We start from the raw sequence: 71,397 nt of genomic DNA, 5'->3' as shown, positions 1-71,397 counted from the left end.
CATCATTGTGCGGTCCTGAGTTCCACCACTGAGTTCTACCACCTCTTTTCCCAGAAATAAAGCCCTAGTTGAGACTTATCTCTGAAGCCTGCTTCCTGACCTTGTACTAAAGCGTAACTCCTCGCGAGATACAGAGGGAGTCGAATTCCTTGTAATCTTCTGGCTTTCTCTGGCCAGACAAAGCTATTGTGTTTCTCATGAAAATTGGGACTTTTGTGCCTTATTGCTAACTGCCCCAGGGGAGGGGGAATCCTACTCTTTATATCAAAGTGTATCCATTTGTATTCTCATTCCTGCCAATTTCCTAGTAATCTTTGGATGTACCTGTGAACTTAATAGGTCTCTATAATAAAACCTTTTCAACCAAGATCCTGGAGTACTTGCTGTGAGGGGTTTGGGAATCTATATGTCATGGACTACCATCCCTAGAACTGACAGAGAGATGCCTTGGTAAGGCAAGGACTGAACATTTAGCTATTGGTTACTGCCTGCTGACGTAGATATGCGCCTACAAGAGAGTTCCCACACTGCCAAACATGCCATGGAAATTAGTTATGCTTTTGTTTCAGAAACACTTGGATTTATGCTTGGTTTTTTTCAAATTTCTGCTACCATACCCTATTGTATCTCTTTCACTAAATGTCCTAAATGTTGTTCCTTATTGTACTTTGTTCAGTGAATGTCCTAGCTGTGGATTATATTGTATTTTCACTTGCACTGTTGTAATGCGCCTTTGATCTCAATGGGAAAGGCGACCTATAAATAAACAAATACAAGCGCGAGGATGCATTTTTTTAATCAAATAGGTAGAAAGGATTACTTTGGAACTTTTGACGCTCTCCCTATTCTTCCCATCCTTTCCAAAGAGGTGGCAATAGCTCAGGATTCTCCTTGTAAAGGTGGCGGCGGGGGAATAGGACCATTTACTGTACTAAATAAATGTAGGATGAAAGACTCACTTGCTGTCCCCTGCCTACTCATTTAAAAATTCTATATTTCCCAGCTCAAACCCATCCAACGTATCATCAGGGAGCTACAACCCATCCTGGAAAATGATACCTCTCTCTCAGAAGCCCTGGGTGGAAGACCTTTCCTTGCCTACAGACAGCCCCCCAACCTTAAACGACTTCTCACTCACAACCATGAATCGGCCAGCAGAGTCACCAGCACAGGTACCAGGCCCTGCAACAGACCCAGATGCCAGCTCTGCCCCTATATCTACCCAGGGAATAAAATTACAGGACCCACTGGCATCAACTACACTGTCTCTGGCTCTTACAGCTGCTCATCCTCCAATCTGATATATGCCCTCATGTGCCAACAATGTCCATCTGCTCTGTACATTGGACAAACCAGCCAACCTCTACGCAAAAGAATAAATGGACACAAATCTGACATTAGAAATGGCAAGTCCAGAAACCAGTGGGAGAACACTTCAATCTACCAGGACATTCTATCAAAGACTTAAAGGTCGCTGTAGTTCAACAGAAACCTTTCAAAAACAAAATCCAACGGGAAGCTGCTGAAATGGAATTCATATATAAATTTGACACTGTCAAGCTGGGACTGAAGAGGGACTATGAATGGTTATCTCATTATCACAGGTAACTGATTTCCTCAACTTCCATATCAGAAGGAGCTGTTTGCATCTCAGTATCAGAAGGAGCAGTTTGCATCTACTCCGCCCTCCTCTCTCCTCCTCTATATCTGACCAGTTTCTTTTTGCCCTCCATGCATCTGACGAAGAGAATTGTGATTCTCGAAAGCTTATGCTACAATAAAATTGGTTAGTCTTAAAGGTGCTACTGGACTCTTTTTAAAATTTCTAAAGACATTCCTAACTGAGCACAGTGATTCCTTATAGAAGGAAAGGGTGATTTTTGCCTCCTTTTTCTGCTACGAGAGTCTCAACTTATAGGACTGAAAGGACGAGCAATTACTCCTGCAGTTGGTAGTATAAGAGGGGGGGGGGAGGCTAAGATGCCACATATACGATGCTGCACCTGACATTAGAGGGAAGCAACAAGCAGAAGAAAATGGTGTACATCAATGATTAATTTTGATAGAAGTAGTTCAGAGCCGCTTGGTGACATTCATAAAAGCATGAGGGACCTTTAGCGTCTGCCCTTCTCACACCTTGCCCCACTTCATGCTGTAAGTACTACCATATCACCATGTTAAAACTAATTATGTCTAATTGGTGTGTTTGAACCTGTAGCGGGAGGCAGCCATCAAATGCACAATACTTGTGACTAGGAAGATACAATCTGATGGGAAGAACAAAAACCTGGGTCTGTCTGCGGAAGCACACGGTTTCACAGGACAGCAGCAGGGACTCCTAAAAGAAAAACATCGATTGCCCTACAGTTAAAACTAACTACACGTCTTATAGCAGCAGCAGTGACACAAGTAATGGTATTTGCAAAGCCATTGGAGAGCTCTCAGCATCTGGCTTTTCCGGAGCTGCCTTGGAACTTGTCTTTGTCGCCAGGGCTTGTCTTTGTTGCCAGGGCTTGTGCCAGCACAGCGCAATGAATAGAGCGTTATGTTTAGACATGAAAGACTGCAGCCAGAGAAATTCATGGGGTGGCCTTAGGCACTTCATTACCTTTAAATCTTTGCGCCAAAGAGGATCCATCATCAACTGGCTCAAACCAGTGCACAAGGAATCTCAATAAATTGTAATTTTGCCAAGGGGGGGGGGGCTGTTCAGTACTTTGCAAGACTTCACCTCCAGCTATGGCAGGAGGTAATGGTTATCAGCACTGGCGCTGAGCCAGACCAGGGGCTTTTTACCCTAATGTTTTCATGTTCCCTAAGAACTACCCGCCAGTAATTTCCCAGGAAGAGTGTTCAGAGGACTGTAGAGCATTCATGTCCTTGACATAGACACAGCTGAGATACTGTTCCTCCAGATGGTGCATTGGCCTCCAGCACTTCCATGTACAACAAGATAAGGAACGTGGCCACCTGGGCCTGTTTTGCCATGCTGCCCTGTGAAAATGGGCCATGATCTTAACACCGAGACCAGGAATACTGTTCTGGCTGCCTTCCCAATGTAGAAAGATGGCCCCTCTCCTTTTTAGTAAAGGTGGTCCATAGCACTGTCAACGCCTCATTTCAATTGGCCACAGGGCACTGCGATATCATGCTTACCATGTGATCTTTCAAGGGTTGGGATGACCTATCACTACCACCTACTCATGGTAAGTACAGTTGCGAAATGAGAGATTTGGGACGGCTTTAGGGGCATTTTGCATTTCTCACGCACATTTCGCCACTTTTTTAGGGCTGAAAATTTGGCGTCTAGCAAACCTGTTTGGGAGCTTTACAGCAGGCACCTCTGGAACTGCTGTCATATAGGGAAGTACTTAAGATTTCCACTCAAAGGAGGTTACAGAAACCCTATTTAACTGGGAAGGAACCCTACCGAGGGCCAAGCTACAAGTGACAATCACGTAGTGATCAAGTGGAGCACAAGTGAACAGGGAGGAATACACGTGAGTTGGTTCACTTGCTGTTCAAGTGTCATTCGTCACTTGTAGCTTGGCCCAGATAGTGTGCGTGCAGTGGTAAAGAATAGCCACAGCTATAAGATTATTGCAGTACTCCATCTTGTTCCCTTTGCTGCTTAACTTTTATGTGAAACCACAACGTGAGATCATGGGGACATTTGGACTGATCTGCCCCTCCAGTACGAGTTTGATTCTTGGCCCCAACAGTCCATTTAACAATTAACCAATGCAAATTTATAAACTGCATTGGTTTTCAATGTAACATATATAACTTTGCAGGTCTGTTGATTTGGCCAGAAATGACGACATAACAGAGCATGCGTGGTTCTCACTTAAGATTTATTAAATCAGTAAGTCTAGAGAACCAGCTTGGCTCTGTGATTTCAGTGGGGCCTGTCATTTAATACTTCCAGGAACATTTCCATCACTTCCAGCTGAGTCATCATTTTGACAAATATCTTGTTTGAACAAAAGCTGTTGCCTCCACACCTTGCTGGGTGAACATTGGTTTGAATGCTCTTACTCAGCAAATACATTACTAGGAAAGCTCAAAATAAGACTAAAGAGATTGCCAAAGAGATTAGTCTGAATCTGTCCCATCTCTTCTGATGACTCTTGGTAACTTTGGGACTTGTGCAATTAGGTTGACAAGCCTATGGCATTGCTGACCCAGACTCAAACAATGACACACAGACAGAATTCTCCTACCAAAGCCTGGCATAGAAATAGAAACCCCACAAGTATGAACCCTGTTCAGGCATGATAATTACTGGGCACTGGGGGGAAACAGAGCCTTTCAACTAGAATACATTCAAATAGTTTAACACTTGTGAACTCACTCAGGACAACTGTAGCAGCAATAAGTGTACAGCAAAAGATACGAAAGCTCTTTCCACTTTCCATCTTGCCTACCTCACAGACAATTTCCATTCGTGCATATCCACCACCTTTTCTTTCAGGCTATGCAATCTCCGCTAAGCTCACTCCCATTGTTATCGAGTCAACAGATAAACTTACCGTTAAGTGTTATTGTTTGGCTTTCACTTGAGCAATAAACCCACCATGCACAAAGGACAAAATGTAACAGCAGTATCTCAGAGTAACTGACAACCCTTGGGACTTCAGAACTCCAGCTGATACCAACTTACCAGTGATTTCTTAACATTTTACTGCTTGGAACCCGTGGTATGTATATCTCAATATGGAAGGGATTCCCACCAGCAGAATGGAACTTATCCTCTCCCCCTTGTAAGCATCTGCCAGGCAACTCTCAAAGGACGTCACTGCAGGCAGTAAAAGAACTCTATAGAAAAGCTGCTAGCATCATGACCTTACTCCATCCTTGCCAGGAATAAGGTTTACATGCAAGCATCAAACATATATAGGTTTCCCAAGTGCGGGCAAATTCTAAAATCCCTCCCCCCACTCTAACGGTCAGCTAAGCTCAGTGGAAAAGCATCTGAGCAGGAAAACAGCAGAAATGATGTATGGGATTTTCAAGGCCGTGGTGTCTGTGCAGTTCAGAGCAGTATACAGATAACTGCAGGAACAAACTCCTCCCTTGCATAGTTTCACATTGCGGGTCCAAAAGACAAGGCGAGTAACATTAGCAGTCCAATCAAAGAATAGCCTCAGCATTTAACCATAACACAAAACATTAGACTACAATCATAAGAGCAGAGTGTTGCTGGGTATGACAGGTGATGGTAAGCACCTGACATCCTGCACCCCCAAAACTCAACCTCTGCCCAGCTTTTCTGGGTATTTTTTAATGAAAAGCCTGAACCAATTTGTTAGCTCTGTCAGCAGTTGACTGAACCCATTCAGCATGACCTTTCGAAAAATGTTTCCATTGAATCAGTTAGCGCAGCACCACCACCCGGCTTCCATTTGGAGTCCAAGATTTGTTCAACCTCCTGATATGGTTGCCCCTCTATCATAATAGGAGGTGGGGCTGCTGGTTCAAGGTGTCATTTGTCTGGTCCAGGGTCTTTCTTGAAAAGGCTGAAGTGAAAAACAGGGTGCACATGTCTTAGATTTTTGGTAACTCTAGTTCAGCTGTCACATCATTAATCAAATGAGTCACTTTGAAGGGTCCCAGGTATGTCCAACCCAGTTTTTTTTACTCAGCTGCAACCCCTTTAAGTTCTTTGATGACACATAGCTTGCACCCCCCACCCCAGTTTCCAAGTCCTGGAGGGGGGGAGCGTTTCTTATCAGCTCGTTTGTTGTAATTCAGTTTAGCTTTTTCCAAAGTTTGTTTTACAAGGTCCCACTGGGTTACTATTTTAGTCCACCAATCTTTCAAGTCTCTCCCCACCCTTTGCTTCCGTTCCTAGGAGTGGCATCGGCTTCCCTTCAAAACCCTGGGTCACCTGAAATGGCGATGCTCCAATGGAGCTCTGTACACTGTTGTTGAAGCAATATTCTGCACAGGGTAGAAAGTCGACCCAATCATCTTGTTGATAATTAATATAACATCTCAGGAACTGTTCTAGTATCTGATTTGTACATTCTGTTAGTCCATTGGTCTCAGGGTGGTATGCTGAGCTAAGCCCTTGCTCAGTCCCCGTTACTTTCATAAGTTCGCAACAAACTGGCTCCCATGGTCAGAAATTATTTTATCTGAGAAAGAATGTAAATGCATCATGTTCTGCATGAAGAGGTTAGCCAGTTTTCTCGCCGTGGGGAGCTTAGAGCAGGTTATAAAGTGGGCTTGCTTTGAGAACAAATCCACCACCACCGGAATCACGGTTTCCCCTTTACTAGGGGGGAGGTCAGTGATAAAATCCATTGAGATTGTAGACCAGTGTCGGCGGGGGGGATTTCTAGCGGGTTTAGCAGTCCCAGGGGTTTCCCTCCCTTCTTCTTCCCCATCAAGCAGGTCGGACAAGTAGTCACGTATTGGGAGATGTCTTTCCTCATTCCCGGCTGCCAGAATTACCTTTGGGCTAAATACAAGGTCTTTACAAACCCAAAAAGTCCAGCCAGTTTGTCATTATGACACTTTTTCAATAACTCCAAGTGAAGGCCTTCTGGTACATACAATTTGCCATTTCTATACCAGCATCCATTCTCCCTCTTCACAAGGGCTTCTGCAAAACCTCTTCCTCCTCCCTTTCCAGTTCTGCTTTGACTTTCTCTAGCCAGGGGTTGAGCAGGGTTGAAAGGAATTCACACACTTGTCGCCACATCATCACCGCTCCTCCCAACTGAGCTGGTGTGAACATAGTGTCGATAATCTCCTTCCTCTGACTCTCATGTGGTGGGAGGCGGGAGAGGGTGTCTGCCAGAAAATTTGACTTCCCTGGGAGGTGCTTGAGTGTGAATTGAAACTTTGAAAAGAACTCTGCCCACCAGAGCTGTTTCGTGCCCAACCTTCGGGGGGATCAGAGGTCTTCTAGATTTTTATGAACAGTCCACACTGCAAAAGGTACCTTTGCCCCTTCTAGCCGGTGTCACCAGGTGGAAAGTGCCAGTTTGATTGCTGCTGCCTCTTTGTCCCACACTGACCAGTGCCTCTCTGCCTCTGAGAATTTCAGGGAGACATAAGCACAGGGGTGCAGCTTTCCCTCCAAGCTCTCTTGTAGAATCACCCCTCTCATCACTGCATCATTGGCATCTACTTGTACAATGAATTTTTTCTTTTAATCTCGGTAGCACAGAATGGGCTCAGAGGTGAATAGAGCTTTTAATCTTTCAAAAGCCAGTAGACACCCACCACTGCTGGGAATTTGGCGGTAGGGCTTACTACAAAAGCTCTCTCCTCCCAGTGACTCTGCATCTCCATCAGGGTCAACTCAGTCTCGTAAGCACGGGAAGTACCCTTCATGGAGGTCCCATCCATTTGCTCAAACCTGCGAAGCACTGGCAGGTTCACCAGGTTGAGTCCCAATCCCACAACTTGGGCAGGAGCGATCAAATCTTGACTGCACCCAGAACCAATTAAGGCTCAAACCCTGATATGAGTCCCCTGTTGTGGGTGCACTAGGGCGATAGGGAGGAAAAATAAAGTTCCTTTTGGCCTCACCAGAGGGGGCACCAGCTCCGTTTGTACCTGCTGGCTGGAGTCCTTCAAAGCAGGTCTCCACCGTTTCCCACCAGCTGCGCCTCTTTTCCTTTGCTGCTGTATGGTGTGCCGTCCTGCAAACTCTCGGGTCTTCCGTTTGCTCCTGCTGCCGCCTCCTCACTGGCTTGCGATGCTGCTCCTTCCAGCTTAGGGCGGCTGGGCAAGCCTCCCTTGCGTCCTTTCTCTCGGAGAGAGCCTTCTTCATGCTGGAGCATTCCGTGGCAAAGTGGCTGGGGCCCTACACTTTAGGAACAGTCCTTGTTTCATTCTCTCCTTTTCAGGTGCAGCGGTCAGTCCTTTGGGGATGGGGCTTGTCCCCTCCTGTACTCTGCAGTTCCTCGCCATTGGCCCACTTGATGATGGAGACAGAGCAGTTTCACAACCTGCTCCCTATTTTAAATCTTGAACCCACCCCAGCAGGGTGTGCAGCTCATCTTGGACCATGGCCTTGGCCACCAGGTCTGGGTTCAAGCCAGCATGGAAGAACTCAATTTTCACTGACTCAGTCCAGTCTTGCACTTTGGCTGCATATGCCCAGAACTCTGCTGCGAATTCTTGCACCGAGCAGTTTCCCTGCCTCATGTGCTCTCTCTTCCTAGAGGGGGTCCTCGTATTACTCTCTGAGTGCATGCGTGAAGGCCCTCATGCTCCAGAGTTCTGGGGCTTGGGCCATATAGAGTGTCACATACCATTTCACTGCTACTCCTCCCAGCCAGGAACCCAGATAACTCACCCAGCTGGCTTCATCTGGAAAGGTGGGGCCCCATTCCCTCAAAAAACCTGCCACCTGCACTAGGAAGTACCCCAATTCCTCTTAGTCTCCATCAAAATGGGCCTCTAGCTTGCATAGCCCCAGTGGCTGTTGAGGCTGAGGTCCCCAGACTGGCCTTGCTGGGGCTCCTTTTCGGTGAATGGTTTGGTCCGGTGGCTGTGCCGGCGGTTGGCTCCCTTGATCATCTGGAGGAGGGATAGGCTGCTGGTTTTGCTGTGGTTGTGCGGCTTGATCCGACTGGCCTCCTTGGTCTCCTGGCTGATCGGGTTGGAAGGCAGCCTACATCATATCTTGGATATTGCCCACGAAAACATGCATGTTGCTCCTCAGCTCTCCCATCTTGGCCCAAAGCTCTTGAACCACATCAGCGGAGGTCGCTCTCAATGACTCCCTCCGCTCTGGTTCCTCGTCCTCCTCCCTCTCAATGAGTCCTTTCCCCAGGAACAGACTCTGTACAGTCGGCTCCACCAATGATCCCACCTTTCAATCTCCCTCCTGGCCGACACCACACAAGGGGTCCATCTCAACGGAGTGTCTTCCAGCCAGTCTTTGTGGCCATCATCCCATCGGGGAAAACTGCTGTGGAGCTGTGCTCCAACTTCAACCAACACACGCATGTTCGGCCTACTCACATCCATGGGGTCTTTGAGGTTTTCCTCAATCTTTTCTGTAGCACTGGTATCCTTGTCCCCTTTGGCTGCCGTGGCACAGGTGTCAGGATTCTGCGGTTGCTCAGGTCCGAGGAGAACATGGTTTCTAGTAATCTATAAGGATCTGCCAAGCAACTCCCCTCCCCCAATTTTTAAATTAAATATGCTTAATAAACAGTTACAAATTCAAAAAAGATAATTGTTATACAATAATATTGAATGAGTTTCCCAGTACATACATTAGAAATGGTTTTCATATAGTGATTTCAAATAAGATTTCTTACAGCTAAGTGCTCCATAATAGACTGGAAATAACTAAGTATTATTATAGTATGTAGAATTTATAAAAACAGTTAACGATAGTAGTATAAGAAAAAAAGAAAACAGAAGAAAAGATTTTGTAACCATTATTGAAACCCATATAAACCATACTAATATAACCCCTCTTTCCTTTCCCTCCCTCGCACCCTTCTCTATTACCCAACCTTTCCCCCGACCTCCTCCCCCTCTCTTGTATTTCCTAAAACAATTCTTCTAATAGTAAATATCTATAACATTTAAGGAGTATTGCATGGATACACTCCATCGGTTATTGGAAAACCAACTTGTGTACAATATACTAAACAATGAGAGCAAGTGCAGAGAGCATCCAACTCCCCCCCCCTTCTCCCAATAAATTTATATTCAAGGTTTCTGTTATCACAACCACAGCGGCAGTTTATTTTTAGTTCAAGACGGGCTTTCAGTTTAGTCTCACTGGAATCTTGCTGCTTTTAAAAAGAGACAAGGCTTGAAGATATTTTCAATTCTGTGTTGTTTTCTCTATGTCCATTGAGATTTCTAATCCAGTATCTTTGAGCAATGTTACACCTGTTTCTTTTTTGTAACCGTTATTGAAACCCTTATAAACCTTAAAAAAGGAGACAAGGATTGACGATTCTTTTGCTTCTGTGTTGTTTTCTCGATGTCCATTGAGATTTCTAGTCCGGTATCTTTGAGCAATGTTGTACCTGTTCCTTTGTCAGTGGCAGTATATGTAGTATTTTCATGTTTTACTTGGAAGGTGGTAAAGTTGTTCATTGTATTTAATGTTTTCTTCTTAATGTCTCTGTTATTTCTTGGAGCTCCCTTCTTTTATTTAAAACTTCTGCTGGCAAGTCAGATAGAACCAGAATGGGAGAACCATTGAAGCTTAGTGAACCTTTTTTCTTGATAAAGTCCAGGATTTTCCTTTCTTCCCACTCCAACTTGAAAATGTAGCCACTATATCTCTGGGGCTCTTTCTTTTGCTTTGATAGCTTTTACCCATATGATAAGCATTCGTTATTCTCAGTTCTGTTCCCTCTTCCATAGACAGGGATTTCCTTAACTAGGAGTTTAATAAAGATATAAGGTCTTCTTTTAATGTGCAATTTTCTTCTATCCCCCTAACTTTAATATTTAATTGTCTGGCAGATATTTCAAGCCTTAATATTCTACTACCCTGCAAGAGATTTTTTTTTTTAACTCTGGAAGTTCATTTGCCTCTTTCCTAATTCAATTGCTGCTTCAGCATTTTGTGCAGCTTTGAATTGAGCTGTTTTTAGCTCTGCAAATTGTTCACTCATTTTATGTAGTAAAAAAGTCATCTTACTTTGTAGTCTTTGCTCTGTGTTAGAAGTGGAGTAAAAGAAGTTGGCAAGTTCGGGGGGATAGCGTCTTCTCCGTTCGCCATTTTGTCTCCGCTTAATGCACTCGTTGTTTCTGCTGAGGCTTGTGAACTCAGAAAGAAGTCTTGCAGGGTTTTTTTTATCACCTTTGGCTGAGGCTTACTTTTTTTCAGCAGTCTGCTTGCCCATACATTAATTTTCTGTCGGTTGTGAAGCTTTTATTTGAGTGAAAAGGGAAGAGGGAGCGGAGCTTCGGCACTAAGCATCCTTCTCCTCTCCCAGCAACACCACGTCCCTGCCAAGCAACTCTCAAAGACTTCACTACAGGCAGTAAAAGAACTTTATTGAAAAGCTGGTAGTATCATGAGCTTACTCCATCTTTGCCAGGAATAAGGTTTACATGCAAGCATCAAACCTGACACCCGTGCAGCCTGAAGCGCTACTCAGTGGGGACAGGTGACTCTCAGAATCATGGGGGCAGGGGGGGGGGGAGAAAAGGAGGTCAACAGCAGGGAACCAGTTTGCTGCAGTGGTTAAGAGTGGCAGGACTCTAATCTGGAGACCCGGGTTTGATTCCCCACTCCTCCGCTTGAACCCAGCTGGGTGACCTTGGGTCAGTCATAGAGCTCTCTCAGCCCTACCCACCTCACAGATGGATTATCATGAGGATATTATAACACACTCTAAACTGCTCTGAATGGGCATTGTCTTGAAGAACAGTATATAATTCAAATATTAGTATTAAGCATGCATGGGATTCACAAAACTGGCTTTTTTCATCAGTGGAAACATATTCTGTGATCTAAACATACTTATAGGCTGAAATTGATCTACCTAAATCACATAAGTGAACCTGAAAGAGAGTTTATGATTTTCCTTGCTGTGTGTTTTAGACAAAACCCAGAGATACCCAGGGAAGGTACCAATTCAAAGAGCGTTTTAGGAGGGGGGAAACAGACCCCTTCATACCCATTTATAATTGTGTGGTATGGCACTCCTTATGCATGGATTAGATATCAGAGTCGTATTCAAGAACAAAGCCATGGCAAACTGACACCGAACATTGCTTTAGAATATGCAGGGAGCCAGGTTGAACGGCACTAGAACAGAATGGATGTTGCGTCACTGGCTTGGGTTCAAGATTGGATAGTGCTCTATTGATCGTTCAAAATTAACTGTTGCTTCCAAAATGAATTTTCAGTATATTTACACTGGAGTAATCCCACTGACTTGAGCAGGAGAATTCCAGAGTCATGAAAGAGTAAACATTTCCCGTTCTGGTCCAGGTGTAAACACCAAAGCTTCTAGTGGCCACATCTGGCTAAGTAAGGCACATGACCCTGGAAATCAGGGCCTACGGGCAGTTTGCGGTTCAGAAGGTGGAGAGAAAGTCAGAGAGGTTGAGCACAGCCCTGACCTCCTGTGGCTGAGGCCTGCAGTTCTAGACAGCATATTGTGTGTGTGTGTGTGGGGGGGGGTGGCTTTTGCCTGACATTCAAGTTGGAAGTATCTCAATGAAGTTCACTCAATCTTCACGCTTTTTAGATGGTTTTATACAAAAATTTAATAAATATTTTTCAAGATTTATTGCCAGGAATAACACATCAGTGATGTATTTTCATGTTCATGTAACACTAATATTACCATACAAGATATCTTTAGGGACTGGTTGTCCCATTGAGATAACTAAGTTTTAAGCCTCTTTAAAATTTCATTTTTGATCTTCCAACTTCATCATAGCACTTTTGATTTCCTCTTTTTTTTTCTTTAAGGCGGGCCGTGGATTCTGTGGCATATCTAGGTCAGTGGTCTTATCGAACATTCTACTGTTCAAGTATTCAGCAACTAGCTTATTAGAATACTTCCTAAATACAGTAGATTACAAAAGAAAAGAAAAATCAAATCTACAAGTGGTTCAGTATCACCTATTCATGGTGGGGGGGGGTAATCAAGAGTTTACAAAATAAGATTTCAGTGCTTCCAACTTCACACACTAATTTGATATTTTTAATTACATACAACCACTCACATTTCTCATGTTTTATCTACAGAAGGTTATCGCTCCTTTTGTGTTTCCCCCTTAAACTGCAGCGTAGCAGATTTTCTGCCTGTCATTCCTTTCTGTACCCCCATCCCATGTCCAAAGCAGCCAAATTTTTTTTAAAAAAATAAAAGCAGAACAAAAACTAGTTCTAAACTGCCTCAGCCACCAGTACTTACAAAATAATTTTAAAGTGATACTATGGAAGGTGTTTTTTTTTTTAAAAAAAGACAGAACACACCAGACATCGTACAAAAAAAAAAAAAAAGACAGCATCAAGGCGTGGGAGCCCATCCTTTTGTTAAAAATAAAAACTCGATTTTCAGAACACCTTAAATTTTGGCATGTAGGCAACAAGAAACAAGGGGGGGAAAGTCAAAAGAAGAAGCCATCAGCTTACAATACTATGAAAAACCTTCAAATCTAAACACGTATGTATAAATAAAAAAGGAATGATATTTAAGGCTCTTGATTATTAAGTTAATAAATCAAATATACACAGTGATTAATAAAAAAGAATTATTTACATAACTATACAAACTTCTACTTTTGACACATTTTCCTCTCAATTCTTCATTTTTTACCAGCAACTGCTGACAATAAGCCCCCCCGTCCCCTCCCTCTGCCCTCCCCACAACAAAAACAATACAATAAAAAAATAAATAATAAACCTTTTTGATAGTTGCTGTGGTTCCGAGCTGCAAAGGCACTTTCAAATACAGAACTAGTTGTATGTCACCATAAAACCAATATACAAAAGAACTCTAATTCAATAAATAAATAAAATGTATTTGTCTAAGACTGTATATAAATCATGACAACTCAAGAGAAGAAAGAGGAGGAAAACGGGGTCTTTGCTACATGGAAAAGCTAAATAAAGCCACACGACACACCTTATGAAACCTCTCCGGGGTGCATCAGTTGCAGCCGAATTGACACTGGGGCACTTTTGACTAGTTTTGCATAGATGTGAAATGCAGCACTTGGAAATCCAGCCAACCACAGCAACCATCCACTGCCAGTGTAAACCAGCTTGTCAAAACTTAAATTAACACAGGGATTCTAAGCAAATAATAGCCTTAGACTCGAAAATATTACACAACCGTTTTAAGAACTACAAGCTCCGAGTTGCCTTGAACTGATAGACAAAGGCCCTGCACGGCAGCACCTGTGGTCTGCTATACAATGTATTCCATCCGGTTTAAACTTTGTGCGCTTTCCAAGTCCCGGTTGTCTTGTTTGTTTGTCCAGTTTGGGTGTTTTGTGGGTGTCCCGTTGGGTGGCTTTTCGTCTCTGTCTACCAGCGTGTACGCTGCCTGTTTTGCAAATCGAGTTTTCTGCTGATGTTTGTCCATGTCATCTTCTTCCACCTCAGAATTGTGTGTCCTTATTTTGGCAATTTTTGAGTTCTTGTTTTCATAGTCTTTGATGGGGACGGCGTTGGCGCCGTGTTTCTCAATTGGGTTCTTGATCTGATTCAGTTGCTCCCTCACGTTGTTGGTGGTGTTGTCGTCAGACGCTGTGTGGGTATGTGTGCTCTGCTTTCGGCGCTTCCGAAGGCACCAGTAGAAGGCGGTGACCAAGCAACAGATCCAAGCCACCGTTAACACAGAACTCAGCAATGGGACCAAGAAATCTGGAAGGCAAGTTGGACTCTTGTTAACTTCCTCAAATGTTAAAACAGATGCCCAGCCCCTCCCGGCACCTTTCAACCTTTTCTCTTGAACCAGGTTAAACAGAAATAAAATGCTGAGGGGCTTCTGTGACTCTGAAGGCTTCCCCTACATTTGCACAACAGAGTCACTGTTGACATGTGAAATCACAAACCTGAAGCGCAGCTCATCCCAAGGCTAACTGGATTCGTGCCCCAAATTTCTGATTTCAGCTTCTGATTCAGGACTATCCCAATGGGCATCCTGGAAAGGGCAGATCCCTTTGCAAATGGTCACCTCTAGGTTAGACTACTGTAACGTGCTCTACGCAGGGCTTCCCCTGAGTCTGATCCAGCAGTTACAACTGATCCAAAATGCAGCAGTGCGTGTCATCACCGGAGTGTCTGGTGGTGCACATGTAACACTGGTATTACGCCAGCTGCACTGGTTACCAGTGGAGTACCGAATCAGATTCAAGGTCTTGGTACTTACCTATAAAGCCCTATGTGGACTGGGACCTGCGTATCTGCGGGACCGCCTCTCCCTAGCTCCCATCTGGCGATAAACATCTAATAATGGTCCCTGGCCCCAGGGAGGCCCACCTGGCCTCGACCAGAACCAGGGCCTTTTCGGTCCTGGCTCCAACCTGGTGGAACACTCTGTCCAATGAGACCAGGGCCCGGCAGGATCTGCTATCCTTCCACCGGGCCTGTAAGACAGAGCTGTTCCGCCAGGCATATGGTTGGGGATGAGTCGGGCCCCCATCGGCTGAATAGAGGACACTGAGTCCCTCCCTGTATAGAACCATCCACTACCTAATGGCTGCTCAGCTGAATGTGAACTACTGATTGATGGGTAACAGCAATTGATTGTTTTGGTGCTGCCTTATATAGATTTTTTTAAATACTTAAAACATTGTATTATTGTTTTAAGTGATTTTAAATGTATCCAATGTAATTATTGTGTGTTTTAGATGTATATGATCTGCCCTGAGCCTGCAGGTGGTGGGAAGGGCAGAATGCAAATTGAATTAATTAATTAATTAAATGCCCACGAGGAAGCAAAGAGGGGACAGCAACTCCTTTCTCATTTAAGCTCATTTTCAGAAGCCAAGGCATATCTGAAAACTCTCCATAGTTTTTATGAAAGAACAAATTGCATTGCTTCTTCTCGTGACAATTCTTTCAAACTTATGATCCCACAAGATCCAAGCCATTTTCATTTAAGTCAAACCAATGGAGGATTTAAGGTTTACAAGAAAGCTGGGAAACATAATCTTAAAATAATCATTTCATGCTATTTTTTATAATTTGAATGGGCATCTTCCTATATTAGGAAGTAATTAGCTTGGATCCAAAGATGTCTTCACTCAAGTGGAAAGCACTCCCACTCAGGCCAGGGCAACTCTGAAATTTCTGAAGATTTCTCACTCAAGCTGCAGGCTGTATACCCCTTGCATCCCATATCAAGACTGACCCGCCCCCCCCACACCCCTGGGCAGCAACTAGGGGGGCCTGGCAGTACTGCAGAACCAAAGAGCAGACCTGCTGGATCCGTCCAGCAGTTAATCCAGTCGAGCAGCCTGCTTCACAGTGGCCAACGAGCTGCCCTTGGACGGCCAGCAAACGGCATGCGGAGGCCAAGGCTTTGAGCACTGAAGCTGCCTTCTTGGGCTGGCATTCAGAGGCTTACTGGGTCCAAATGTAAACGTGCCCCTCTATTCACTATTGCTAGTAGCCACCGATGGACTATCGCCCATGAATCTGTCTAATCCTCTTTCAGAATCATATTCAAAGCCCTGGGGAAGTTCATTCTGTGCAGGGAGCGCCTGCCCGTGGGCTCTTAGCATCCAACCCAGCGTGGAGCGCCTGCCCGTGGGCTCTTAGCATCCAACCCAGCGTGGAGCGCCTGCCCGTGGGCTCTTAGCATCCAACCCAGCGTGGAGCGCCTGCCCGTGGGCTCTTAGCGTCCAACCCAGCGTGGAGCGCCTGCCCGTGGGTTCCTAGCGTCCAACCCAGCGTGGAGCGCCTGCCCGTGGGTTCTTAGCGTCCAACCCAGCGTGGAGCGCCTGCCCGTGGGCTCTTAGCATCCAACCCAGCGTGGAGCGCCTGCCCGTGGGCTCTTAGCATCCAACCCAGCGTGGAGCGCCTGCCCGTGGGCTCTTAGCATCCAACCCAGCGTGGAGCGCCTGCCCGTGGGTTCCTAGCGTCCAACCCAGCGTGGAGCGCCTGCCCGTGGGCTCTTAGCGTCCAACCCAGCGTGGAGCGCCTGCCCGTGGGCTCTTAGCGTCCAACCCAGCGTGGAGCGCCTCCCCGTGGGCTCTTAGCGTCCAACCCAGCGTGGAGCGCCTGCCCGTGGGCTCTTAGCATCCAACCCAGCGTGGAGCGCCTGCCCGTGGGCTCTTAGCATCCAACCCAGCGTGGAGCGCCTGCCCGTGGGCTCTTAGCATCCAACCCAGCGTGGAGCGCCTGCCCGTGGGCTCTTAGCATCCAACCCAGCGTGGAGCGCCTGCCCGTGGGCTCTTAGCATCCAACCCAGCGTGGAGCGCCTGCCCGTGGGCTCTTAGCATCCAACCCAGCGTGGAGCGCCTGCCCGTGGGCTCTTAGCATCCAACCCAGCGTGGAGCGCCTGCCCGTGGGCTCTTAGCATCCAACCCAGCGTGGAGCGCCTGCCCGTGGGCTCTTAGCATCCAACCCAGCGTGGAGCGCCTGCCCGTGGGCTCTTAGCATCCAACCCAGCGTGGAGCGCCTGCCCGTGGGCTCTTAGCATCCAACCCAGCGTGGAGCGCCTGCCCGTGGGCTCTTAGCATCCAACCCAGCGTGGAGCGCCTGCCCGTGGGCTCTTAGCATCCAACCCAGCGTGGAGCGCCTGCCCGTGGGCTCTTAGCATCCAACCCAGCGTGGAGCGCCTGCCCGTGGGTTCTTAGCATCCAACCCAGCGTGGAGCGCCTGCCCGTGGGTTCTTAGCATCCAACCCAGAGTATCTAGCAGAGAATAAAACTGTGTTTTAGGGCAAGTGCCATATCCACATAAGTTTCTCTTTCAACATGGAAAAAGTGATACAGACATTCAATCCCATTGTAAGACTTACCAGTTTTGCTTTTTATGGGCCGCTTCTGGACCCGGACTTCTGCAACGGCTGCAAATAGTGTGCTATTCCCATCACGCTTGCTAACAAGATCGATAATTTTATCGGTTATTTCTTTTATTGGGTTCTCTTCCTCCTGGATATCTTCAGCAGACTGGGAAGGGGGGGGTAAGAATACGGTTGAATATTGGGGTGAGTGGGTTCTTGAGACATCTAAGCGCAATAAGAGTAAACAACTTCTCAGAAGGATGCAGAACAAATCCTAGTATTTGGCCAAAATATGAGAAACCATTCACTGCTACCCATGTGGACAGCCATAAATCTAACAGCTGTTACTCAGTTCCAAGTTGTGTAGGCAGGCCTTCCACTTTTCAAAAGAACTGAACAAAGAAATTGTGATGAAAATTGGAACTGGCGGCCGATATATCCAATCACAAAATGGGCAACCTGCCTTTTCGTTAGTAGTACAGAGAGAATCACGATATTAAGTTGTTCTTATTTCATCTGTGCACAATTTGCCATCACCTTCAGACCTATACGTAAAGCACTAGTGCATTCAACACTATCGATGAACAGACATTGAACAACATTCAATATCGCTTTTATAAACAATTCTTGATATAAGGTGCATAAAGTCCGTCAATGCCAATTGTCGGTCAAGGTGTGCAAGCTGGAAAGCAATACCGAATGTTGTTAAATGTCTGTTCATCAATTGTATTGACTGCACTAGCACTTTGCGTATAGGTCCGAAGGTGGGAGGATTGAGTGTACTGTTATGTTGATGGTAAATTGCGCACAGATGAAATAAGAACAAGTTAATTATTTTGTAATTGTTGTATTAGTACTTTATTTCGTTAGGACATCACGATACTTTGTTACGTTTTTGTTAGTAGTGGCTAACAAGACTTCATAGAAGGAATCATATTCAATTAATACAAAATATAACAGAGGGCCAAACTCTATCTCTGCTTCTAGAGACTGATGCAGGGAGGAGGCAAGTTTTGGTCCTCTACAACTCGGACTGTGTTAAACCTAGCAGTTTAACTAGCCAGTCAATACACTGCAGGACTTACAATGGCAACATGAATTTCATTGTTTGCCAAGTGTGATGGTTCGCAGGTGATGTAGATGGAATACTCAACCGAAACATTCTTCAAGATGCTCAGATTTCTCAGCTCACTACAGATACGTTCAGTAGTAAGACCCTGTGGAGAAAAAAATACACACAAAAAAAATCTATGAGAACTGTGGAAAGTTCGATATCCTCTGGAGAGTTTTTATCCTCTGCCTTATTCTTGCTAACAAATGGACCTGGCTACAGCTAGGCAAGACATCAACCACGTTATTGCAGAAACCAGGCAACTCAAATCTGGCAAGACTGAGGACCATTTCACACAGCACAGCTTTGTTGCCAAGTGTACCCTCTCAGTAGGGAAAAAGAGCCATTCAAAGCTGTATCATGCAACGTGCAAAGTGGCCCAAGGCACGTAGGAAAGCCGGGCTTCTTTGTTTACCCGTGAAAATTCTTAGGAGGCCTTGGCCAAGTTAAGCCTCTTAACCTGTCTTGCAGTGTTGATGCAAGGACACAGTGAAATAGCTCCAGGTATGCCACCCTGAACAACATGAGCAACAAGCATTCCACAAAACGTAGTGAAGAAAAGAAGCATTTTAGGGCTTGATTTGCACTGTTGATACAAGTCAGGTCTGATTCACTGACTGCTCCACTTAGATGTTTTTGAATTGGTCAGTCCCTCCTTCGTAAATTCTAGGCGAGAGAAGACTTGCTTACGGGAGTCATCATCTCTTTGTTAAAGGTGAATGTGATGTTGGCACAACTGTCTTGGTAATATGAGTCAGAACTGCATGTTGTCCTTCCGGGCTGTTGACTGGAGATCCAGCATTCACCCACGTTGTTGCAAGGGTGCACGAAACAGTGGTCGTCCTTAACAGGAATGCAGGCGTGTCCCGCAGGACATTCGCTGTGACCTTTGGCATTTACCAAGCAAGGCTTTGGACCACACCAGACCTAGAAGATATTGAACAATAAATTGGTAACAGGGCTTTTGCATAGAAAAGGAGAAAGAAGGTAGCTAGAAGATTCAAGCACAGTACCTTAGAACAGGTGACCTTTCCGTTCAAACACTGACAGCTATTGCATTCGTCGTCCCATTTAGATCCGTCTGGAACTGTATGGCCATTAGCGATGCAAGCCCTTCCTGAAACTAAGGGATTAAAAAAGGAAGAGCATATTGAAGGGGGTTTATTCAGACAGACGCCTGAATTTCAAAGAGGACAGAACTGGAGACAGACCTCATGCCTCACAATACTGGAAAAGCAGAAGGGAACCTAAAAATACCCTTCCAGAAACCGTTCCTGCAGTGGCTGGCTCTTTCACAGACATGGACCAAGGCTACTCCCCCCTTTCTTCCTTTTCTTTCCCTACTGATGGTATTTCCGGAGAGAAAACAATATGGAGGGTGCAAACAAGAGGTGAATTTCTGGACTTCCACCAGCACCTGTTTTATTATGTATATTATTTATACCCTGCCTTTCTCCACAATCGAGACTGAAATCAGCTGACACTGTTCCCTTCTCTGCCATTTTTATCCCCCCGACAACCCTGTGAGGTAGGTTAGGTTGGCCCAAGGTCTCCCAGTGAGCTTCTATGGCAGAGTAGGGATTCGAACCTGGGTCTCCCAAGTCCTGAGGCTCTCAGCAGCTGTCTCTTCTACCCCATTTATACTGGGAAAAAGAGGACAGTGAAGGGCTTTTTTTTGTTGTTGGTAAAAACCAAAAATGTTTATGAAAGCATACACTGCTTCAACTGCTATGTCCAGGGCTTTTTTCCCTGGGAAAAGAGGTGGTAGAACTCAGTGGGTTGCCCTTGGAGAAAACAGTCACATGGCGGGTGGCCCCGGCCCCTGGTCTCCAGACAGAGGGGAGTTGAGATTGCCCTCCACGCCGCATGGATGAAAACTGGATTTCCCAGAAGAGAGAAATGGTCTTATGATTTTGAAAAAAAACAAAACTTTACCTGGAACAGGACTTTCCTCCTTTTAAATCCAGACTCCAAAAGCCTAGATTTTTATTATTTCTAAGAGTTTCTGCCTTCTCCACATAAGAGAAGGCAGGGCTTTTTTTCAGCAGGAACGTGGTGGAACGGAACCTCTTGAAAAAGGTCACATGGCCGGTGACCCCGCCCCCTGATCTACAGACAGAGGGCCATCTCAACTCCCCTCTGTCTGGAGATCAGGGGGCGGGGCCACCGGCCATGTGACCCTTTTCAAAGAGGTGCCGGAACTCCGTTCTCCAGCGTTCCGGCTGAAGAAAAGCCCTGCGGCTATGTCTCTATATAAATGTATTATGCATGGACTACCTTCTTGACATCTCGGGCCACTGCGCCCCGGTGGACAGATACAACGGTATCCATTGATTTCATCGACACATGTAGCTCCAAAGGCACAGGGTGAAGACTGGCACTCGTTAATATCTGGAGGGAGAGACCATATAACTCGTTAGTGGGGGCTACAGAGACCTATGAAGAGCATCAGCCGGGAGCTGTCGAACTTGCACAAGATTTTTAGAGAACGGGGAGACCAAGGTGAAAGGGCTGGTGCAGAATCGTCAACTGCCATGTCACATCCTGTGGTTATAAACTCATGAAGTTGCCTTTATGTGCCAGCATGGTTCAGCAATGTCTGTCTTGGGAACGGCTTTCCCTTGCCAATTCCATTACCCCAAATCCTATTACATGGAGGTTCAGGGATTGAACCTGAGACCTTACACCTGTCCAGCATGTGCTTGCATGGAACTATGGGCCTCCCATATACATATCTTGGTGTTTGGGGGGGGCAATCAGTGGGAGGGCTTCTAGTGTCCCTTCCCCACTGGCAGACCTCCTGAGGACACCTGGTTTTTTGGCCACTGTGTGACACAGAGTGTTGGACTGGATGGGCCATTGGCCTGATCCAACATGGCTTCTCTTATGTTCTTAATATACCTATCTGCCTGACAAAGCATTTACTTACAATATTATGAGCATCATGAACAAATATTGTTTTCGCAGGTTCTTTTTTGAAAGTGCAAAGACTCTCTCACCTTTGAATTGCTTAATAAATTACCATGAAGCAGATACACCACAAAGAGCAAAACCAAAAATTATTACTAATAATTAGAAAACCTTTGGGGGCTCCCCTGCCCCCTTCACAGAAGGCTTTCCTTCAAAATGAAAGGGTGTAGAAATGGAGGGTTTCCAAAGCCTTTGGAAATGGTTTCTTCTGGGAAAGAAGCAGCACACTCTTGAAGGCCCCGATCCAGGGGGGGGAAACGTGATCCTGGTTCACTCTCATCGGAATCAACATACCCAACTTGGTCTTGCTTTTCAGGTGGCTTATGACGGACTACCTTTCCCTAGATCTGGGGCAGAAAGCTTCAAGTGAGGTCTTTGGTTCTAAGCTGTCCCTAGCCTAGTGATATTTAGCAAAATTCCACTAAGTCTGCACAATCTATCCAAATGTAGCATTAGGCTGAAGGGAGAGGTGCACACTACGTACTTATCCTGCAGTCTGGGCCCGCAAAGCCGGGAGCGCACTCACATCGGTACCAATTGTCACCATCCACGCACGTACCACTATTATAGCTGTGGAGGAAAGAAATATATTTACTCAACTGAGCCTATTAAAAAGTTGTTTTTAAAGCTCTTTTATAACTTAACACTCCCCGAATTAGCCAATATTGACACTTTGAAGTAGAGATGGCATACCAGCGATTATATTTAATTTTAATAGCTACTAAGATGCAATCTAGATGGAAGTGGACTTAGCTGGTCAACTCATCTATTCATGGGGGGGGGGTGGAGAAAGGCAGAAGAAAAGAGGTAAGAGAGGAGGAGGGTTAAAGAAGCTTAAAGGCAGATTTGGGGACTGTCAAAAGGATTGTTCAGAGGAAGAATGAAGTGATTCATTTTATTTTTTCTCTCCCCCCTCCCCCAAGTCTCACCATCTGGCATGTCAGAATTATTCTTTTTAAAGAATAACCATTTCAAGTAATTTATTAAAATAGAAAAGAGTCCAGTAACACCTATAAGACTAACCAACTTCACTGTAGCATAAGCTTTTGAGAACCACAGCTCTCTTCGTCAGAGTGCTACTGGACTCTTTTCTATTTTGCTACTACAGACTAACACGGCTAACTCCTCTGGATCTATGACCAAGTAATTTATTGTTTACAAAGAAACAGTGCTAACGTGCAAGATGCTCAGCATGTGTGCAACACGAGGTCTTAGCTGCTGCTTACCAAGGGTGCGGGCTGCAGTCATTTGTATCTGCAGGGAGAGAAAGAACAAAGAGATGCCCCATTAAATCATAACATCTCAGCCAACTTCAATTATCCCAGATAACCCACTGAATTTCCACCATGTCCTACAAGTTCCCATCTAAACAGACTTCAGCTCTAAACCAGAAAGCCAGACGTAGGGTGAAGTATCGGACCGGGTGGCTGCCGCAAGAGAAAGGAGAGCAAGGAAGGCGGCCCGGCTGGGAAAGAGGCAGCCGCACCACCAGATGACATCTGGCTCCACTTATCCCAGTTGCAGCTTTCTCATGACCAGGTCAGAGCTCCCTCCCTGCAATACCATCAAAGCCAAACGCTTCAGGTGTTGCTTCAGCCCTGCACACAAACAACGTCCCCTTCTGGTTTCAATCTCAAATCCCCCAGGGCAACCAGATGAGTCAGTTCCCTCACCAAACACCATCTGAGAAGAGTTGACTGATTGAGAAAAGAGAGGGGGGGGCGCCTTACTCTGAGTGCAAGTGGGCCCTTCCCAGCCCTCTTTGCAGACACACGTGAAGGAATCTCCGCTGACGACACAAGTTCCACCGTTGTGGCACGGGCTTGGCAGGCAGCTGCTGTTCCTGGCTGCAACGGAAGCCGGAGACCGTAAGGAACAAAATGTTTGCTGCCACATCGCACAGTTTTTCTAAAAAGGAGGAAGAGCAGAAGCCACACACGAGCTTACCTATGTTGCAAGTGGCTCCTTCCCACCCCGCAGGACACATGCATTTGAAGGCGTCCCCTTCGTCATAACACGTCCCTCCGTTGTTGCACGTCGCTTCATCACACTGGCTGTCGCCTGCAAAAGGACAAGGACGGGAAAGTAATTCCTGTCGGCGTTGGATAATGCACTTCCAATCCTCTTTATAGATCATTTGGAACTGATTTTTTTGTGTGCGGAACAAATAATTCACCTCAAACGATTGATAAAGTGCATTGAAAGTGCATTATCCAACGTGTGTGGAATCATTAGAAGAAGAACTTGCCTGTTTTTAAAAAGTTCTCTCCTAGCTCATAATGTTGATATTACCATTTTATTTCCTTCATCTATTTTCTCCTTCCCTTTCACCCGATTAAAGCTCTTTCGCCTAAACATCTTGAGCAGTCACAAACCCCTTGTCAGACAAATACTATCATTTAGATTTCATACCAGAACAGTAAAATAATTCATAACAGTGAGGCTGGTAAGCGGTGTGAAAATGGCCACAGTCAGGCCAGATAGCCCCAATTAAGGGCTACCGGTGCCTAAACAGAACCTCCAATGAATTCTCTGAATCCCTGCGGGTGGAGGGAGAAGGAGGGCAACAGCAAGAGACAGCTTTGGCTCTCATGATCACTGAGACTTGTGGGGTAGTTGGCTGGCTGCTTTGTGAAAGAGGATGCTGGATTAGGCAGACCACGGGTCAGATTCAGCACAGCTGTTCTACGTTATGTTCTCTACGCCATTGGGGTGAATGATACTCAACTCACGGCACAGCCAACCATCATCAACCTAGGCAAATTCCTGTATCAAACCGGGTAAAACTGCAAATATTTGGTGCAACCCTAAAAGCAGGCTGCATCAAAAGGTCAAACCTTTAACAAAAACACTCACGCGAATGGCAGGTTTTTCCTTTCCAGCCATTTTTACATTCACAAAAAAAGTCATTGACCAAGTCTCGACATGTTCCTCCATTATGGCAAGGATTTTTACTGCAGTCATTAATATCTGGAAGAAATAGGAAAGAGAAAGCATTATTTGCAAGAGCTGTAAACACCCGTCGTCAGCCTGCTTGGTCTCCAAGCCTGCGTCATCCCTCTTCGAGGCCCAGATGAAGTGCTTGAAGATTTGAATGCCACCATTGAGGTTATCATGTTTATTCTGCACTATACCCCACTGCTCAATTTCAGCGGTTTTTGCCAGCAAATGCTGCTCCAGTTCCCCTGGAACAAACATGTCCACAAAGCAGAAAGCAAAAGAGGTCCTGACTACGTAATTATGCTGTTTCAAGGCCAAAGGCTACCAGTTCAAAACTTCCTCTGCTTGAGGCACTGAATAGGAAAAAAACCTGTAAGGCAGATAAATTCAGAGAGAAAGTAAGCTCTTTAGTCAGACTAAGGGACAAGCTACAAGTGACGAATCACACTTGAACGGCAAGTGTATTTCTCCCTGTTCACTTGCCCTCCACTTGATCCACTTGCCCTTCAAGTGTCATTCGTCACTTGTAGCTTGGCCCTTAGTTAATTTACTTGTAATTTAACACCCCCCCCCCCCCGATGATTTAGAGTTTAGAGTGTTCTCTCGATATAACCCTCAAACATTTGTATGAGACTTGTTCTCTCTCTGTAGAGGAATGTAGTATTTGAATAAATTGCCTGAGCATTTGACAGCTCTCTTCCAGTGATACCCTCATTCAGGTCAAAGAGGGTACTCTAATCCGTGGAAACCAAAGTTTGCCTTCCTGTACGACACGCTTCCTTTTTATGCAATCTTCTCTTTTAACAGGGCAAATGTTTAAACAGCTTAATTAGGACAATTCTCTGACTCTGGCAGAAAGAAGGTGGATGGCACTAGATCAGCAGTGAGCGAGGAAATATCCTGAAAAAACACATACAGAGTGGGGTGCGGAACACCGTTGCCTTCCTGTGCATAAAAGCGCCTAAAACAGGAGGCTAGATGGTGGCCTTCTACATGCATGAAACAAAGGCCATTTAATCCAGATTTCTTCTGCTTTTTCCCCTCTTGCACAAACACAACCCAATATAACACTGATGAGCTCTTGCTCAAGAGGGCTAGCTGTTATTTGCCTTCCAGCCAGGATTCTCGCCCTGCAAATGGGTAAGATTGGCAGCTACCCCTTCAGGTGCCGTCTTAGTGGTGGATCCCACCTTGTAGAATGGCCTGCCTGAGGAAGTCAGGAAGAGCTCCCACTCTTACCATTTTGCAGAATGGTATTTATCATTTCCAGGCTCCAGTCCACCACAAGAGAGGAGACACTGGCAAACACTGGCGAAGCCCACCACACAACTGCCAGCATCAAAGAGACTGCACAAGCAGCAGGTGAGCCCACCGCTTGGCTCAAATACAGGCACTAAGCAGACCTGGGTTGGAGGATGCCCCCACGAGAAAACACCCCTTCTTTCTAAAGGCTATACAGCTCTTCTTCCCAGGGCTGTGCTTCAGAGCGAGTCACTGGAAAGTGACAAAATTTAAACCCTGCTATGGAAAAGAAGTCAATCCTCTTTCTTGTCCGGCTCACACAACTTCCCTTCAGCTGGAGAGAGGACTTTGCTTACTTGCTTCACAGAAAGTGCCCTCCCAGCCGTCGCTGCAAATGCACGTGTAGGAGTTGATGCCATCAATACAGGTGCCGCCGTTTCTGCACGGGTTGCTCTCACAGTCATTGATGTCTACAACAAATGAAGCAACACTGGGCATAAATGAAGAAGAGGAAAGTAATGCCACCACCGCAAACGACACAGCTTGGCTTCTGCTATGCGCCTCTGCAGAATTTCACATGAAGCTGTCGTAGACTGACTTGGACTTCTGGTCTATTGAGACCAGTTTCGTCTGTTTAGACTGGCAGCCGCTCCAAGCGGTGTAGGCAGAGGCCTTTCCTAGCCTGGCTATCCAAGATCCACTGAAGTGGAGACTCTAGGGACAGCACTCGAAAATGTCTGCACGCACACACAAAAATTGGCCCCTCTTCTTCAGGACCGTCCCCAAAGCGTATAAAATAAAACAGGAATAAAAACAAAAACTTACTCTTAGTATGCTTAAAACGTATTTTAAAAGAAGGGTCATAAACGACCACCACCCCCAATGTAAATTTGCTGTAGACTAACAGAGAATATTTAAAAGCTACACTGTATAAAAGGGTTATATATGTTCAAGGGCAGAGGCCTCTTAAAAAAGAACTCCCAAGGCCAAGAGAGCGCCAACCTCAAATCACTCAAAGAGGAAGGGAAGTGCTCAGAGCGGAGGCCCAAGGTTTTTGTCTGTGATTTCTAGCCAGCTCCTTGCTTCCAAGGACAAATAGGTTGTTATTGCCAAGGCATTTTAAAAGAGAGCCATAAAAACCAAGTTAACCAATAGTGAAATCTTACTTTCATGACAGTAGGTGCCCGTGAAGCCTTTGTCACATTCACAAGTGAACTTGCCCCCTGCCTGGCTTCTGCACTTTCCATGCGGGCCGCAGACGTTGGAAGAGATGTAGCGGACCCCTTCGGGCGTGCTGTTGGATGCCACCGCGACTGTGCAGCTGTCAATGACTACCAAAAGAGACATAGGAACAAAGTGAATCCTGGCTGCCCCAATCCACTTGCGCTCTCAACTTCACGTCAGGAGGAGCGGATGTCCTCATCATGTTAAGCAGGCTTTAAAAACAAAACCTTTTCTCGTGAGAATGGAGCACATAGAGGGATCCAAGCAAGCAGCCAACTCAATGGCGTCCAGTACCAAGGAGGTACAAAGCCCCCATGGCCCATCGCCGTGTGAAGCTTTGCTCTGTTAACTGAGGTCTGGATTCCGCAGACCTCTTCCGCTAATGGTGTGGCAGATGCAAGGGAAGGCTCCTAGCGCTGGAGGGAAGCGCAACTATTACTAGAATCTGCAGGATCCAATCCATACAAATCCAGCCATTCCAGAATTCTGGACACCTTGGCATTTTGCTAATCCAGAAAGTTGAACATGATGTATTCCCACCACCCATACCCCTTGTCTCCACCCAAGTCTCGGCTGGATAAGAGTTCCCCAAGTCAATGGACTGGGACCTCTTGACTCATCACAGCTTTTAAACACCCCCCAAGCATTCTTCTCTCTTCAAAAAGCTCCTGATCTTCCATCCAACAACTGGAATGCATCCGACAACTCTGTGCACAGAACTCACCATTCCCCCAAGTTCCTGCAGACCGGGAAAGATAATTCCCTATGTCGCAAGACCCCCGTGGAATAGTAGTTGTGTGGCTTGGGGGCTGGAGTGCGGAAGGGCAAAGGGATAAAATCTCTCCTTCCTTTCCCACAAACAACAACTTTCCTCAGCACAGATTCTATTTCATCCTCTTGTCCCCCCCCCCTAAATCCAGCCCACCAACCGGCACAGTTATTCCTTAGCCAGAATCCTGTGTCTCTTGGGAGTTGTCTTTAGGGGGGTTGGAATGGAAAGGAATACAGGGAAATGCCACCTTCAGTGTACAGAGTGGCATTCGTTCTATCCATTTGTCCCATTAAGAAAAGAGATCCCAAGTTCTCCCGAAGCCCCACATTTTGCAACATTACAGCAAAAGCAAATCATACCCATTCGTGCCAAGTTAGCATCTGCATGCCTCCATTCCAGTTTTTTTTTTTTTAAAAAGTGAAGCCTGGAATTCTGCCAGCATGTTGCTGGTGCCCACACTGGGCAAGAAGGTGTGTGTGTAATTAGTCACACCGTCAACACAGGTCTAAGAAAGAGAGCTCTGACTCCTGAAAGCTCGCACCCAGAAACTCTTGTGCCGCTGGGCTCGAATCCTGCTGTTCTACTGGGGACCAACACGGCTACCTACCCAAAACGACGGGTCAGAGTAGTCTTTGCAAAGAGTTCTGGAGAGCAGGTAACAGCCAGACAGCAGCTGGTGTTGGCTAGCAAGAATGAGTGGATGGTGTTGGCTGGTTAAACCAGAAGGGCGGGCCTCCATCCCTTTCTTTCCAGAAGGCCAAGCGTGCTCGTGACACCAACTCCACCCTGTGCCCCATCAGCTGTTCAGTACGCAAGACCCTCTAAACAGGAGCAAACAAAAAACGGCTCCCCTCCCTCTTTCAGCCCTTTAACTGTTTTTCTTTTTTAAAAAGACCCAGTCTGATAGGGAATTTTGGAGAACTCAAAGACTAACATACAGTTGCATTTCAGTTGGTTCTAATCAGGGCTTTTTTTCTGGGAAAAGAGGTGGTGGAACTTAGTGGGTTGCCCTCGGAGAAATTGGTCACATGGCTGGGGGGCCCGCCCCCTGATCTCCAGACAGAGGGGAGTTCAGATTGCCCTCTGTGCTGCTCCAGCGGCACAGAGGGCAATCTAAACTCCCCTCTGTCTGGAGATCAGGGGGCGGGGCCCCCAGCCATATGACCAATTTCTAGAGGTTCGGAGGGCAGTGGCATGGAGGGCAATCTAAACTCCCCTCTGTCTGGAGATCAGGGGGCGGGGCTACCAGCCATGTGACCAATTTCTAGAGGTTCGGAGGGCAGTGGCGTGGAGGGCAATCTAAACTCCCCTCTGTCTGGAGATCAGGGGGCGGGGCTACCAGCCATGTGACCAATTTCTAGAGGTTCGGAGGGCAGTGGCGTGGAGGGCAATCTAAACTCCCCTCTGTCTGGAGATCAGGGGGCGGGGCCACCAGCCATGTGACCAATTTCTAGAGGTTCGGAGGGCAGTGGCGTGGAGGGCAATCTAAACTCCCCTCTGTCTGGAGATCAGGGGGCGGGGCTACCAGCCATGTGACCAATTTCAAGAGGTTCGGAGGGCGATCTAAACTCCCCTCTGTCTGGAGATCAGGGGGCGGGGCCACCAGCCATGTGACCAATTTCAAGAGGTTCCGGAACTTCTTTCCACTGCGTTCCAGCTGAAAAAAAGCCCTGGTTCTAGTGAAAGGTATTACATGGCTTGGATTTCTCTCGCTGCTCCCTTTTCTTTAAAATGAAGGACTTTTCTACACAACCATATGAATTTGCTACAAGTGTCACTTGTGCCCTGCATTCTTTTGCTTGGCTTTCAGTCTGTTCCTGGTAAACACATTTCCTCCCTCTTCTTCCAACACTGGGGCCGTTTTCACACTGCTTTCCGGCCACGGAACATTGTGCCAAGCTCCTGGAACGACAGCGTCTTCCTGGTGCAATTTCGCCAGAAAGACGCTGTTGTTCCGGGAGCTTGGTGTGATGTTCCATGGCCAGTAAGCAGTGTGAAAGTGGCCTTATATATACACACCTGCCCACTGAAGCTATCACTTCACAGACCTGCCAAAGTGTGAGCTAAGACCACAATCTTCCAGGTGCCCCACATTCTTGGATCCTAAGTCTTGCTCGCACCTACACTTCATCCTATCTGTTGCAGAGATGGGTCCTCTCCTGTGAAGATCATTCTAGCTCCTTTTCTGCTTACTGGCCATGAACACACATGAAGCCGCCTTACACTGAATCAAGCCCTCGGTCTCTCTGAGGTCAGTATCGTCCACTGAGAGATCTCTGTCTTTTGGTGCTACACCCCTGAAGATGCCAGCCACAGCTGCTGGCGAAATGTCAGGAACTACAATGCCAAGACCACGGCAATACAGCCCGGAAAACCCACAACAACCATCGTTCTCCGGCCGTGAAAGCCTTCGACAAAACAAATGTTGTTAGTCTTTCTGGCGCCGTCGGACTTCTGCTGTACGTTGCTACAACAGACTAGCACAACTACCTGTGTACCATCAAGGTTCTCAGGCATTTAGTGCTCTACTGAAGTAACCAGAAGAGAATTCAAGGACATGGCAAGTGCCACAAGAACCACATCTTTGGGGCTTGAGAGTGTTGTCTAGAAAGGTCAGGTGGACAGAAAGCACAACAGAAAGACCATCATTCCTGCCTCCTGCACCATCGCTCTTCAGATCACCGAGCCGGGCACGGCACAGGCTGCTGTACTACATCAAGTGATCAAACCACACTGCTTAGCAAAATGGATCCACAGCCACTGACTGGAAAAACATACCTTCGCATGGAGTAGAACGGCAGTGATCTTTCAAGTGAGAACAGTTTTTTCCTTCGTAATCTTCAGGGCAATTGCTACAGAAGTAATCATTCTCATAGTTGAAGCACTGGGCCCCGTTTTGGCAAGGATTAGGTTCGCAATAATCTATGTCCAACTGTCGGTGGTGATTTGGGAAGGAAAGTGGAAGACAGAACAGAGAGAGAGAGAGAGAGAGGGGGAGAGAGAGAGAGAGAGAGAGAGCACATAAGACAAAGGGGTTTGTTATTCCTCTTCTCACTGCCACAAGCAAGAAACCTGACGGAAGCTGACCTTCCAACCTACTCCCTTAGCTGCTTGTGTACTGAGCCCATTATTCTCACCAACTGCATTTTTTAAAAACAAGGGTTATCGGCAAGGGGCAGCACTCTGATGTGCAGGTCGCTTGCTACTTGTTTTAAATATATACCCCCGTGAACAAATACAACTCCCTCCCGCCCTGACCAAGACAGGTGTACGTAAAAAACTGGTCAGTAGCACCGTTTGCTGAGAACAGGCTACTCAGATGCAGAGGAAGGGCTGCTAAGTACTCTTTATCTGGCGCTTGTGTTCCACCAGCTCTCACCTGGCAGATGTTTCCTGAGAACCCAGCAAGGCAGAGACACTGGAAGCCATTGATTTCGTCTTGGCAGTGGCCTCCGTTCAAACAAGGGTTACTCGCACATTCGTTGATGTCCTTCTCACAGTTGTCCCCGGCATAGCCAGGCAGGCAGATACACCGATAACCATTAACCAAGTCCTTAATGCAGAAAAGGATAAAAAGGAATGAGTTAACGTTGCCCCCGTTGGAAGTGTTGTTATTCTTATTATTTATTGCATTATTCAGGAGATGTATCCTGCTTTTTATGGTGTAGCAGAGTGAGTGCTCATTTAGACTGGTGGAGCTGTGCACGTGTGTGTGTGTGTGTGTGTGTGAGCGCGCACGTGTTAGACCTGGATTTTAATTCCCTCCCAGCCACTAGGGCTTACTGTGAGAGAGCTCAGTCGCTATCTCTCAGGCCGACTCATCTCACAGGATTCTCAGGAAGATACAAGTGAAGACGGACATTTTATTTAAACACTTTAGAGGGAAGGGTGGGATAAAAAAAAAGAGCAAATATAAATTCTCCTTTCTTCTTTCCTTCCAGAAAGCAACACTTGGAGCAATCGAACTAAAAATGTTATAGACACACCCAGTCCAAATTTATGTTAAGTAACTTTCACCAAACTGCTTTTGAAATCTTCCAGAAACAGAGTAGAGAAGAGACCATTAAATTCCATTTGCTACTAAGGCACAGAAATTGGAGACAGCAATTCAAACGAAAACATACTGAATACGGGTCATAGTTCCAGAGGAGTTAGCCGTTAGTCTGTAGTTGCAATAGTAGAGTCCAGTAGCACCTTTAAGACCAACCAACTTTATTGTAACATAAGCTTTTGAGAACCACAGCTCTCTTCATCAGATGCATTATCAGCTTTTGAGAACCACAGCTCTCTTCGTTAGAGGCATCTGACGAAGAGAGCTGTGGTTCTCGAAAGCTGACGATACATCTGATGAAGAGAGCTGTGGTCCTCAAAAATTGTCAATGCATCTGACGAAGAGAGCTGTGGTTCTCAAAAATTGTCAATGCATCTGACGAAGAGAGCTGTGGTTCTCGAAAGCTGACGATGCATCTGACGAAGAGAGCTGTGGTTCTCAAAAGCTGATTCTACTATTATACAGAATGCTGATGGTGTAATGAAGTTATGGGGAAGACTAATTGTTGTTTTATCAAAGGATACCCCAGGGAGCATGCAAGAGTGGCACTATGGTGGGGGGGGAATGAAGAACTACAGGAGCAATCTACGGAGAAAACGGTAGGATATCTGATCCTGCAGAGGTTGAAATGCAAAAGGACCTATTGATGCTTTAGGCTCAACATTTTTGGGTTTTGAGCAAGGAAGACAAATTTGATTATCTGTTCTCTAGACCCCGTTCCCATGAATCTCCACATCTTTCTGCTCTAAGGATTTTTTAAAATAGATTTTTAAAATAGAAAACTTAAGTCTACATGGGGACTTACCCTACAAGTCCCTCCATTCTGACATTTCCCAAGACAGTCATCAATATCTGCAATTTGAAGGAAGAAAACACACACACAGTTAGCATGCCTTGCAGAAGAAGCCAACTCGCATTCAAAGTCCACGGGAAAGAACTGAAGTGGCTCCTGGCAACTGTGCCTAGATAAAACTTTTGTCAAGTTTCCTGTATGCTTCCCTCCCGATAAGGCGTATTATAATGGGTGGGAACCTTCAGCCATTCTTCCAGCACTGGATGCTTCACATCATTGTTTCGAGACATCTTATCTGAATATGGCCATGTTGCGGACTAATGGGTTTGATAAAGTTGCCTTATTCACGCCAGCCTGGCTACTCCCCTTCTAAAAACAGCAGATGGTTGTTCTCCGTCCCCTGCACTCATCTCTCTGCTGAAAGCTAAGCCACAAACTCGGCAAGCACTGGAACGTGCAGGCTTGGTTCAGTTACAGCTCAAAAACACGGCTTCGTTTTAAAACAATGGTTACTTCTGGAAAACAGGGTTCAGGTCATAAATGCTAACTCCAGTCCTAGCTTCGTCACTTGCGGAGCCGTTTGTGGAGTGCAGCAAAAGGTGGGAGAGAGGCTGCAACTTTGCCAACCGAAGTTATTTAATTAATCCATGCGTTCCGTGTGACAGCTGAACTGAAGCATTTTGGCCTTTTGGACCCCCCCCCCCAAAGCCCATACAGGGACACACGCTTACTTATCTCACAATTCTGGCCAGACCAGCCAGCAACGCAGTCACAATAGTAGCTGCCAATCAGGTTTCTGCAGGAGTTGGCGTTAAGACAAGGTTTCCCCTCACACTCGTTGGCATCTGAAAAGAGAAGGCAGATCAGCTCCGTTAAGTGGTGGGTACCAAAGAGGGAAAATGTGCACGTGTGCAGATGGACACACACGGACACACACACACAAACGGACAACACACACACACAGTTTTCACAGCAACAACTACAAGTTCATTAAAGGGCAATGGCTTTTTAAAAACTTAAGAACGGATTAAAACAAGGACTTTAAGAACAAGAGGCAAAACCCCCTGATGGTACTCTCTCTAGTTATAGTGTGCTGCCAGTCCTGAGTTACAAGCCACAAATGAAGAGGGAAACTAATAAGGAAAGGGACGAGAGCACAGGAAAGAGGGATTTTTGGAGCAGAAGAGCACCCCTGGCCACCGGGATTAATACGCTGCCCCACAAGTGCAGGCTGTTCGTTCTTCAAGAGAGAATCTTGCAACCCACGGGTGGGTAACTCCGTAGGCTGAAGGAGTTAACCGGGCCAGGGAAATGAACTACTTTCCCACAAAGCTGAAAGGGAGGAAAAGAGGGGGTGGGGGACAGGCCACACACACACATACAATGGTTTAAGAAGCGTTGCCGTTAGGGTTAGAAGTTCTCGCTACAATGGAAGAGGAAGCCGCTTCAAATTTAAGGGGGCCATTTCCCATTACACCATTGAATGAAAAGGCAAAGGACTGCTCCAACGGGTACTCCCATATCCAGAAACTGAAAGCTCCAGGCAGCGATTAAGAGTATCAGGATCTTAGAAACCTGGGGGTCCAACCCCCCCCCCCCATGAAGCTTGTCCCTGTCCCACTTTCTCAGCCTAACAGGGCTGTTGCAAGGATAAAACAGGCAGAGGGAGAACTGCGTGCATGCCACCCTAGGTGGGAGAAAAATGAGAGCGACCCATCAAGAATTCTCCTCCTCTCGCATCCCAGCAGAAGCCGGATGCTGCCAAATCCTCTTTAAAAAAAAAGCCGCTGCAACCATTTCTCTGCGCAATGCAGCCGTATCGTTCCCTTTCTCATAGGAAACTCAAAGAGTGCGGCTTGCTCCTTCCCCCGGGGCAGCCACTGGGAAGCTTTCTCTAACTGCAACGGCTAAAAAATAAATAAAAATGGACCACCAAAGTCACGGAAAGAGTTTTCCGAGGGTCAAGGCTGCCTTCCAGGTTTCAGGTGAGGTTTTCCGCACAGATGCTTTGCCAGTGGTAGACAGGCACCCATCACATGTACACAAATGTCTGTATACGCAAATCCTAAATATATCCAATATTACATGGTTCAAACATGCCAGAGCGCTTCCGTGACTTAAATATACTAAGAATTACAAGCAGACTCAAGACCCTGACGGCTTCATCCTCGTTCCAGACAACTCATACCCACCGTTAGTGACTATAACCCTGCCTCCTCCCATTCCATATGAATCCAAATCACTCCTATATATTAGGACCATCGATTAGCAGGCACGGGGGTAGATCCTACCCCTATCCTGCCACCCCCTTGAGCAAGGTCTGAAAGTCCTCCTGCGGAGTAAAAAACCTCCACTTAAGTGGCTCTTCTGCAGAAGGCTCCCTGGAGCCTCCCAAGAGGCAGGGAAAAGTGGTCGTGGTTAATGTCCACTGAGAGTCATACTCTCGATATGGATAAGCATGCCACTGGCTCTTTAGGCATAACCAGGGCTTTTTTTCTGGGAAAAGAGGTGGTGGAACTCAGTGGGTTGCCCTGGGAGAAAATGGTCACATGGCTGGGGGCCCCGCCCCCTGATCTCCAGACAGAGGGGAGTTGAGATTGCTCTCCGTGCCGCTGAGCGGCGCGGAGGGCCATCTCAACTCGCCTCTGTCTGGAGAGCAGGGGGCGGGGCCTCCAGCCATGTGACCATTTTCAAGAGGTTCTGGAACTCCGTTCCACCGCGTTCCAGCTGAAAAAAAGCCCTTTAGGCATAACAATGGTGGCAGAGACCTAGAAGAACAGCTGCAAGAGCTACTGATTATTTCAGGGGGTCACCACTGTGGTCCCTGTCGATGTATTTGCGGGCAACCCTGAATTTCTTCCACCCGAGTAGATCCCAAGAGGCATTCCCTTTGCATCTACAGGGAGTACCCATTTGGAAACAGCTGCTCCCAACAGAGAAAGCTGCTCAGCTTGGAGCCTGACATTTTAGGATTTGTTTCAACTCTCGTGGCAGCCACGTTGTGTGACTGAACCCATGCTCGTGATCATCCATGACCTTACCTATTCTCAAAATGCCAGAAGTGCCTACAGATTCAAAGACGTTGGGAACCCAGGATTTGTGTTTTGAAACTTCTCAGGGCAAAATCATCAAGGATAAAGGCAACCCGGAGCCTCTAAGCCTGATTTCCAAGACTGGCTGTCGCTGCCTATTTGGTGTGGATCAGAACGGAGTAAACCCACGTGGCGACAGGTGCATCCCGGCTCTCCAACAGCAAATTCAATAATAACTTCTCTTCTGATCCATCAATCTATAGTCTGTAACTTACCTATCTGACACGTTTTGCCAGTCCACTGAGGGGGGCACATACACTTAAACCCGTCCACAAGATCCTGGCAAGTCCCTCCGTGGCCACAGGGGTTTGGAGAACAGTCATCAATATCTACCAAGAGAGGTTTAGCTTTAGTAGATACCCAACAACTGATAACAATATTAGTAACCATGGGGTTAACTTCTGGCAGGAGCCATGCAGTGTCTAGAAGAAATCCAGCTTTTATAAAATAATTTGTGGTCCAGTTTTCCATTGGGTTTCCTGTAGTCACTGTAGGTGGTTCAGATGTAGTGCGTTTTGTAAATCGGAACACACACACACATGTGCCTTGTGATTCCTTCAAGTACTGCCAAGCCCTGCAAGTTGTTCACATGGGGAGGACTTTCACACAAGTGAGCAGCCTCAGGGTAAAACTGCACCAAGACCATTTCACGTGGCCATCACAGCGCAACAGACGGCCCGCCAAGGGTGCCCACTGAAAACACCAAATTCACAAAGAGTCATGTTTTCCTTCTTGCAATGCCGGCATCAGTGATGAGCCGGTCCCCCAAGGTTGCCATGAAAACCTCCCCGCCATCACCCTGGTAGTATTTTAGGCAGGCAATTGAGAAGGTCCAGAACAGGACCACTGGGAATCTCAGGGGGCTTTTTGTCTGGGAAAAGAGGTGGTGGAACTCAGTGGGTTGCCAGCACAGGGGGCAACTCTTGGCGGGAGGTGGTGCCCCTGATACCACACACGTGCGCGCAAAGTGCACGCATGCTCTCAGGGCCAATGACATCACTTTGGGTCAGCTGGAACAAGGGAGGAGTTTTTAAAAGTTTAAATCGCCCTCGGCGAAAATGGTCACATGGCTGGTGGCCCCACCCCCTGATCTCCAGACACAGGGGAGTTGAGATTGCCCTTCGCGCCACTCGGCGGTGCGGAGGGCAATCTCAACTCCCCTCTGTCTGGAGAGCAGGGGGCGGGGCCACCAGCCATGTGACCATTTTCAAGAGGTGCCGGAACTCCGTTCCACCGTGTTCCAGCTGAAAAAAAGCCCTGGGAATCTGGCCCAAACTGAGCCACATTCAGAACACCCTTGGGGATGGGAAAGTGAAACCAATCAAGGGCGGCTTCCAAATCTTGCAGCCACCCTGAAACCAGCTTTGGCAGCAATCAGAGGACAGCACAAGGACTTCCAAGTGGATCTACTCCACCACTCCAGCCAGATGTTCTTGGAAGGATGGTGTTTAAATGGCCACATTTAAATGCCAACAAGAGACATCTGACAATGTTGGGCTCTGGTGTACACATCCAAGCCTGGCTATGGATGCGAATCTCACTAGGCGACCCTGCTTTTATATTCCAGCTTTCGCTCCTTATCTGTTCAGCAAATATATAGATTATAGGCACTGGCAATCTAACTTGAATGAATTGCAAGAATAATTTTAAGAGACTGGAGTATTCTCTGTCCTTTTTTAAAAAAATGCCATACACTTCATAATTACAGACTATAGGGGTGAGAGGCTAGTACCTTATTATAAATTTTCTGAAGCACAATCCAGAGAAAACACAGAGGACTGAAGCATTCTTAACTTTATCTGGATCCTTCTAAGTGCAATTCAGGAAAAGGGGAAAGACGTATTCAGACAGGAGCAACCACCACGTGCCACTTGAAAATTCGCACAGCACTCAAATGATTTTTCTGGGCGAGATCTCAAGCTTCATAAATTGGAAATTCTAGTTAACTTACTAAGCGTGCAAGTTGGTGCTGCCCAGCCTGGAGCACAGACACACTCAAATCCTGTAGAGGTTTCAAAGCAGCTTCCTCCATTGTGGCAAGGATCCGAAAGGCAGGCATGTTCCGCTGCAGCAAGAACAGAACCCCCTTCAGCTTAGCTAAGGCCAGCGAGACACGCAACAACCTGATCCCTTGCTGTGCTTCCTGCCTCTTCCGGCCTAGCTCTGGGCTGTGATCCTTTGCTAGAGTGCCATGTCAAACCATCAGAGCAGCAGCAGCGGCAAGGAGCTGAAACGCTGGGAGACGGCAACTGAGCGTGGGGCCGCCTGATTCGCTCACAAGCTATAACCACTTACGGCTTTAAGTCGGAGCTACTCTGACAGTACCAGCCAACGAAGACTCCTGGTAGGGCCCCCCGTTTCCTCCCTTTGTCCCAACTGCACTAGGAACAGGGAGCTGTTGCACCTGCCTTTCCTCTAAGAAACACGTCACTTTAATCCGCCCTCCTTCACGTTACGCCTGGCGTACCCCAGGGTCTGGAGCCTGAACACACGACGCCTGCCGTCAGCAGTTAAGTCAGCCACTAGGTAAGCTCTTACCGATTTCGCAGTTCTGTCCCGAGTAGCCCTCCGGGCAGGAACAGTGGTATTTGTCGGGTCCGGTGTTGCTGCAGGTGCCTCCGTTCAAACATGGGGGGTGAGTCCCACAGTAGTTCAGATCTGGAATGGGGGGGTCAAGAGTGAGTGTCCGCACGCGCACACAGAAAGCTGTGCGTGAGAGGCCCGGCATGCCCTGCAGAGCACTTCCGTACCCAAAGCAGTAAGCCACCTGCTGACTTGCCACCAAGTCACGGGTGCGAATCTCAGGGACAAAGGACAGTCTGTTCCGGGCCGCACCGCCGGCTCGCCGCCCCAACCCTCCACCACGTTTACCGGCTCTGAAAGCCTTACTCCGGGCTCCCTGCTGGTTTTCACATACCTTTATTGCAGAACTGGCCCCCCCAGTTGGTTTCGCAGAGGCACTGCCACGGTTCATTGCAAGTGCCATGGACACAGCCCGGGTGTGGAATGCACTTATCGCAATACTGGCCTTGCCATCCGTACTGACACCTTCAAAGAAACAGAGCTTGGAATTAGCCCCTCCATTTTTTAAGCAAAAAGACTTAAGCTAGGAATCCGAAGTTCTTTTTCTGTTTGTTTGTGTAAAGTCTTTCCAAGGACTATTTGGTGGTTTCTTGCAAACAAACAATTCTTGCTGTTTTGCCCGGGCCTCTAAAAGGCAGCCGCCTCACAAAAGAATAACTGTTCTGGGAGGCCTGTGGGATGCCATTCAGAAGCTCAGGGAAGCGGGAGGGGGCGAGGGTGGGTGGCTGCGCTCGCAGAGGGATCTGTGGGCTTTGACAAATGGATTAGGAGGAGGGGGGGGAAGAGAGCAGGAGTCGGTGGGAACAATGATACTCCAAGGATGCTCTTGAATACAGGATTCCAGGACACTTCAGAAGAAACACAAACACACCCAAAGGAATTCAGCAGTTTCCCTTGCACAGCACCCCGCGCTGCTAAAATACTCTTCATTTTGGAGCAACGGATTCATGTGTTGAAGTTAAAAGGATGCGACTCTGTCCCAGATAGTGATCTGCAGTGGCAGCCACAGGACAGCTGAACCACGCTGACGTTTCCATTTTGATAAAAACGGGTAAGTGAGGATGCAGCCGCATACGTCAGTGTTTGCTCAGAACAGATTCTAAGGCAATGCCGTCTTCTCCCAACGTGCTCCACCATAATGACTGCAAGATCCAAGATGATTTTTATCTCTAAATGCTGGCTCAAATATATCAGCAGGTTTTAAATATTCATTAGCTACAGAAATAAGTTGGCTGTCGTGAGACAAACCAAGGATAAATTGACTCCAGAGTCCAAGGAGGTATCAAACACAAAACAGGGCTGAAGTTCAAGATGCATATTGACAGGCTGCCATTTTATTTTAAAAATATAACTATATTTGGAGGGGGGGCGGGGAAGGAAAGAGTCTGAAAGCATAAAATCAGGGGTTAGCCCAAAGTGCATTTCATTACTGAGAGTTGGGAACAAGAGATCAGCAACAATTATCCACTAATCCACCCCTGAGTCATAATAATAAACCGTTTCCACCCAAACTAAGTTAAGGCATCTGATTTTTTTTTTAAAAGCCGGGATCCGTCCAAGGGGCCAGCCACCCACAGCAAGGGCGAAGTCTTAATGCTCCAATCTAAAAAACCACAGATGACAAACCGCTTCCCCCATTGATTTCTTTTTTTGGTATCTCCCTGGCTCAGAGCCTCTGGAGGTGAGGATGGCAGCAGTGGCCCCCAGAGAACAGCTTCTTCCCGGAAGAGAAAGCTTAGGAGACACAGATCAGACTCCACGGGTCCCACAGCCTCCAACAACATCTGCACATATCAAGTGTGTGCCTCTGCCGGGGGTTCGACTAGATGACCCTGGAGGTCCCTTCCAACCCTAGGAATCTCAGTAATGTCTGAACAAAAGCATTCCGAACAGACAAGGAGTGCAGGCTGGTAGCCTCTGAGGCACAGATGGTACTCAGAGTGCAAGGAGCAAACACTTGTAACGCCCCTCCCAATACCTGATTTTAATAAAGCTCCAGCCACCCAACTATACTGGTTAAAGGGTAAGAGAGAACCGTAACTGTTCAAACAGTAAACCATGACCAATTTTAGCAAACACAGACAGCCGCGTTCCCTGGTGCTCCCAGTTGCTTCCAAAAGGAACAAGGAGGGGGACTGGGAAGAGAGGGCTATTAGTATGCATTATTGTTTCAGACTAACTTCAGCTGGCGTTTTCTTTTCCAAACCGTACTGCATCTGTAACATAACAGACAATGACTCATCCCAACTTAAATGGGGAATTTTCTTTTTTAACAATCTTGTTTCTTTGTTTGAATCCAAGAAGATAACTGGGGGGGTGGGGGTACCAGGAAGGACAGCTCCACTGGCGGAGTTCTTCTGCAGAGGAAGTGTGGGAAAGCTGCACCTTAAGTAAATAAGGGCACTGGTGCGTGTCTGGGCAACGAGTAGGAGGCGAGAGACGGAGCAAGGCTTCAGCTCTGGAAACAAAACTTGTTGTTCTGGCTAGCAAAGAATGTGGGCAAACCCTGGAAGGCACTTCCAGCCGCATGACAGAAGCACAAATCGTCAGCGAGCCTCTTGGGATCCAGCCCAGCTAAAACAGGACAAAGCTGACGGCTGCTCCGTTTAGTCTGGGGCTGCACAGACAGATCCAACCCTGACCCTCTTCCCTTCTCTTCTGTTAGGAGGAGCCAGGTTTCTTTTAACACCACCCTTCTCCAAGGACAGCTTCGTAGGTTATACACCAAAGGGTTGGGAAAAGCAACCCAGGGACACAGAGCCTGGGCGAAGATCGTCGCGGCTGGGAGCACATTTTATCACACTTACGTGCAAGAGAGATTTATTTCATTTATGTCCCACCTTTCTCCCCAATGGGGCTTACATCATTCTCCTCTCTTCTATTTTATCCTCATAACAACCCTGCGAGGTGGGTCAGGGTGAAAGTGTGTGACTGGGCACCCAGCGAGCTGCCATGCCAGAGTGGGGACGGAAACCTGGGTGGCCCCAGGTCCGAATGCGGCACTTTAACCGTTATCCCATTCTGGCTCTTGCTTTAGGTATATGACAGTTTTAGGTAAACAGATGAAAAGCCACTAAACCAATTCTCTATTTAGTCCCAGAAAAGGCTGAGATACAGATCTTTTGTTGCTTCATGGAATCCCTGCCCGTTCAAGGTCTGGGCAACTTTTCTGTCTTCCTCCATTCCCTTGATCATTCCTCTTTGAGTGGATAATACCAGATCTCCGTATTTAACTCAAAACTAGCGCAGAGTTATTTATGAACACTGCAGGATTCGCAGCTGGAGGAGGAGGAGGAGAATCAGGGCCACATCTGCTGAGAACTGGATCAGTCCAATTTAGCCAGAACCGGAAGCGTGCCTTGAGATTCTCTGCAACCGATGTTTGGCAGAAGGTGGGGACGTTAACGATTGGAAATGAACCACGTTCTCATTCTTGTACCCAATTTTGCCATGTATCCATTATGCATTAACAGGCTGGCTTCAGCTCCTTTCAACCCACAAGACTTAGGTTGCATTTCTTTGTTTGAGGAGAGACTGAAAACAGATTACGGGAGCCACCAACCCCGACAATAATCCATAAAAATAAAATCATCATCTTGAGTTCAAGGTATCTACAGCAGCTCCTCTCAAACAAGAGTGAAAACCTACTCTTAATATTCAAAATAATTTCCAATAACGAAAACCCTTCAACTGTTTTGGCTGTATGAGCGCCTTTTGCCCAGCCCCAGTTCCCCCACTCCCTCCTCTGCTGGCCAGGACAGAAGAGACTTCAAAGGAGGACAGCAAAATTCTGCCTTCATCAGTATCTACCGACAAGATTCCATCCCAGCAATTAAGCTCTCATCACTCTAAGGCCTGGCTCCCAACAGCAGAGGCACGGAGAGACTGCATTAATCCTGCCCTGAGAACGCTCCACTTTTGCCTATTGATGGGGAAAAGACTGAAGGAAAGGGGAACGGGGGAAAGCATTACTGCAATTAAACGTATTGGAGGAAAACGCAGCGATCAGCAGCTTACACAATTTGCAAAGACTAACTCATCTGCTGCTTTTTCAATCCCCTCACACACACATCCCGACAGTATATAAGAGCTGACACCTGAGAAGTAAGCGAGGGCTCCGAAGAAAGACTGCCAATGTATTTATTATGCTTTACTTCACGAGAGCTTGTTTGAAGACCATGTACTTGATAGCAAAAATGGACAACGGACGCCTGGCCCCACCTCTTACCCCTCCTTGACTAGCCCCAAGTTGAGTCTGAACAGAGAAAACGGCTTAGCAGAAGAGAAATTAATTACCTGCACTCGCCAGGAATTTTGCAAGACCCATGTTTCGGGCTACAGCCCTGCCGACAGATGGCTGCAGAGAGAAAAAAGAAAGACGAAAATTAAAAGACGGGGGTTTCATCAGCAAAAACTAGGCCCTCACCCTCGTGGGAATGTTTTAATCTCCAGCTAGTACCATAATCCTACTAAAGCCAAGGTTTAAACAGATCCCTTGTATCAAGTCTACTGGAAAAGAAACGGAGGTAGGTAATGCCCGATGACAGCCAACCGAGCAAGCCACAAAAAAGGGATCACACCAGGATTCCTACCTAAGGCCTTAGATCAACAAGGTAGAATTCATTTAACCATTTTTTTTTAAAAAAAGCATTTAATGCTTTGCAACTCTCTCAGCTTTTAAATAAGTAAACCTTCCTACTGCCAAGTGTTCGCATTCTCTTTTAAGAAACAACTCGTTTCATGCAAATATGCACCCAACTGACATGTCGCAATCCCAACCCTTCTAGTGCTTAAGCAAAAAGCACCTCTGAACCACTGTGACAGTTCGAGATTTATTATATTACAAGGCACTAACTTCCAATATGGAGCCCCGTGGCACAGAGTGGTAAGGTGCAGTCCTGCAGCCCAAGCTTAGCTCATGACCTGAGTTCGATCCTGGCGGAAGCTGGGTTCAGGTAGCCGGCACAAGGTCGACTCAGCCTTACATCCTTCTGAGGTCAGTAAAATGAGTACCCAGTTTCCTGGGAGTAAAGTGCAGATGACCAGAGAAGGCAATGGCAAACCACCTCATAACAAAAGTCTGCCAAGAAAACGTTGTGATGTGACGTCCCCCATGGGTCAGCAATGACTCGGTGCTTGCACAGGCGACTACCTTTACCTTTTACAAAAACCAAAAACTTCCAATACATGTTGTGGTTTTGGAGAAGCAAAACATCAAATGTCTTTCACATTTGACATTTGTCTTTCACATTTGTCTTTCAAATGTCTTTCACGTCATTTCCGTTTCAGAAATGACTTGTAAACAACAGGATAATCATGCCTCGAAAAACCCTGCAGTTGTACAGTTCCTTCACTGTAAACTGCCTTAGACCACTGCCTGACTGGTCAAGAAAAGTCTATTCTGACAGAGCAAGTTTCTCCACAGCCTTCGGCAGAGGTTTTCGTCCTGGGCTTGGGACCTCTACATTCAACTCCACTGAACTGCTGCCCTTCTAGGGATTTGTCCCACTGAGAACCCATTTGAGTACAACTTGGAATGTCTCAATCGCAACTTTGGTAAAAAAAAAAAAAATCTAGTTCAACTGAGCTAGTAGGTGGAACACACACAAATCTAAGGCTAGATACAAAGTCTTTCTACCTGCACCCCAGGAGCAGAGATGGGGTGGAGGAGTAACAACACAACTCTCTTCCTCGGAGGCCGGTCATATCGTAACAAGCTTGAGTGATCAAGACGGCTGTGACAGCTTGTTCTCGAGACTTCAAGGGGCTCCAGAGAGCCACTCAACAAGCAGCCAGGGAAGCTGGGCTCCCCGTCTTCAGACTTAAAAGCGCAAATCACAAACCTTTGTTGCATTCGAGGCCCATCCAGCCTTCCAGGCAAGTCTTGTTCCCGTTCTGATCACAGGTATAGTGCCCAAAGAAGTCGTCTCGCGGCCGGCAAAACTTGTTGCAGCCAAAGCCGTAATAATGCTCATCGCAAGTGACCCGGATCTGGTACTCGAAGTGAGCGACGCCTGCGTTGTGCTTCAAAGTCTGCCACTGACGGCTCGGGTTGATCATACCAGAGTGAGAAGCTTTCTCAATAATGTTGTCTGCGTCTTTTCGCGGGAGGAAAAAGTCAGAAAGAAAAACAACCGTTAGCCACTCGCAAGTCTCCAATGCGAAAAGCAGTTGTCTCAGTTGCCTGGAAGGAGACTGGCTTTATATGCACAGAAGATGCAAGAATGCTACAGGTGGGTGAGTTGCAAGTGCGGTGGTGCCTAGCCAGGTAACAGCGTCAGAAGACATGAACTCTCTTCAGAACTCAGGCTGGCTGATTCCTACACACTACCCACTTCTAGCTAGGAATGCAACGCGCGGCCATCTCACTACAGGTGCTCTATGTACACTGCAGAAAACCATATGCTAGAACAGTGCTCACAGGTGCCGAGCTTGGGCAAGAGAGGGAACAGTTAAGTGGTGCTTCATTTACTCAAACGGCTGAATCATCAAGAGTGCTATTTATATAGGATTACTTTGACTGTGGGAACAGCAGGTAATTTGGAGTCTGGGACAGTAATAAATATTCTTATTTTTATAAATTTCCTTATAGATTTAGATACTGTACAAATACACACACAGTCCTGCCTGCAGGCTTACAGTATTAAAATGGAAGGTATACTGTGCCTTAACTATTTAATTAAACGCATTTAAAATGCTTTTTATGCATTTTACTAGCTCTGATGACTGCACACTCAACTGCACACCAAAATGAAAAGGGAACCCGATCAGAACACACCATTCATGGAAGAAGAAAAAAACCTTCACCTTAAAAACTCTTGGGGCTAGAAGAAATTCAAAACCAAAGCGAGACGCACAACTAGCAATTAGAGGGTGGCAAAAAATGCGGCGCTCTCCAGTGGTTCTGCCTGCACTTTGTTTGATTAGCCATCTATTAATATGATGTCCTTTCACACAGTATTTATAATGCCCCTGGGCACTATACAGTAGCTGTGTTGCAACAGCCTATTTACTCTCAACAAGCATGTGCCAAAAGATTTCCAAACAAGCAGGCGTAAGCTAAAGGCTTGCTCCTTGCTGCGTACAGCAGCAATATTCCCAGAAGTGACCTAGTTTTGTCTACCAAAACAAAAACATGCACATGTGTAAAATTACCCTTTTTCGAAAACACCATTGAGGACTTTTGAAGTCGATTAAGAGATCGATGTAAACAGAACATCCGACGAACATTTCCAGACCCCAGAGGAACTGGTTCCTAGGCGTTTCCCCCCCTAACTCCCAACATTTCACATGTGCTTGGAACATTGAATATATATCTGTGGTATTTCACTTTGTAGTTCAGTCTCGCGACTTCAGCAATCTGGCGTGGCCTTTCGAAGCCCGGGCGAGCAGCACTTCGCTACTGTGTGAAAACCGACCATGAAGAGTCAAAAGGCACACATGGTGCAGAAACGGGAGAAAAGAGAGGGACCCCCCCCCCCGCTAAGCTTGCAACCCTCTGCAGCTAAAGGGATAATTAAAAGGAGGCATCACCCAAAATATTAAGTGCAGTTAAGGATCCAACGATGCAAACATCAATAATGAAATAAAAATATTGCTCTACAGTTCAAAAGCTTTGCACAGAGATAAGGAAAGCTACTTCCAGAGGCTGATAGACTCACTTTCGCCCCCCTTATATTTGCCCTTTTCAGACTCTTACAATCCAGTGCCTTGGGAGGCTACCAACCACGCGTGTCAGGAGGAGCCTATGCTACCCACGATGCTCCTGACAATCATGGTCATGTTGTGAGAACGGAGTACAGCCTCAGCATAAGTGAATGCGAGCCCTGAAAAATTAAGTGGTCTGTTTGGACACACCACAGCCACACGTGCATGGTAAAATATGTATCACCCAGCATACAGACGGCACATAACAGCAGGATCTACACTCAACCGTAGACTCCTGTTACCTAGAATTGTACCTGCTCAGACTGCAGATGATTTAGGTTTGTTATTATTTACAAACCTTTCTACATACCAAAACATATTTACAGTTAAAAAATAAAAGATCAGATGGCTACGGAGGGTTACAGAGTTAACACAGTTATTAACAACAACAAAAAACCTTAATTATACTTGCAAGACACTTTAGAAACCTTTTGGAACTCTGATATTAAGATCATAAGAACTGTAGAAGAAATACAACACAGGCTTTAGAAGAACCCTATATAAGAACCCTATTACACTACTATAAAACCATTATAAACAAATTATAAACATCATACTATAAACATTACAAAGCAACACCTCTCAATGGACAGGGGGATTCACCTCTGTATAACCTCTGCCACCAACTCAGCCACATTTTCTTCTTGTACCTTTTCTTCCCACCTCTGCATTTTGTCTAAGTACGAGGTGACGTACTGTGCCATGTCCGAAAAGGGGTACCTTTTTCTTTGTCCATATTTCCTTTCGTCGTCTGTTTCTCATAACACTGCTTATGAAGACGAGGTTCACTAGGCGAACCACGGACCAGGGAATCTTACAGAGACTCTGTTCCTTTCCCAGGAAGTCCAGTACCCTTCCTTCCTGTCCCCATCTCTCCCCTGGGCTCCCATATTCCTCAGGTTCCAGCCCAGAAGATGGTTTAGGGCTTTACTATATTTAAGATGCCAGATGGCCACGGAGGAAGCCATCAGACCTGTAGTCTCCCCTAACAGACAGTAGCTCTCTGCGACATTTGGCCCTAAATAGTGGGAAATGTTCCCCAAAGCTCCTGTTCAAGCACACACTGTAGTATAGGGAAGGCAACCCTCTGCAGCTAAAGGGAAAGAGAACTCGAGTTCAGCAACAGACAGCGAAAGAACCACATGCTTCACGACGTCACCTGAAGCAGCCTGGAGCGCAGGACGTCTCTGCCGAACTTGCTTGGGCCACAGACTCTTCGTCTCTAATGGTGTCAGTATTTCCAGGGCCAACTGGCAGATGCAAACTAAATAGAGCTTCTCCCCCACCCCAAATTATTCTGGGTGCAGAATCATGGCTCTGGAAACCCAGTATGAAGAGGCTTGTGCATGTAGAGGGAGCCGACAGCCTGCTTTCTAGCCTCTCTGTTCATGGTGGCTACTGGAGGCTGTAGCCACAGACGCAACCTTGTTCACACTTGGGTTTCCTGACCCAACCCTGTGCTCAGGGACACCTGAAAGGCATCACAAGAAGAGGAGACGAGAACTCCAACGCATGACCCCCCCCCCAGCATGCGGCATTACTAGCCAACTATTAGCTACCACACAGGGAAAAAGCAGACACTCTTGTATTCAATTTGGTATGATTTTCCACATATTCTTCCTTTTTTCCTCCTCCTTCTCGCATCTTGGCAGTGCAAGCCAACCAAAGGAAATTAGTTCAGAGCTCTGCAAACCTGCCATTATCAGGCCACAAAGATGGAAGGTCAACAACTCGCAATCCCATGGCGGCAGACGACGTAAAGCAGCCTAGAGAGAGAAAAGTGCTTCCCCCTTCTTCAAGGAGGAATCATATGCTTTGAATTTAAACAAAAAGGAGGAGAAGGAATTACAGCACAGAGAAGCAGAACGAAAGCTGAGAGCGGTGGAGACTATTTCAAACCAAGCTCATCGCGCGAGTCCGTTCATACTGCATTAGGAAGTTTAAGACATCACCAGAAACCTCTACACGGTTTTGCTTCTTTGGTACAGTTTAACTCTACTTTGCTATTACCTCTTCAGTCAAACAGCAGAGAGTCTAGCAGTGCTATCCTAAACAGAGTTGCATCTTTTTAAATCTACTGATGACAGGGGGCTTAGAAGGGTGTAAGTCTGCTTTGGACTGTGCTATAAACTAGGCTACAGTCGGACTCAGCAACCCCTGCAGACTCGGTCTTCAGAGCTGGTGGTGAAGAGACAGAAAAGATGGCGAAGCAGCAGCAGACAGTTGTTAAAGATCATCAGACGGTCCTGACGTACGTCTGCAACTTGGCCCTTCCATTTGTCAGCAGCTCTTCAGAGTTACTGGTTTTTAACTGGAGGTGCCTGTGATCTTCTGTACGCAAAGTACCTGCTCTGCTACCAAGTCATGGACCCTTCCCAGTGCCCTGCTCACCACAACCAATTTTTAAGAGATGTTTTTGATCCCTCTGGCTGCCTGGAAGCCCCTTCCCCATTTGAAGGGGAGCTGGTTGTGGGCCCTTCTGGAACAGGACGGGGGCTTGTCAATCATTACGTACACAGGGCCATATTACAAGCACGGACTGGGCCCCCACAAACAGCCGCCTTGCTGAAGTGCAGGCCTTCCTGGCGAAATCGCGCCAGGAAGATGCTTTCGTTCCGGGAGTTTGGCACGATGTTCCGTGGCCGGTAAGCAGTGTAAGAACGGCCCAAGTTGAAGCTCAGCTTTGGAAAAAAAATTAGGTTCTATACTAAGACCTAGGGAATCCCAAATCAAAGTTTTATTGTAACTTAAAAAGAAAATAATCTTCCATACCAACTTCATGGAAGTTTTCAGTGCGTGAATTCAAGCATATCTGACTAGAGATCAATTCGGAGAATGTGTCCGAAGACATATGCCCAGGAATTGCTCCTGAGTGTAGGATTGTCACGTTCCTCAGAAAAGCTGTCTCTAGGGTGGATTATAGAAATCAGTTTGTGCTCTCTCCACGTATTCCAAAAACTCTTCTCACCCTGCCTCTAAACACACAACAAAACTTTCTAATTCCAAACTAATTCGATGGCTACAAGACCAGAAGGCCAAACGGCAGGCCTGAAGGGAAAACCCCACTCCCGCAATAACACAGCTACCAACAACTGCAATTCCACTGGTTTCAAGCACTTTGAAGGAACAAAACAATAGTATCAAAGTCTGGCTGTACCCTGGGACACCCAGTAAGAGCAGAAACAGGTGCCACAATGAAGAAATACTGCTAACAATAAAACAGGATTAGGCCAAAAACACAGCGAATATACCGATAACTATTTTTCCAAGAAGAAACGTGCAGTCTCTCTCTCCACCTGCTTCTATCCTCCAACAGTTGCGACACTGGCGGACACAAAACACAGAGGCAGCTCTGAGCACCTTCTTCGGATGTGCTCCAGTCCTGCCTTCAAATGCCAGTACTATTCTCTTACTATTCAGATGAAGTGGTTTGAAGTCTTGCGCTTTACCATCAGCTCTGCTACTCGCTGCTGCTCCCCTTTCCTCCACTTGGGAGGAGCCAGTGAAGCCCACTGGCAAAAGCAAAAGTTTTCCCTCGGCCAGAGAGAGAGAGAGAGAGAGGAGGTAGGAGCGAGGAACAGACGCAGCAGAGGGGAGCCAGGGCGGCTCTGGCCCTCAGCCGCTCAATGCATCTCCAGCTGGTCCTTCAAATTCTCATCAGGCCACGAGTTCATTTTCAGCCAAAGGATGGCCACACACACAGAGGCAGCATTCAGATGATTAAACTGTATTCTTGGCCTAATCCATTATTTGCCTTTTTTTAAGGACCCAATTTTGGGAGGTCCTTACACTGGGGGTCCTATATCCATTACATTTTAAAACTTCTTAACTGACAATCTTAAATAAATCCAGAGGAGTTAGCCATGTTAGTCTGTAGTTGCAAGATAGTAAAAAGTCCAGTAGCACCTTTAAGACTGACCAACTTTATTGAGGCATAAGCTTTCAGGAACCACAGCTCTCTTCATCAGATGCATCATTCTTGAAAGCTGATGATGCATCTGACGAAGAGAGCTGTGGCTCTCGAAAGCTTATGCCTCAAAGAAGTTGGTTTGTCTTAAAGGTGCTACTGGATTTTTTACAATCTTAAATAGCATATTAAGTTTTTAAATCTTTGCTTGCTAAAATGTTTAAATTCTTTTTTGGAGGACGAAGAAAGTAAACACCTCTTCAGGTATTTCTATACAAATTTTCTACGGATTTCAAAAGGGGTTAGAAATAGAGGTTCCTTATTTCTTAATAGAATAAAAACTAGCAGTACTAGTAGTCACTGTTTAGAGAAATGTACCAGCCACGGTTTAAAAATTCTATACAGCGTGGTACAAATTTCATATTGGCAAACAAAGTTGCATGCTAAGGCGTATTCATTGTAGGGTCACCCAATTAAAAGACCCAGCGCCGAATCTATTACAAGTGTAATCATGGACATGTAACAAGTCCACATTTGAACTTGGTTGGACGTGCTGTCCAAAAGAAGCATGCTGACATTTTTGTTGGAAGACAACTTTGCCTCCGGAATGTTAAGAGAAATAAAGACTTTCATTGTGAAGCCCTGGAAATTCTGTTTCATGAAATAAAGATGAGATCTATTGAAAAGCAGAGACAGCACAGACTCCCCAGTGGAAGGAACCAGGATCCTCCCGCAAACAACAGCCTCCTTTCAAAGGCAGGCATTTCCTCACGGAGCCAATGCAGCAGCACCTGTCAGAGTCCTGCCCCTCCTTTCATCTGCTGTTCGAGAGAAGGCCGCATAAATATACATGTCAAATGACGGTCATCTATCTAGTGCCAACACCGTGCATTATACTGGGCAATCCTCCTAAGCCCACGGAAGCTCTAGAACTGAAGAGTGTCCATGCACGTTGTAATACTGTAAATAGGACCCTCTTCACACTACTTACCTGCTCCCGGAACGTTGCGAAATATTGCGCAAAATATTGCGCAAAATATTGCGGAAGATAGCGTCTTCTCGCGAGAGTTTTGCGCGACATCGCGCAAAACTCTCGTGAGAAGATGCTGTCTTCCGCATTTTTTGCGTGATATTTCGCAACGTTCCGGGAGCAGGTAAATAGTGTGAAAAGGGCCCAGGACTTAAAACAATACTAAGCAGGTCTACTCAGGAGTCAGTCTCATCTCACTCATTGGGGTTTCCTTCTGGGAAAAAGTATTCTTAGGATTGCAGAGTTATTTTTACTCGTGAAACAATCAGATTTGATTAGATGCACCTACTGAGATCTGGTTTGATAGGCAGGCGTCACTGAGTCATGGATATATGGAGGAACCTCCATAACAATTTGATTCCACAGACAGAGGTGGAAAAGGCAACAGCTTAATAAGTCACACACATCCTCTTGTCCTGCAAAGGTCCAAAGTTGCCCCGTTTTGTTTTTTAGTTCATTTAATCCTGATCCGTATATAGTGATATTTGTACTGAATTTGTATTGAACGAAAAATCTCTTTCTCCAGAAGCGAACTCATCTGGGCCACTCAGAAGACAAACTACTCTGTGAGGGGCAAAAATTTTGGCAGCTGTTGTTAAGTTACATGATAACCCACTTTTTGGTTCTCCTCCTGTAGAATGAGGGTTGCTGTTTATGACTCGGGTTGTAAAAACAGGACTGGATTTTTTCTGACATTAAGTCCCTCTTTGAATCCCATGCATAACAGCACAAACTAAATTTCCCAACCGACTCATTCGACTAGGCCAAGAATATATCAGAAAGGCAGTCACTCCATTGCAGCCCTGCCTACAAGCTCCTAAAATACAAGTAAAACGTTGGGCTTAAGGGATTTTGGAAAGGCTAAAGGATAACATATACAGCAAGACAAATGTATGTTCCTAAATATTTCTAACAACATATTCTGGCTAAACCACTGACATCCATCCCAGCTACAGGGCTGCAGTTGTGACAGAAGGCTACAACCCTTGAAAACTGGCTCTCCAAGGGGAACTCCAGCCCTAAACAAAAAGTCATGACATGCATACTGCTGTACTGTACACTCACACGCTTAGCATTTATGTAAAAATGTTCCAGGAGCAGCAGCAAGATCCTGAAAGCAATTTGCTTTTGATTCTAAGCCAAGATCCAATATTCACAGTGAAGTTCAAAACACCGTGAAGTTTTAAATATCAATGGTGAAGTCCTTCAAACTGGGAAGGTTCAGAGGCCGAGAATGACAGGAGGCTGCAGACACAACCTGGCTCCTCAACAGGAACAGACATCAATGGAACTCTTAAACAGGCAGCTTGGACTCACATCTGCAATCTTTTCACAGTCCCATTGTCAGTTTTCTATCACACAATCATGCTGGCCCCTGCCATTATTTTCACAACTGCAGCAGTGGGTTTATAGATGAAACGCATTGCTGGATTTCATCTATATTATCTGCATGACAGACAACGGCACAGAAAAGGTATCTGGGATGAATTGGAGGGGAGCTGGGCGATATGCCTCTTGAGACAATGGTGCAAACCATCTTTTTTAAAGTTTTCCACGTAAAGATTAAAAGGGATTCTGTAGAAAGAGAAGAAGGGCTTGCATATTTGCTATAGTGGTTAAATGCAGCAGAACTCTAATCTGGACAACTGGGTTTGATTCCCCATCCTTCCGCCTGAGTGACCTTGGGTCAGTCACAGCTTCTCAGAGCTTTCTCAGCCCCATCCACCACACAACAGGGTGATTGTCATAAGGATAATTATAATACACTTTGTAAACCACTCTGAGTGGGCATTAAGTTGTCCTGAAAGGCGGTATATAAATTGAATGCTATTATTGTGTTTCAATGCAATTTCTTCACAGGGGGTGCCATCCTCTCTATGGTCATAGATCCAGGAGTTAGCCGTGTTAGTCTGTAATAGCAAAACTGAAAAGAGTCCAGTAGCACCTTTAAGACTAACCAACTTCACTGTAGCATAAGCTTTTGAGAATCACAGTTCTCTTCGTCAGATGCATCTGACGAAGAGAACTGTGATTCTCAAAAGCTTATGCTACAGTAAAGTTGGTTAGTCTTAAAGGTGCTACTGGACTCTTTTCGATCATGCCCTCTATGGCACTGCAAGAACTTTTGAAAAATGGATTCAACAGCTTCCTTGTTGTAAACACCTTTATTCCACAAGCATACGTGACCAAGGCATTCACTGGGTGCTTATTTCCCAGAGGAGGACAGCCAAGCTTTTCTTCACCATAATCTACCCCAGAGGACCATTCAGACTTGCTCCGAGAGCCACCTGTAGATCGTGGCTTCTGACTCAATAGTAACATGTGCTTGACCCACTTCTGACTAATATCTGTTGTCCACAGCCCAGCCACAACTACAAAACCTGACCAACTGGTTGGCCCTGCCAGTGCGGAGGTATCTTCTCTAGATAGATAAAATCCCTCTTCTCCAGGTAGTTGGACTTGCAGCCCAAGAGCAGTATGGAAAGAAATCCTTCCCACTTTGTGTAAACGCAACTGTCAAAGTTGCATGAGGAATCACCACAATTAAGCCGGACCCGCTGTGGATCTTTTGAAGGTCTCCAGGAAATGAACCACAAGCTGCTTTCCTCTGCGGGGAAGAAAAGCCAAGAGATCTGGCCCACACCTATTGGCCCTTTTCCACAAACACATGCTTTTGATCCAGAAACTGTCTGGAAGTCTATACCCCTTTCTTTGTTACCTGCTTTAAGAAAAATGACCAAAAAACCCCCAAAACAGGTGCGTACTTACGAACACTGTCGTTACTGTAATCCCAGGCTTCAACCAGTAATGTGTAGGATCTCTGCAAAACAGTAACAGATACCTGTTAGTATTCAAAAGACAGACACTCTCTTGGTCAGAGCTGTTACAACAGTTTAATAGTGCGGCGGGAGGGGGGGGGGAATCTTCCTTACGATTACTTTTGCACACCAAACAGGCCATAGATTATCACCTAGACAAATGTGATCCTTCTCACAGCAGCTTAAGTTCCCTGATGCAGTCTGGCTCAAGCGATTTAAAGTGAAAGGTTTCCTTCCCTTTGCCGTCACGAATGCATCTTACACACTGGACCAAGACGTTCAGTACTCACGGGATGAGGCCATCCTTAAGGGGGGGGGGCGTTAAAGAGAAGTGGGACAACGTTTCCCAGAAGGAAGAACATTTCGTTGGGGAGGAGAGAAACGGGGCCAACGTTCACAAAGTATCAGCATTCCCCATTCGGGAAAAAAGTAGAGCACCAAAGAGGGTGGCCAGGGCTGCCCCGTCAGCGTTCAGAATCGCACCCCCCCCCCCCGTCGCTGCTTTTCAGCGCCCCCTTTGAACGCTTTGTCTGCCCGGAGCCACCGCCTGCTCCCACAAGTATCAGGTAACTAAGGAAAGGAACGGATGAATTGGGAAAGGGGAGGGGGGCAGAGGACGGGACAAAGCAGCCTTAAAAGAAGAAATCGGCGCACCTCCGCTCCCCGTATGGAGAAAGAAGAGAAAGAATGGGGGTGCGGGGGGGAGCTGCAGGTTGGGAACTCGTTCAAAATGCCCCTCCTGAATGCCAGGCTCCCACTCCCAACGCCACGCATACGTCAAACCCATTCGAACCTTGGCTGGGCAGGCTCTTGCGTGCGTGTGGTGTGTGTGTAGCTGATCCTACACTTTAACAATGCAATTGTGGAGTTCAAAATGGTTAAGTTTAAGTGCCCCCCCTTCACTCTCTACATTATTCTCGGAGGGAAAAATACTTTTGTGCCTCGCCGGCCTGCTTTTAACTGCTGGCTCCGAGAACCAGGGCGACATAAGGGCTAGACTCCACCCAGAACGTGGGCCTCTCTTGCTTTCTCTCCGGCTCTCCTACCTCGCTGGACTGTTGTGAGGTTGAAACAGAAGGAAGAACCAAGATGCCATGCAAGTGTACACACAGATAAACCACCGCAAATCCGAACACCCAAATGTGCCTCTTCAACGGGAAACACAAGTAAGTGGGCTGGGCCCAGGGCAGAACTTCTCCCAAGGTACAGGAAGTGGCAGAGGAGATGCCCAGGAATAGGATTCGAGGGGGCATTTCCAGCTGGGGAGGTGGGCTGCAAAAGTCACACGCCTCAGGAGCACTACCTGGGCTCCAACCCGTTACTCTTCACTCAAGCACAGAGAGCCAGGAAACGCCTGGACCACCTCAACTCCTCAAGACCCCAGAGTTGAAGCTGATATTTAAGTTTAAAAACACACTCCGAAAGAGTCCTGCAGTCAGGGGAAAATTCAGGGCTTTCATTGTTTTAAGAGTCCTTTCCCCCCCTCTTTATAGTGACCCCGAGGGTCAGAAACTTGGGCACACACATCTCGGGGAGAAAGACCACAAGCCTAGCTTCATAGGCCTCTGCAAGCTTGCACCTCAAGAGAAAGTGCCAAGTATTACAGCAGCCAGGTGTAAGCATTAGGTCACTGTAACTTTGTGGGCGGGAAATAATACTTGAGACACTTCTCAAGCAATGAGAAAGTTGTGACTCATGAGTTTAAACTTGCCTTACGCCTCATGACACTGTTAGCACTTCGTATCGGCCCTTCTGCCAGAGCAGCAGAACGGAATTAAATATTTCCAGAAACAAACGGCTCTCGTGAAAGAAAAGCAAACAACTGCAAGGTGTAGGCATAAGGCTGACTTTTTTTTAAACAAAAAAAAAGTGAACAGCAAATTCATTTCTCACGACTTAGCTCAGCATGCAGCCTCTGAATGAAAGGGTAACGAGCCAGCATTTTTTTTTAAATAGACACAGTGTTGGACGGCAGCCTAAATATGTTTCATATTGCAAGCAGACAAGGATTCCATTTCGTTCACTGATAACTGTGGGAAAATGCTCCGAAAAGTAAGCATATCTGGGCAAGCAGGGGCATGTGCCCATCTTGCAAAGAGTGGCTGACCTCCCCCCCCCCCCCTTTGGCATTCCAATTGCATGACCACCATGCAACAGGCTCTCTTCCCAGAGTCACAGCTCAAATGCACAACTTTTCAACCCACAGGACACAACAAGACCCCCTTCCATCCACATCACTCCCCCACAACCACGCAAGCTGGAACCATGATGTGCAAACACACAAATCCCGCAGGCAGTTCTTCCTGCGAAGGCACTCTTCCACCTTAGAGTAACTGCTGCAGAGCTCAGCCCATGTCAAGGCGCGCACACACAGCCACAACATGTTAGAGCAGGTTGGAAGCATTCTGGGCAAGGGGGAGCGGAGAGAGAACCACAAAGGCCCAATTATGGTCACCCATGCTATCTCCAGTTAAGAGGATGTTTTCATCCCAGCCTTGCATAATCATTGGAGAAGATATTCTGTTTTAAAGCACAGCAACAGTTCCTGCTTGGTTCTAAGTACTGTTGACTAGCACACCCCACCCTAAGGGAAAAAGAAAAGGCAGGGTATTTGCCGCCACTGTTACAGTTACTACATACCTACGTTATCACTTTCCGATATGACACTGGGAATTTACTGTAGCAAGGTGTGTGGTTGTTTTTTTTAAAAAAAGAACAATACTGTCAGGTTAGAAAAGTGACTTTTTCAAAATTGGGGACTTATCTAACTTTTAGGCCAGGTGGTGGAAACCTGTCCTGTCGATGGGACAGCTTGCACATAGGTTGCATCACATCACCTTAATGAAAGATTGCTCTGCTCTGAGACCTTTCCTTAGTGACACTGGATAAAAACACAGGCTACTGAGCACCCACATAAAGTTGGCTTTGAAAACTGGGCTAAGACGGTAGAGGGTTAAGAGGTGTGCATCAATTCTCACTCTGCAGATCAACAATTAAGATATCCAAGGAATGCGAGCGCACAGCAAAGAAGCTTAAATTTTCCCATGCCCGTGTCTGATCCTTGGACATCTCTGAATAAATACGCCTGTCGGACACAAGCCTTCCACATCCCGTGCCTTGTGCTGTCAAACTGAGGTACTAGGCAACAAGTCACCACTGAACTCTCTCAGAGTCGCACCCAATCCATTACCACAACTCTGACCTTGACCAGGAGACTAGCCCGGGAGGCGAAAGCTGCTACCTCACTTTTGTGTACTGCAATACAGCCACTGCTGGCAAGTGAATCTGTCACATCCACACAAGAAAATCCAGTTGCAAATGACTGGAGCGCAACAGTGCGACCTCCAGCAATGTGCAGAGAGTCTGCCTAAGAGGGTGCATAAAAACTCATCTAGAACTTCCTAGTGGGATGTTTAAGGATGGGAGCAGAACGGGGAATGGAAGCGGGGGAAAGCTCAGATCGCCATTGTTTAATCAGGATCAAAACAGGTAATTTTCCATGAGGCCTTCTCATATATATACACACCATGTAGGCCTGCATCGCATCACCAAATAAGTTACCACAAACGGCTAACTATGGCCTCATCACCAGGGCTTTTTTTCTGGGGAAAGAGGTGGTGGAACTCAGTGGGTTGCCCTCAGAGAAAATGGTCACATGGCTGGTGGCCCCGCCCCCTGATCTCCAGACAGAGGGGAGTTGAGATTGCCCTCCGCGCCGCTGAGTGGCGCGTAGGGCAATCTCAACTCCCCTGTCTGGAGATCAGGGGGCGGGGCCACCAGCCATGTGACCATTTTCAAGAGGTGCCGGAACTCCGTTCCCCCGTGTTCCCCCTGAAAAAAAGCCCTGCTCATCACCACCAAGGTGACCAACATACCCATCTACCTCTTCAGGGGGTGGGCGAGGACTCCCATGGCCAAACCCTGGTCCACATGAAAACGATTTCTCCAGACGCCCAGCCTTCCAAGGGAAGGGAACGTTCTCGTATTGTGAGAAGTTCGTTCCCATCCCTCAGGCCACCTTGTCCGAAGCAGTGCGATCCAGGCACGGGTTTACCACCTGAATCAGAAATACACCTGAGCCTGCGACTACACCTACCGCTGGCAGCAACCAAGCAGTGTTTAGTGCAATGCTTAAGCATGCATACATACACAGAGGCCAATCCCAATCCAAGTATCGAGGCTTGTTCCCTAGCTAGCGCGCTTAAGACTGCAACTCTTATTACTTACTGGGACGGCCAACAATAAAATCCGTCTGTCGAATCACGTCCCCTTCACTTTTAAAAAAAAAAACCTAGATCAATCCAGGTCTCACCAGACAACACATGCAAGTTCTGTATCAGGAGCTCTCAGTGCCCCCCCACTCGTGTGGGACCATGGCCAGAGGAGACGGAGAGTTTAAGCCTCCACACCTCCCCCCTGCCCCAAAGATAGATTTCCCTACCTAAACCAGATCTGGGGAGCCATTATTTCCCCCATTTGGAGAACTTGCATGTACTAACATCGAGTAACTAGCTCCTGCCTGGGAACACTCTGTGTGTCGTCTGGTTAGACTTTCACTTGGCGCACACAGTAATATGAGAAAGTTGTCATTGCTTTGTGGAAGGACTGCCTCAACCACACACACACACAAACACAACCCACAGCACGTTGGGGCCCCTCCCTCTGCCTAGACACTCAGCCAGCCATTATTAGACACCCCACCTTGCCCCCCCCCTGCAAAATGGCACAGCAGCAACGGGGAGGATCCTGCACGGGGTGTGTGTGTGTGTGTGTGTGTGAACCCCACCAGGGTGCAACCAGCAAGCGTTGGCTCAGGCGTGACCTTTTTGCAAAGCCTCTTTTCTTTCCCCAGTGTGACTGCGGCACGTCCTTGTTTTCAGCAGAGGTGCAATCCCGTTCTGCCCCACACCAAACATAAAGTGGGTCAATGATCTGTCCCGGTGACTCAAGAATTTTCAGGGGAGTCGGCTGTCTCCGCCAGGATTTGTTTTTTTTAATAGCATCCTCCTTTAAAAAAAATATATCAATGAGCTAATTCACAAGAGAAGTAGAGTGCATTAGAATGGAAAGGTTCTCTCCCTCTCTTCTTTTAAACTAAGCTCCCTGAAGGAAGTCATGGCATGCCCCCCATTCCAAAAACCTGAAACTTAAGCTCGCTTTCAAGTCATCTCACAATAAGACACTCTCCCCGCCTCCCCCCCCCCCCCCGCAATTGGCACATACCTCTGTGGCCCCGACTGCATTCCATCAGCCTGGGAAACAGCCCAGGCCGTGAATCTGACTCTTGCCGACTGCGGTTCCCATTCCCACGCACCTCACCCTTCATTTGTTTTCCCCAACAAGAGCCTTAATGACTTACTGTACTTTGTAGCTCAGATTTTTATCTGAAGGTCCCAGGTTCAAGTCTACCCCATAGCGGATGATGCAGCAGGCTGCAGAGCAGGATTTTCCACCTCTCGGCACTTGGCCAGGAGTTTTACGGTAATTAAAGAACTGAAGTAGCCCTGCTGGATCTGACCACGGGCCCTCGAGCCAAGGGCCAAAGCGATGCCCCGGAAGGCCCGCAGCAGCGCCGAAACCTCCCCCCCCCGTCCCTGCTGCCTTCCCGCACAACCCCCCCCCCCCAGCCATCATGGCTAATAGCCCCCGATGGGCCTCCTCTCTACCACAGGTCTAATTTCCCTTCGAAAGTGACCTAAGCTAGGGGCCAGCACTACATTCTTGTGGGCGGCAGCTCCGCATGTTAAGTAATTCTTCATGCAGCGCCTAATTGTCTGTCCTGTCTCTACTGCTCATCATCTTCATTCACATAAAACAGTCTTCTGGAAATACTAAAACTTCCTAAATGTCAAGGTTTTGTATTCTTCAGAAGTCCCAGCTGCTATTGTAATTCTCTGGCCATGGTACACCCCCCTGCCCCAATGACTGTGTGTCTTTGTGTTATGTGCTGTCCAGTCACCTCCAACCTACGGTGACCCTATGAATAAAAGACCTCCAAAATGTCCTATCATTAACAGATTTGCTCAGATCCTGCAAACTGGAGGGCGTGGCTTCTTTTATTGAGTCAAACCATCTCATTTTAGGTCTTCCTCTTTTCCTACTGCCTTCCACTTTTCCTAGCATTATTGACTTTTCCAGAGAATCTTGTCTTCTCATGATGTGACCAAAGTACAACAGCCTCAGTTTTCTCATTTTAGCTTCCAAGGAGGATTCAAGCTTGATTTGCTCTAGTGCCCATTTGATTTGATCTATGCCTCAATGACTACCGGGTTAAAATGATTTCTGATAGTCAAGATGGAACAGATCAATGTCGGTGGAGACCCATCATCCTTTACAGGTGCGGCAATTAAGTTTATAGCTTTCCCACCTTGACTGAACAATACAGAGTACGCATTTTAGAATAATAGTGCCCAAACCTTTATATCCATTTGGAGGAGATGCAAGTAACTTATACACATTCATGGCTTCGAGCACCAGCTGATCTCCGAGTTCCCCAAGGATGGGGAACAGGGGAACAAGCGTCATGCCCTCCTCTCTCCCTTTCACTTGCACAGTGCCCATATATTTATATCCCGCTTGTCTCAGCGACGGGGACCCCACACACCTGACACCATTGTTCTCACCTGCTCCACCTTCCACTCCTAACACGCTGTGAGCTGCGTCAGGCCAGTCAGTCTCTATCAGCCCAAGGTGACCCCGCTGGCTTCCATGGCAGAACGGGGATTTGTGCCCAGTCCAACACTGTCTCCGCTACACCACACTGGTTCTTAGGTACAGAGAGGGGAAATGTATACACAGGCAATGGAAGCTTAGGGACTAAAGTTCACCTGCATGCCAACCAAGACTACTTTGGTGCAGCAAAGCTGCAGACAAGAACTGCCTTTTTAGTCCATCTTTCTCCCCAAAGTGTACATGGGTCCCTCCCCATTTTATTCTCACAAGAGCAAGGGAAGAAGCCCACTCCCCACCGGTCCAGTGAGAAAGGCCACAAACACACAGCTGTCCAGGGCAATATTGTATACCTCTTCTGAATTGCTACAAGTCTCTAAGACCAAAAAAAGGGAAACGGTAAGGGTTAATTGCTCCTGTTGCCTCCAGATTTGTTCCTCAGCAGTGACCTAAGACTGGCAAAAGATGCTGACAGAGACATTCCCTTCATTATTCAGGGCCACAAGAGCCCTTATCAGGAGTTAGCCGTGTTCGTCTGTAGTAGCAAAATAGTAAAGAGTCCAGTAGCGCCTTTAAGACGAACCAACTTTACTGCAGCATAAGCTTTCGAGAACCACAGCTCTCTTTGTCAGATGCAACTTTACTGTAGCATAAACTTTTGAGAACCACAGCTCTCTTCATCAGATGCAACTTTACTGTCGCATAAGCTTTCGAGAACCACAGCTCTCTTTGTCAGATGCAACTTTACTGTCGCATAAGCTTTCGAGAACCACAGCTCTCTTCGTCAGATGCAACCGTTGCATCTGACGAAGAGAGCTGTGGTTCTCGAAAGCTTATGCGATAGTAAAGTTGGTTTGTCTTAAAGGTGCTACTGGACTTTTTATTATCAGGGCATGGGGAGTCATGTGCCACGAGGGCTTCCAGAGCGCAACTGAAGAATGGGCACCGGGCACTTCCTGCTCTCTCCTTCTTTGGCATGAGGGACAGCCGAGGGACAGCCAAGCAGACCTGGCTCCGTTCAGCAAGTCCAAAGATTCTCAACCAGCAGCCCCAAAGCTGAGCAGCTTTAGCAGGCTTGCCAGATTGGTTGGAGCAGGCCTTTCAGAAAAAGAGGTGGAAAACAAAAGGGGTGGAACACGGCACACCTGGCAAGCCTCCGGATTCCTCGGTTCGTAAAAAAACAAAACCAGGTACACAATGCCAAACATTCTGCTCCCCCTTTTTCCAGTTCCGTTCACACCATATCAACAAAGAGGCATGAGAAGGCTTCCACGGAAGCCTGGAAGGTGTGCAGAAAGGAGAATTGCAGCAAGACGTCCATGGCCACAACAGCCGAGTGGGAAGGACTCTCTGAAGAAAGAAACCTCCCTGTTTCTGTACCACAGGGCTGTCCCTTCAAACCAAACAGGGCTCCGTGCTTTGTACTTTCCGGAGGTAGAAAAGCCTCTTTCCCAGGCGAGAGGCAACCTGGTGAACAAACCCTGAGCTTCTCCCCTGCAAGACATCTTCATCTTCCGCAAGGAGGAAAGAGAGGGCAGGCAACTTAGCCGCTCGGTGCTCTCTCTCCCACCAACCCAGCTCATCGCTGTGGCTGGCCCTGTCATTGTGAAGTGCTGAAGTGGCCATTGTGCGCGGCCAGCGGGGCCAGGCTCGTCTGGGAGCCAAACTATGCTGAGTCTATGGCCGTTTCCTGTAGATTGCGCTGTATTCACATTATTCTTGGGCAGGGCTTCTTTATGCTGGGTAATCCCGCCTGCCGTCAGTGCGGGCACCCTATTGTTACTGGGCAACATTCACCACCACTGCCTCTGTCTGGGTGGCCGGACAGCAATTATCCCCAACGACCAAACTGGGGGGCTTTAAGCAGATAAAAAAAAGGAGGGAGGGAGGGAAGGACCACTCTTCTTTTTTTTTTGAAAAGCACACTTTTCCAAGTTGATCTCAGCTGTAGGAGGTTTAACTCCTTAGCAGGTTACCAGGCGGCTCTCTCAGGATGATCCCCCTCCCACCCTCAAGAGGGAATGCAAACAGCAGGGCCGGATGTCAATGGTCAGTTTAAAGCCCTCCGCACTGAGAAGATTAGCCTGCTATTCTCAGTACTTAGCCTCTCTACCTGTTTAAAGCAAGGCTTTGATAATTAAATGCACCAGTTACAACAGGGTGACAAGGTTAATAGATGGAATACCTACCAGCCAGCCAAGCACAAAGGGGGGGGGGAGAACCGGGGTTGCATCTAGCAAGCCTGAACAGGAGAGCTCTCTATCCATATTAATTTACTTTTGAGAGAAACCAGGCCAGGCACCCCCCCCCCACCATCCAATGATGCAGGTTTTCTGGGAGAACGTGGATTGCAAGATTTAAATAAACAATTTAAATAGTTTTCGCAGAATTGAAATAACGTTAGCGAAAGGAGGCAGCTGCACCATGTACAAGACCTGCAGTTTCTGTCCCTGCTTCATAATCCCACGTTAATAGAATCGATTTGCTGCACAACAGCCCACACAACTAGAGATAAACGGACGATGCTCACATATGCAAGGCAGAGTATTTTCCACAGAAAAATGTTATACTGGAAAATTCTCCATCCCTCATCACTGACCCTGCCCGGTTGACTTGAACCCATTCGAGCACGTGCCTGTGCACACAGGGTATCGCAGGGTTCCCCAACTTTTCTGAGCCCGTGGGCACCTTTGGGACTCTGACACATGGTGGTGGGTCCAACCACAAAATCGCTGTCACAGGTAACGGAGACAACCACAAAACATCAGGCAGTGAGGTCTGCATAAATCTAATATTAACTCTGAATTTTAGAGCTCTGACTGGATGCCTTTTTAAATGAACTTATCATTTTAAAGTATTTCCTTGCGTACACCTCGGGTCATGCAGTGAAGAGCCTTATACTGGAGTGGCACCTGCTACCAAAGAAACTTTTTCAAAAACCCGCACAGCCAATCGGCTCTCCAATGGCCAATCAGAGGTCCCTGCTGGGCAAAAGGTCCCCCTGGCTGTCCCCCTTCCTAAAAACACTTTGCAGGCATACTGAAAGGTGCCTACGGGCACTACGTTGAGGACCTCTGATAGACTGTATTTGCAATCAGGCATTTTGATCTAAAAATAACTCCTCCCCAATCATGTCCACTTAGTCAATCCCTAATTAAAACCACATGCCTTAAACAAAACAGTGAGTTTATCTAGCAAAAGAGGTGATCGAGGCTTTTAAGTCACAAAGCATCAAAGCCAAAACAAACGGCACTTTTTGTTACTCCAGAGCAGGACCATTAAATTCTTAAACCAACTCAGGAACAAGATGGACGGTTTTCCAATGTGATCCATCGCCACATTAGACGTCAGTCGTACTGGAATTTATTCCAAGCAAACACAGGACAGCAACCTTATTTTAAGTTATCGCTCAAGAGCTGGCTGAACTCCAACTTTCTTGCAACCCAGTCTTACGCAGAGTTAAGGGGGACTTTGATTCTGATGAGGTTAAGATTCGCTTAACTCTGCACAGGATGACGCTCTCAAAGGGTCTGAGGTGGAGGAAGGGCCAAGCAGTGAGGTTTGTGTCCATTCCGAAAAGTTAAAGGCAATGAACGTAAAAACATCGTCACAACCAAATTTAAACGTGTTCAATTTAAACCAAATTTAAACTCTGGATTACTAGCCTCTCCCAGTGAACTGAGATCTAACACTGGGAGAGTTGGTTATGTGTCAACATTTAATATAAACAATTATCTGCTCCACTGTCGACTCCATCTCATTAAAAATACCATTAGTATTTGCACAATCGCACAATTCTTTCCCACGACGTTCTACTCCGCTCCCCAACCTGGATGCAGTAAGCCATTAATTCCACCACTATTAATTCCAAATGGGTGACCACAAATTTCACTTTCTGAAAGTTACTTTAAGCTGAACGACCAGTTCTGCCAATTCTGAACGGGAATAACACCGACAGGCTCCCTGGTAGTCTCATAGGGGTTGTCCCCTCCAGGTCAGAGACCCCCTTTGATAGATGAGACAAAAGGCTTTTGGAAAGAAACGCCTCGCGTAACTCAGCAAGAGTTGAGGTTTCCTCAACAGCAGACGTTAGAGTAAGATCAAGACTGACCGGCGATCCTCTTCCGAAAATCTTCCCAAGCAGAAATACAGGATTAGTTAAATGATGCGTATCTTCTACCGCTCTCCCAGGTTACGGGTGCTGAAGTAAATCCCGAACGTGTGTTTTCTGCAGTTTGCAGAAGAAGAGTGAAGATGTCCTGGGACCTCCTCAGATTCTCAGGCTTTATTAGCAACTCACTTAAGTCTTGCAGGCAAATAAAAATCTCTGGATCCCGAACAACATACTGGGGGCCAAAATCACATTTGTAGCTTATGAGAGTGCCCGGAAAGCACTATGCGCACAAGGAAAGAATTCGACGCTCACCATCAATTTAATTATAGGAAGAGGACTTCGGGCAGCTGAGGCTCATCACATGCACATAACACACATCCTGGAAAGCAGCTAAAAGCAGCAAGCCGATCCAAGATCAATCCTTTTGCATTGTGGCAGGAAAGAGCGGCACGGTTGGTGTATCGAGACAGACACGGCGGTGTCCTTCGGTTAGGGAGGCTGCGCCTCGTAGAAGAGAATCCTCAACAGCTTGAGAGCGGACCGTGCTTTTTAATGTGCAATTGCGTTTTGTTCCCCCGTATTATTTTAGCTGCTGGTGCAGGTGCAGTCTTCTGGACGGCTCCTTTCTTTCCTTCATGCGGGTTTGCTCTCCCGTTTCCTAGCAACCGAGTCAAGCCTCCAATCTCTTAAAAGGAAATTTACAACCTCCATCTCCACCACCACCGTTGCTCCCATGCCTTACACCAAAACCCAGGCACTGCAAAGTTATTAAAGCAAAACTTCAAATCCAAGCATCGCTCGCACCCCTTTTTTAAAAAGAAAAGGTTAATCTTTGGGGATTTATGGAAGAATGTTTAGGACTGGGCAGAGGAGGTTGTAAAGCAAAGATATATGTTAACACTCCACGACTTTTGGCACAGACGGACTTGGAGACAAAGCCAAAAGATGCAGCGGGGGGAGGGGGGGCTCTAACAAGCATCCCCATACTAGACAAGCTGAGAAGGAAGAGCGCTGAGGGCTCTCTGGGGCTTTCCTTATGAACTGCTGGCTGTGCACTGCTGGGGTGGGGTGGACTCAAAAGCAGCCCAATGAACTTTGACTGAGATTGCTAGTCTTCCTGCAAAGCAAGAGCCTCAGCAACAACTGTTCATTAGAGAGAGAGAGAGAGAGAGAGAGAATATGCACGTGCAGAATTGCCGCATAAGAGCCACCTTTCTGGTCCCATAGTCCCAGGACATGCTCACAAAAGCATCATGCCCAGCAAAATAAACCGCGAGGGCCCTGAAAGAAGGTAGGAAACTCCCAGTCAAAAGAGGCTCAGGAAAAAAAAAAAGAAAATATTTTATCTGGCCATTTTTGGCCAAGAGGAAAAGAGAAATGCCCTCGAGACACCACACAGCCCTGTGGAAAGTAATATTTGGGTCCACACCCTTGAATACAGCTTATATTCGACTTAGATTCTTTCAAGAAATGTTTTGCCACTGGAAGACTGCTTATAGGAACCTTTTGTTCATAAGCTTTCACTAGCACGATGGTTAAGAGCCTGACTGCCCCAGAAGCAGCGGAGATTACAAGGAATCCTACGGGCAACAAGTTTTCAGCACACCTCATGGAATTACCCCAAGGAAACCAGAAGCTCAGCCCAGGATTACCTGATGACCAGCTCACAGGGGGCCTTTTCCACAAAAGGCAAGGAGAAGCTCGACAAAAGATCCATGCAACCCAACCCTTCTGCAGATTTACTCCCAAGCAAGCTGCCTCCACTACAATGGGGCTCAGTTCTAGGAACAGGTGCCCTGATTTTACTGCCTTGCGGGGGAAAGAGCTCAACTGCTGTTTGCTCTTCACAAATGCCCAAGACGCTGATAGGAGAATGCAGCAATATTCATTCCCATGCAAAACACACGACGAACACTGAAGTCCTAGACGCCCTTACCAATGATAAAAAAAGACATCACAACCTGAAACTGGAGCTCGACAGCTCCCTGGCAGCACTTCAAACACTGCACATTTTTTCCCCCAAAACTTTTTTAAAAAATCCCTTTGATGGCATACTTGATAAGTTTTATCTGGTTTCAAGCAAAACCCGACCACAAAGCTTACTGTTTCAAACAGTGGACACTTTTGTGAACTCTGCTATTGTACTGTGTAACGCTGTCTCTTTAAATACGTGCACTCGGTTTCACCCTTAAAACCAAAAAGAAGACAATGACGGACGCAGAAGGGCAAGGGGAGGCGAAGAAGAGAAAAATAAACCCAAAGGATTACAAGCTGATATTTGCTGAACAGGCAGATAGGAGGCAGCACTGGAGCACGTGGGCCACTTCGCCGAGTGCCGCTTTGGGCGAGGGATCCCGAGAAGGAAAGGGGCGGGGCGGGGTGGGATTTCAATACCCCTCCCACCGAGCCCACTGTGGTTTCTGTTCAGAAACCGGAGCCAATAAGAGCATGAAATCTTGTGGTCCCAAGCTAATATGCACACAACAGCATCTTTCCCAACAAACAAACGGTGGCGGGCGGGGAGCCTCTCCCTTCCTGGCAAACACCCCGACTCTCATCTCCATTTCCCAAAGCTGCCCGAGAGAGTCCATTCTCGCCAGCAGCGACTGCATCTCTTGTTAACACCGCAAGGCAGCACCCATTCGGTGGGATCCACATGCCTCGAGGTGGCCGGCGGTGCAATCGCATTGGCTGCAGGCAGCATGCTGCTGTCATACGGTGCAGCCCCGCTCTTCTCAGCGCAACAGTCAGCAGTGCTGTTGAACTTGTGGACCCATTTGGAGACTGGACTGGCTTTGGCAGTCAACGCCCCTCTCTCCTGGGCTTGCTTCATCTTGGAGCAACCCCCCCCTCTCTCCCAGCACATGCTCAATGCTGTTGGAAATACGCCCCCCCCCCCTTGTAACTTGCAGGTAGATGCGCTGTTAGCCAGGCTGGTGCCAAGGGGCCATGACCACGGGAAGGGGGGGAGCTCACAGAAGAGGCGGTGGTGGAGTTAACAGCCTCTATCTGAGGCATGGAGACTGGGGGAGACCTTCAGCCCCGGATTTCTTCTTTATTTACCGTTTCCAATGCCTCAAAAGTGCACCAGCGAGAGTCTGAAGGAAGCTGGCACCCGTACCCCGTGAGACAAAGGGACAGGGCTCCCTAAGCATTCATTCCCTTTTCTGGCAAGCCGCGTTTCGCCAAGGGACCCCGCCACACACTGCCTCTCCCCTCCACCTGGGCGTGAGGACTAATTGGGGAGCAGAAATAAAAGACGCCGCATGAACTTGCGACCTTTTAACTCTCCAGGGGCTTTCCTGGGCCTTGAGGGCAGCCAGCGCTACTCCCGAGCAAGCAGCAAAATCTTGCAAGCGGGACGGGGGCAGCCTGCAGAGGAAGCCGCGCACAGTGGCCGGATTTATGGAGGGATCCGCCGCCCAAGCCGGCTCTCACCCGGGGAACCGTGCCAGGAGGGATGCCAAGAGCTCCCTCAAGGACCCCCCCCCCCCAAAACAGCCGACCCCGGGAAGGCGCACCCCCCCCCCCCCCGCAGCGCGGCGCTCCGACTCACCGGCCAAGCGAAGCTGAAAGGCAGCACAATCCGGCTGCGGTCGTGATTCCGGCTGTACTTGAGGTTGAAGGTATTCCCCCCGACGACGGGCGTGGCTCCGGCGCCGAAGCTGCAGGGCCCGCCGGCCGAGACCCGGGACTGGTACTCCTTCAGGCACACCTTGAAGTAGGTGTCGCACTCGTCGCGGGTGCACTTGCGGTCGGCCGCGTTGCGCGCCCCGTCGCAGCACTGCCCGCTCTGCAGCTCCCCGTTGACGTTCTGCATGGACAGGATCTCGAACTCGAACTGGCCCGACGTGAGCGTCACCTGCGGGGAAGGAAGCCCCCGAGAGGGCGCGCGTTAGCCGGCCCGGAACCCGAAGCCGCCCGCGGGCGGGACGGGCTCTGGGGCTCCGCGGGGGGCAGCTGCGGGCAGAGCCCCCGAGCCGCCCCGGGCTCAGCGCCGCGCCCGTCCGCGGGAAGGGGGAGCCTCCCGGGCCGAGGGGCCGGCGCCGGGGCTGAGCCGCCGTCGGCGGGCGAGCGAGCGGCGGCGCGACGTACCTTGACGCGCAGGCAGAGCAGGGCCAGCAGGAGGCTGCGGGCGAGCTCGGGGCGCGGCGGGCGCCGTGGCCAACGCATGCCTCCGCCTCTGCCTCCCCGCCGAGCGGCCCTGGCCAGCAGACGCGCCGGGAGCGGCGCCCGGGCAGCCCAGCCGAGCCGAGGCGGACCGAGCGGAGGAGCGCGCGGCGCCTGCGGCTGCTGCCTGCCTGGCCGGCCGGGTCTCCAGCGCCGGGCAGCGGCCGCCTTTTATGCGCCTCCGCCCGGCGCCCCCGCCTCCGCCGCCCCTATTCTTCTCGCGCTCCTCCGGCGAGCCCGCCGCCGCGTCCTTTTCTTCGGCCGCACAATGGCCCCCGCCCGCCCCCGCCGCCCAGACAATGCCCGGCACAGCGACCCGCTCGCCGCCCGCTCCGCCGCACCGACTGCCGCCCGCCGGCCAGCCCGCGGCCACGGGGGGAGGAGGCGGAGGCGCGGCAGGGGGAGGAGGAGGGGGGCGGGCCGGCGGGGCGGGGGCGGCGCCTGCCCGGCCATTCATAGGCGCGGCGGGGCGGGGGCGGTGCCGCGGGCTCCCCGGGGAGGCCGCCCCTTGGCCCCGCGCGGGCGGGCGGGGGGAGGAGCGCCCAGCGCGGCCCAAGGTGAGGCGCGGCCCGCGCAGGTGGGGCCGAAGGGACGGAGCAGCGCCGCCGCCTCCAGACGCCGCTGCGGGCCTCCGGCTCGTTCGCGGGGAAAGGCGAAGGTGTGCGGGGAGATGCGCGGCGAAAGCGCGCAGGACGGAGAGGGGGGGGAGGGGGGGCTGCGCGGCTGGGAGTCGCGCTCTGGGCAGCGCGCGCGCCCCCGAGCCACAGCCCGGGATGCCTTCGAGGGGAGTTGCGCCCTTGTTGCGCGGTAGCAGGCCTTCGTCGCCGGCTGGGCTCGTCCACGTAGGGCAAGCCGGTTGCAGAGCACCCAGCCCCGGGGGGAGGCGGCGGTGGCCTCTCTTTGTCGGCTTCTGATGGCGCGGCCCTGCTCAGAACGACTCGAGTCTCAACCCGTGGAAATCGGTGGTGCAAATGTGCTTAGGGTGGCGCTGTAAATATTGTGAAAAGTGACCCCAAGCGACGAAGCATGTGCAGGCACGCCAGGAAAATGCACCAGTGTGCAGTGCGTGGGAATCACAAACACGGTTTTTTAAAAAAACCACCATGCCACTTGCCCATCACGCAGGCTTTCTAGAGAGATTTATAAACAGTTCCAAAGAAACTGGCTTCCACCCCAGACAGTGAAGAAAAGAACCATTTCCACAAGTGGCCACAAGTGTTTTGCACGAAGATGTCACAGACTCTCTATATCTCTTGCGTCTTGTGGCCTTGGGGCCTTGCACATGGTCCCCCCCCCTTTCTGTCCTAGTACGCAATATATACAGAGCCTGCCATCTGCAGAGTGTAGGTCAGGGACCTGGACAAAGGGATTTAATCCACAAAAGGGATTATGCCAAAAATAAATTCGGCTAAGGTGCAGCAAAGAGTCTTTGGTGTCCCTTGTGCAAAGAAACACAACCTCTCCTCTAGTTTTATAGGAAATGGGAGAGAGATTAATCTGATGGGACAAGCCTGAGCAGGTCTACTTATAAATAAAAATCTCCGATGGAGCTTACTCCCAGGAAAGCATCCTTTGAATTGCAGCCTGACCCCGTTTTCCAGAGTATGAGAAAATATATTTCTGGCGAGTAGGTTTAAAAACAAAAAGCAGCACCAAAAGTTGGGAGTGTGGGGGTCGAGAGTGAAGGTGTGCAAGGCAGCTTTATTCAGAGAGGGTTTGTAGAAAGAACAGCTGAAAAAACTTCATTTGCAAAGGGGTTGCTGTATAGAGCGCTCCTAGGAATCCCATTGGATCCCCCAGTAAAGTGGTAGGATTTATTTATTTTTTATATTTGTACCTCACCTTTCTCCACAATGGAGACCCAGAGTGCCTTAGATGTTCTTTTCTCCTCCATTTTACACTCACAACCCTGTGAGGTAGGGCTAGCCTGAGAGAGTACGATTGGCCCAAGGTGTCACCCTGTGAGCTTCTGCGGCAGAGTCAAACCCCAGGCTCCCAGATCCTAGGGGAGCACTCTAACCACTACACCATGCTGCCTCTGTACTCTTTTAAGTATCACAGAAGCAGGCCAGTGAACGAACATCAATGGCTCAGAGAGGATTTTGCAAACTGGCTCCCGGGCAGGCAGCCTCCTCCTGATGCAACGGGACAAACGGCACGGCTTAGGTGCTCAGCAGCCCGTGGAGAGAGCTCAAGGTTTGGTTCTCGCTGAGGCAGCCCCTGTGTCTGGCCTCTGTCTATGATGGGGGGCAGCTCCTGTCAAAGAATGCCCCTCCTTTTATTTTGGACGGAGAGACATACATTTTGTCAGTGCATTTTAATTCCTTCTGGGAGCTCAGTGCAGCATCCGTGGGTCTCCCTTCATTTTCTCTTCACAACAATCCTGTGAGGTAGTTGAGGCTGAGAGAAAGCGACCTGCCCAAAGTCAGCCAGGAAGTGGGGCTGTGATGGTGAGAGTGTCTGCCTAGGATTTGGGGGACTGCGATTGAAATCCCTGCTCTGCCATGGACAGTGGCTGGGTGGCCTCAGGCCAGGCACAAGGGCTCGGCCTAATTACCTCACAAGGATGTTGTTGTGTGGAGAAAACGGAAAAGGGGAGGCTGCTGTAAACCACTTCAGGTCCCTGTGGGGAGAAAAGGGGGGCATAAATGAAGTGGATAATAAACGAGTATCGTATATACGATACTATGACAACTCAGTTCACACGCTTGTGGGCTCCTAAGGCTGCCACCCCCTCGCAAAGAGAAGAAGGGATTTGGTTGCAAGTGGAGCTTGTCAGT

General features: G+C 47.8%; 1 protein-coding gene across 2 annotated transcripts; it reads right to left on the bottom strand.

The window, feature by feature from the left end:
• Window positions 1-12,201: 12,201 nt before the first annotated feature.
• Window positions 12,202-68,937, bottom strand: JAG1 (jagged canonical Notch ligand 1). Of its 2 annotated transcripts, XM_054975492.1 has the most exons (26): window positions 68,543-68,937; window positions 68,004-68,309; window positions 53,615-53,666; window positions 44,045-44,299; window positions 42,498-42,558; window positions 38,536-38,666; window positions 38,157-38,276; window positions 37,570-37,683; window positions 35,834-35,947; window positions 33,258-33,371; window positions 32,539-32,585; window positions 31,062-31,235; window positions 30,461-30,614; window positions 26,853-27,017; window positions 26,043-26,156; window positions 24,361-24,474; window positions 23,452-23,565; window positions 23,235-23,351; window positions 22,731-22,758; window positions 21,989-22,074; window positions 20,812-20,925; window positions 19,548-19,657; window positions 19,225-19,461; window positions 18,509-18,640; window positions 17,439-17,589; window positions 12,202-14,332 (listed from the first exon to the last, which is right to left on the bottom strand). In XM_054975492.1, the coding sequence occupies exons 1-26, from the start codon at window positions 68,618-68,620 to the stop codon at window positions 13,875-13,877; spliced, it is 3,660 nt and encodes a 1,219-aa protein (XP_054831467.1). In that variant the 5' UTR covers window positions 68,621-68,937; the 3' UTR covers window positions 12,202-13,874. The 2 variants fall into 2 exon arrangements, with proteins under 2 accessions (XP_054831467.1, XP_054831476.1); XM_054975501.1 differs by lacking the exon at window positions 37,570-37,683.
• Window positions 68,938-71,397: the final 2,460 nt, after the last annotated feature.

Source organism: Eublepharis macularius, chromosome 1 (assembly GCF_028583425.1).
Source record: "Eublepharis macularius isolate TG4126 chromosome 1, MPM_Emac_v1.0, whole genome shotgun sequence".
NCBI classification, from domain to species: Eukaryota; Metazoa; Chordata; class Lepidosauria; order Squamata; family Eublepharidae; genus Eublepharis; species Eublepharis macularius.
The sequence above is the reverse complement of the archived record's forward strand: the minus strand, read 5'-3'. Positions and strand labels throughout refer to the sequence as shown.

What these genes read in the sequence shown, in the direction of transcription:
- JAG1 (XM_054975492.1), bottom strand. Translation starts at nt 68,620, where the DNA reads ATGCGTTGGCCACGGCGCCCGCCGCGCCCCGAGCTCGCCCGCAGCCTC. An exon ending in AGGAAAAACCTGCCATTCGC is followed by an intron (nt 23,566 to 24,360) that starts GTGAGTGTTTTT and finishes GTCCTTTTGCAG; the next exon opens with GCGACAGCCAGTGTGATGAA. An exon ending in GCCCATAAAAAGCAAAACTG is followed by an intron (nt 14,333 to 17,438) that starts GTAAGTCTTACA and finishes CTTGCCTTCCAG; the next exon opens with ATTTCTTGGTCCCATTGCTG.